We start from the raw sequence: 60,948 nt of genomic DNA on the forward strand, positions 1-60,948 counted from the left end.
ATACACCACACTAGTGAAAAAAACGTATTGAATAAAATTGCTTATCTTTTACAATATTTGTTTATAAATGATTTAGTCTGTGTTTGCCCATTGTGATCTCTTTCTTCACCCTGATTTATGCTCTAAAATGTTTTACTACTGGTGACATCTTTAGTCCTGTCAGGTGCAGCTCTGCGGATTTGTTTACCAAGAGTCCCGAAGCCACTACAAAATATCCCTGGTCATCCAGAATTAGGCCAAGCATGACTGGGAGGGCGGGGCTACATATCAATATACAGCAATATATAAATATAGGAAGGGTTTCTGAACTTAAAACCAGGAAAATTACTATAGCAGTGGTTGCCTGAATAAATTAATGGCATTCTGTTGTATTTCAATACAGGGCCTCTTTAAGAAGTAGGTTCCTTGCTGTGGACACTCTTCCCCTCTCTGTGATATCACACGTGGGACACCAGCCAACTCTACGAGAGTGTGGCACAGCGACAGTATAGTGCCAGATTATTTCCAGAGGAACATGGTGTAATCATTAATGAATTTCAAGGAATAATAAATACGGCTCGTTTGGGATCCTTTTTTTTTTTTTTTTTTTTTTTTTTTTTTTTTTTTTAGCACAGCTCTGAATAAACAACCAGTAGTTACAGGGATTTCTCTAGAAATAAATGGTGACCCCTCTCCCTTGAATACTGGCCATCCCACACAAAAGTTAGTGTGTGGTCATGTGATCCGTAGGATGGTGAGTTCTCACTGTGTGGTCATGTGATCCGTAGGATGGACAGTATCCAGTGTGTGGTCATGTGATCCGTAGCATGGACAGTTCTCAGTGTGTGGGCATGTGATCCGTAGGATGGTCAGTTCTCAGTGTGTGGTCATGCGATCCGTAGCATGGACAGTTCTCAGTGTGTGGTCATGTGATCCGTAGCATGGTCAGTTCTCAGTGTGTGGTCATGTGATCCGTAGGATGGTCAGTAGCCAGTGTGTGGTCATGTGATCCGTAGGGTGGACAGTATCCAGTGTGTGGTCATGTGATCCGTATTATGGTCAGTATCCAGTCTGTGGTCATGTGATCCGTAGGATGGTCAGTAGCCAATGTGTGGTCATGTGATCCTTAGGATGGACAAAATACAGTGTGTGGTCATGTGATCCGTAGGATGGACAGTATCCGGTGTGTGGTCATGTGATCCGTAGGATGGTCAGTAGCCTGTGTGTTGTCATGTGATCAGGGTCGGATTTCTGGAAAGGCCACGGCCTAGGGCATAAAATCAGATAATATCAGAAGGGCGGCACGACTTAGAGAGAGAAGAGGTCATATGTCAAAGTAAATCATCTCTTCTGGTCCCACAGCACAGCCAGCCAGCGCCCTGCTCTGCACTAATAGCTGAATTCCAGAGTTTCCCAATCCCTGCATCTCTCTCTCTCACATTTTCTGATGTGTTATGACAATCATCATCTGCTGTCACCTGATGATCCTTTCTCTGTATGATGGACATACACGTTGATGTGAGAAATACCAGGGATGTGCAATACAGAGCAGAAAGAACTAAGTTCCGCTGAGTTCTAATGCAAGCATTTACAAACATCAGTGAGCTCTGCTAATTTTTTCAGCTGTCAGACTGACCCCAGCAGTTAATTACTAATTACTACTAATATTATTAATTACACTTTCTTATATAAGCCTAATTTATTGCTTTTTTTTCCCTCCCTAGCAGTGATCTCTTCTCTGCTTCAGTTAAAGGGAAGGTTCAGGGAGGGTGGGTAAAAAATAAAAATCAATTTCCACTTACCTGGGGCTTCCTCCAGCCCGTGGCAGGCAGGAGGTGCCCTCGCCGCCGCTCCGCAGGCTCCCGGTGGCCGACCCGACCTGGCCAGGCCGGCTGCCAGGTCGGGCTCTTCTGCGCTTCAAGGCCCGGAACTTCTGCGTCCCACGCCGGCGCTCTGACGTCATCGGACGTCCTCCGGGCTCTATTGCGCATGCGCAGTAGTTCTGCGCCTGCGCAGTAGAGCCAGGAGGACGTCCGATGACGTCAGAGCGCCGGCATGGGACGCAGAAGTTCCGGGCCTTGGAGCGCAGAAGAGCCCGACCTGGCAGCCGGCCTGGCCAGGTCGGGTCGGCCACCGGAGACCACCGGGAGCCTGCGGAGCGGCAGCGAGGGCACCTCCTGCCTGCCACGGGCTGGAGGAAGCCCCAGGTAAGTGGAAATTGATTTTTATTTTTTACCCACCCTCCCTGAACCTTCCCTTTAACTCTTTCCTGACTCATTTTCTGTCCTTAAGCTCCGACCATCTATGATGCCGGAATAAAATGCGGTTTGCTTCCCTTTAATTGCTAAACTGTCGCTGTCACCTGACCTGTTCCTACCTCTATGCTAGTGTGTATGGTTTGGCATTCTTCTGCTTTCCTGTAGCAGTGGAGCATTGTATCATCTTAGCCATCAGTGAAAGCAGAGTTTTGATGCAGGATGATACCATTAATTGGTTTAAAAGAAAAAGAGTAAGCTTTCTGCTAATAAGCCTTCTTCAGACATTGTCACTGTCAATAAATATGTTAGAGCACACCGCCATATGTATATTCAACATTCAAGAGATGCATAGATTTTTCAGCAAATAAATGTCATTCAGATGCTTTAAAGTGGAGCGGAACTCTTGCACAGGACAGAAGGAAAATATAGAGAAAAGCACCCTGTATGTATTTAGAGAGCCTGTCTAATTCCCCCTCATCTGTGTCTAATCACAAGTTGTAATTTGATATCTCCCCTGTGTCACCTGACTGCCACAGCATCCAAGCTCATTTGAAAGCACAGGATGTTAGCAATATGTCTGCTTCCATGAAAGCAGGAATTAGACACACTCAGAGCCGGGACAAGGTCCTCCGGCACCCAAGGCTGAGACACCAAAGTGCGCCCCTCCATCCCTCCCACCCCAGCCGTCACACACTGATTGCTATTAGACCAAGAGGTGCCACAGGGCCCACAACCTCCCCAACACCTTAATCTCTAGTTATCTGGCTTGCAGTCACTGCCATGTATCCCCTTTTCTTATTTATTTCAGCTGAATGACAGCTGAATGAATTCTGCGCCCCCTCCTACACTGCGCCCTGAGGCTGGAGCCTCTCCAGCCTATGCCTCGGCCCGGCCCTGGACACACTGACAATTTATTGCAGGATTTGTATCAGCTGTAACAAAGAAATGTTTTTTCTTTAAAGGTTATTATGTTGTTGTGTATCTTTTAGAGCAGAGAGGAAGTTCTGAGTTCAGGTCCGCTCTAATTACAACAGAACATTCAAAGTGGGTCTTGACAGGATGTTTGCTACTTAACCTGTTCTCTGTTTTGGATGGGCTTCTCTCCATTGAGCTGCCCTGCCACCTGTTTGTGGCTCTGACTGCAGCCAGTCGCACAGAGGACAAAGAAGCAGTGCATACTCTGGCCACTCGCGCTCCCTGTAATTTCCTGCTCCTGCCCAGATGTGCACAGCAACCGAGGCCAGTACAGTGTTATGCATTCTTGACGAGTACCGATCATACATCAGCGTCATTTCTCAAGTATGCATGCCCAGAACACTATCGGCTGCTGTGCACATTCGGGCAAGAGTGCAAATTACAGGTATTGTGAGAGGACAGAGCATCCACTGATTCTTTGTTGAACAGGGGCACAGCAGCACAACTGAAATGAGCCCATTCAAACTAGTCATCGCTAGTCAGAGTGTTGGACAGAATGTTTTGTGGTGGTGGTTGGGGGGGGGGGGGAGGAGAGGTGGTTGGTGACAACAGGCCTAGGGCACTGGAAAGTACAAATCCGGCCCTGAATGTGATCCTTAGGATGGTCAGTAGCCAGTGTGTGGTCATGTGATCTGTGGGATGGTCAGTAGCCGGTGTGTGGTGATGTGATCTGTAGGATGATCAGTAGCCAGTGTGTGGTCATGTGATCTGTAGGATGGTCAGTAGCCAGTGTGTGGTCATGTGATCTGTAGTATGGTCAGTAGCCGGTGTGTGGTCATGTGATACGTAGGATGGTCAGTAGCCGGTGTGTGGTCATGTGATCCGTAGGATGGTCAGTAGCCGGTGTGTGGTCATGTGATCCGTAGGATGGTCAGTAGCCGGTGTGTGGTCATGTGATCCGTAGGATGGTCAGTAGCCGGTGTGTGGTCATGTGATCCGTAGGATGGTCAGTATCCAGTCTGTGGTCATGTGATCCGTAGGATGGTCAGTAGCCAGTGTGTGGTCATGTGATCCGTAGGATGGTCAGTATCCAGTCTGTGGTCATGTGATCCGTAGGATGGTCAGTAGCCAGTGTGTGGTCATGTGATCCGTAGGATGGTCAGTATTCAGTGTTTTCATGTGATCCGTAGGATGGGCAGTAGCCAGTGTGTGGTCATGTGATCCGTAGGATAGTCAGTATCCAATCTGTGGTCATGTGATCCGTAGGATGGTCAGTAGCCAGTCTGTGGTCATGTGATCCGTAGGATGGTCAGTAGCCAGTGTGTGGTCATGTGATCCGTAGGATGGGCAGTAGCCAGTGTGTGGTCATGTGATCCGTAGGATGGGCAGTAGCCAGTGTGTGGTCATGTGATCCGTAGGATGGGCAGTAGCCATTGTGTGGTCATGTGATCCGTAGGATGGGCAGTAGCCAGTGTGTGGTCATGTGATCCGTAGGATGGGCAGTAGCCAGTGTGGTCATGTGATCCGTAGGATGGGCAGTAGCCAGTGTGTGATCATGTGATTTGCAAGATGGTCGGTATCTAGTGTGTGGTCATGTGATACAAAGTCTTGGCCTGGGTGTGGTCAGTCATGTTGAGAGCTTTTGAACCATCTTGCCTGGTCCATTTCTGACCCATTTCTCCTCTTTTTACCTCCAGCAGTCGGAAGGCTCCTCCCGAGTGAGCAGCCTCAGCAGAGAGCGGCTGATGGCCGAATCTCAGATGCCTCCTGAGAAGACTGGCACCCCTTCTGTACCTGCACACCTGCTGGGGAACACCTACGCCTTTGCCATCCCACCAGGCTCCGTCGTTCAAGACTCCCGCTTCCAGCCCCTGAAGTGAGTTGAGTTCTCAGGCCGGGATAATTGGGCAGCACAGAAAATGTATAATGTTAAGCATAAACTGCCACTGCATTACAAGGGGAACAAATCCAAACCTCTAGAAGAGACAGATAAAACCTGACAGGTTGCACGCTTTCCCTGCTCTGTACAGGAAATGTTTGTGGGTCCTGCTGTTACTGCGACAGGGAGTCAGGAGACTGACATATTTATTTATTTTTAAACCATACCAGTTGCTTGGCAGTCCTGCTGATCTCTTTGGCTGCAGTAGTGTCTAAAACACACACCTGAAACAAGCATGCCGCTAATCTTGTCAGACTTTTTGCATGCAACGTCTGAAAATTAGTAACATGGTTATCAGGTTTGTTTTTTTTGATGCGATATCTACACCTAGTGGAAACTGGCCCTTAGAGGCAGAGGATCAGCAGGAAAACAAGGTTCACAGACAGGAAACTGTCAGGGTAATGACATCATACTGTGGGAGGGGTTTCACAATATGGCCACACAGGCCCCTTTTGATGCGCTATTAGAGGAAAGGGAATGGATTCTCGTGGGAACAGGGGTATTGGCTACTGATTGGGATGACGTTCAGTGCTGGGTTAGAGTTCCTCTGTAAGTATCGCACCTGTACCAATGATGACCGGATGTCTCTTGTTATCCTGCAGCCTGCAGCGGCCGATGCCGCATGTCGTCCCTACCAGCACAGTCACTGAAGAATACCTGCGCAGCTTCCGTCCATACCACACGGCCGAGGACCTCCGCATGCCATCTCTCCCGCATCTCGGCCTGGACCCCACAGCAGCAGCCGCCTATTACCACAATAGTTACTTAGCGGCCCACCACCCCTTTCCACACCCCGCCTTCAGGTAAGACCGCTTGCTTCTGTTCTGCAACAACATTGCTATTCTGGAACGTGGAATTATGTTTACCGATTTTTGTGTGTCTTTGCAGAATGGATGATTCCTACTGTTTGTCTGCACTGAGATCACCCTTCTACCCCATCCACAGCCCCGGGTCTCTGCCACCCCTGCACCCATCCGCCATGCATCTGCACTTATCTGGAGTCCGCTACCCTGCAGAACTCGCCCATTCATCGCTGTCTGCCCTGCAGTCCGAACGCATCTCCAGTCTCACAGCTGAGAGGTAGGAACACTTCTGCAGATCGCACAGCTCGTCGTCCTCAGGCTGTGATCCATCCGGTGTACGATGCAATTGAGGTGCATTTCGTGGTGGTGGGGGGGGGGGGTGAGTGGGAAACTGCAGAATTGTGAGGAAAATTGCATCGTGGTGTGCCACTAATAGAAACGGCTGCCATGGTTTGCATACGTTTTTCTGCACCCGGCATTTTGAGATCAGGATGTGATTGCAAAACGTTGGCAGTACAAAAAAAAAAAAAAAAAGACTGTTCAGTAGTGTACACATTTATTAAAACTTGTATGCGTTTTGCAGAAGTTGCAAAATGTATTTGCCGCACATCTAATGAGTCAATGAAGAATTGCATTCCTAAAATTTGCGTTCACGTTTTTACATGCAAAAAAAACAAAACAAAACAAAATACTTACGTTCCCATATCACCTGCAAATGTCTCATTGACTTTCATTAGCCTGCTCTGAAAGTTCCCACATTGCCTGCAAATTCCCATTGACTTTCATTAGCCTGTTTTCAAAGTTCCCACTTTGCCTGCAAATCCCCATTGACTTTCATTAGCCTGTTCTGGGAAAAAAAAAAAACTCATGCAAAAATTTGCACAGAAACACATTTTTATGTAAAAAGGGTTCAGTTTTTCGTTTATGTACCATATTTTTCAGAATATAAGACACATTTTCTTCCCCAAAACTGGAAGAGGAAGGGGGAGCGGGTCCGTCTTATATACAGAATATATGATAAACTGTTGTGTGGAGCTCAGGGAAGCACTTACTGCATCCAGCGCCGCCCTCCACTCCCACCTCACTCCAGGCCTGCTTATCCTCATGTTCCTCTTTGACATCTTCCGATGTAGCTGTACACTGCGGCCCCTATACAGCTCCAGGTCCTCCGCCCCACGTGGCATCACACTTACGTACTGAACTCCCAGTTATTATTTTGAGATGTAAAATGTCTGTAAAATGAAATCCTTTTGTGTTTGTCTTCCTGTAGGCTGCAAATGGACGAAGAGCTGAGGCAGCGAGAGAGGGAGAGAGAGCGGGAGCGAGAGAAAGAGCGAGAAGCGGAGCGTGAGAAAGAGAGGGAGCGCGAGAGAGAGCGGGAGAGGGAAAAAAAGGAGCTGGAGAGAGAGAAGGAGCGAGAAAGGGAGAGGGAGCGGGAGCTGGAGAGGCAGCGAGAACGCACCAGGGAGAAGGAGGCTGCACTGATGAAGAGCTTAGAGAAACAGTTCTTGGTAGAATCTGAGGTGCACCCACTCCGAAGCCACCAGGAGGAACGTGCAAAACCTGCAGAACAATCGGCTCCAGGCAGACCTGGTACGTTTCATCTACACTGAGGGGGCTGACATGCAAATGGCATAAATCACTACTTCTTATCGCTGTACCTGCTGCATCTATTCATAGATTCTCATATCCTCCTTAAACCTTCAGCTATCTGCTCACTCTCCTCCTTACAGTCAGCATGAAGCCACGCCTGCAAGAGACTGATAGGCTGCCATTCAGGGGGCGTGGCTTCAGCAGCTCTCTGAGTAGATTCCCCCTCCTTTTCCTCAAATCCCATGTGACTAAAGGGGGCGTGGTTCAGCCTGACTATGAGTGAGCAGGCAAGTGTACTTTACTGTGGATGAGCAGCAGTAAGTCATTTAAAGGGAACCTGAAGTGAGAGGGATGTGGAGGATGCCATATTTATTTCCTGCTGATCTCTTTGGCTGCAATAGTGTCTGAATCACACACCTCAAACAAGCATGCAGCTAATTTTGGCAGATTTGTCTGACATCTGATCTGCATGCTTGTTCAGAGTGTATAGCTAAATGTATTGGAGGAAGAGGATCAACCGGACAGCCAGGCAATGTGCATTGTTTAAAAGGAAGTAAATATGGCAGCATCCTCATCCCTCTCAAATCAGGTTAAATCAAACTAAAAACAATGTGCGTGACCGAGGGTTTTAACATTCAGCGCTCCTAGGGCAGCGCCCCCTGTTAACCCACTTTCAGCTGTTTCCATTAGTCACTGCATGCAGACTAGAATTACCAAGAGTACCCAGAATGCTCATGGTGAACCAGAACTCCTAGGAAGAGATCAAACAGCCCTCTTACTAAAATACTATGCAAAACAGAAGGTATTTGCGATTATTCAGGTTTATGAGGTCTTCCACAATGCATCACTGCTGAATATGCAAATCATCCCTTGTTGTCCCTGTAAGCTAGCCACACCTCCAGAACCGCTGGAAAGCAATGATGTGTCAGCTTGTTAATTTGTACAGAGTCACAATAATCCAACATGCATACAGACTGTTTCAGACTGGTTGGTCATCATCAGTGCATGGCGTGGATTAATGTGGCTCTATGGAGTAGGACTTGAAAGACCCAGAGTTACAAGGGCTACAAAGGCCCAAAACACCTCCTTGTGTCCCATAGTGCACAATAGTGATACTGACCAGAAAGTCCAATTATGTAGTGTGTATTGGAACTATTTTGAAGGACTATTATCCGAAACTCTGTGCTTTAATGGTGACCCGGCACACTCTGAGATTATTCCTAGGTCAATTTTTAAAGAGCTTTAAATAAATACAGATTTTAAGACTGTGCGGATCCTTCCAACTGATCACTTGTGATAATGAACAAGGGGCAGGATGTGGAGGGTCCTGAGCGCTGCCGAGACGGATGCTGCAGTGTCACATGACTCATTACAATCCATCATTAAAGGGGTTCTTTCGCGAAAAAAGTAGGCAGTTAAAAAATGTGACAGATGACAGGTTTTGGGCCAGTCCATCTTTTTAAGGGGGATTCTCAGGGCTTTCTTTGTTTTCAACAGCATTTCCTGAACAGCAGTTGCAAAGTCTAACTGACAAAATAGTGTGCAAGTGAGTAGGGAGGCTGGCTGGTATCTTACTATGTTGGCAGTTAAACTGTTGTTCAGGAAATGCTGTTGAAAACAAAGAAAGCCCCTAGAATCCCCCTTAAAAAGATGGACTGGCCCAAAACCTGTCATCTGTCACATTTTTTAACTGCCTACTTTTTTCGCGAAAGAACCCCTTTAACCAGGAGAGTCTCTGCAGTAGCTAATTCTTGGATCTTACGCAGGGTTCACATTTATTAAAATTCACATTTTGGAATGCGTGGGGGGGAAAAAAAAAAAGGACTTCTTTCAGCATGAATTCACACAATGCTTGCGTTTTCCCATTGACTTTCATTCTGAAAATACGCATGCGAAAGTTTGCACACAAACGCACATTTTAATGTGAAAAAGCGTTCAGTTTTCAGCAATAAGTGTGATCCGGCCTTACAGGAATGATTGTGAGTAGAGATGGCCCGAACTGTTCGCAGCGAACAGGCCATTGGGAATGACCTCGGGGTCATTTCCACATTCATCATACTACGCATTACTGTGCAGACGCTTTCCCGGTGGCCGTGTGTCGTTGATCATACACCTGCAGCCGGGAGTGCTCTGCGTGACAATGTGCTCATGCACAGAGCGCTGCAGGCACGCAATCAAGGACGCGTGGCTGCCGGGAAAGCGTTTGCGTAGTAATGCGTAATGACGATTGCGTAAATGACCCCGAGGTCATTCCCCATGGCCTGTTCGCTGTGAACAGTTTGCAACATCACTAATTGTGAGCTCTGGGAGATTCTTATGCCAAAAATGTTTAGTTTGCCTTTAAAGCAAACCTGACGCGAGCTTTAAAAAAATTAGTTCTATACTCACCTATGTAGAGGGAAGTCTGGATCCCGTAGAGCCTTCCCGGTTCTCTCTCCATCCCCTCATTCCACCGATGTGTCCTGTTCAAAATGTGCGCCTTTGAGACCCCATGAAAGGCTTAGAAGTACCATATTTTTGGGACTATAAGACGCTCCTGACCATAAGACGCACCTAGGTTTAGAGGACAAAAAACGGGGAAAAAATATATACTAAACCTGGTGCATCCATGGTGAAGGGGCATCTTATGTATTATGCCCCCCTGGTGCTGCATCCTCCTTGTGCCTCTTGTGTTGCCCTGTGTCCTCCTCTATGCCCTTTTGTGTCCTCCCCGGTGCCCCTTTGTTTCCCCCTTGTGTCGTCCTCTATGCCCCTTTGTTTCCCCCTTGTGTCGTCCTCTATGCCCCTTTGTTTCCCCCATTGTGTCCTCCTCTATGCCCCTTTGTGCCCCCCTTGTGTCCTCTATGCCCCTTTGTGCCCCCCTTGTGTCCTCTATGCCCCTTTGTGTCCAATCTGCATTGTTTAAAAGGGAATAATTATGTCAGCCTCTATATTCCTCTTACCTTGGGTTCCCTTTAACTGTTGGAGGTATGTGTGTGTTAATATGTATGTATAATACCTATAACAACTGCCTGCATTGGATAGCTCATATCTGCTTCACGTAAATCAGTTAGGAGATAGTCCAGTTGTAGTAGGTTTTTGGTGGTTATTCTAGTACTGTAATCATTATTCGATTCTCATTTGAGGCTGAGCAGAAGTATCTTTTCTCTGCAGAGAAGCTGAAGGAGCCCTCCATGCAGACTCCGAAGCCAGTACAGCATTCGCTACACCAGCCCCCGCCCAGCCACCACTCTGTGCCCAGCCTGATATCTGGTCAAACCCTTTTCCCACCACCCAACTCGGCCATGGCGGCTGCACTTCTAGCTCAGAGGACGCAGGAGGAGGAGAAGTGGCTGGCTCGGCAGAGGCGTCTGAGGCAGGAGAAGGAGGACCGCCAGTATCAGGTGTCAGAATTTCGTCAGCAGGTCTTGGAACAACAGTTGGACATCACCGGTCACCCCATTGGACAGTCGGAGCCTGAGCCTAGACCAGAAAACCTCAGGTGAGCCGGGGGTAGAAGACCTGTGTAGATGTTTGTAGCACAACAGGGGTGTGTTGAAGGAACACTCCAACAAGAAAAGTCGACAGTTAACGTGATAGAACCGACAGGTTTTTGGATTACTCCATCTCCTCGTGGGGGATTCTCAGGGTTTACTTTGTTTTTAACAGCATTTCTTCAACTGCAGTTGCTAAGTCTAACTGCCAAAATAGTGTGCAAGTGAGTAGGAAGCTGGTTGTTATCTTACTATTTTGGCAGTTACTGGAAATGCTTTTGAAAACTCTGATAATCCCCATGAAGATAAGACAAGATACAGAACATTTATATTGCGCTTTTTTCCTGGCGGACCCCAAGCTCCAGAGCTGCAGCCACAAGGACAAGCTCTATAGGCAGTAGCAGTGTTGGGTATTCTTGCCCAAGGTCACTAGGATACTGAATAGGTGCTGGCTTACTGGACAGGAAGAGCCGAGAATTGAACCCTGGTCTCCTGTCAGAGGCCTTAACCAGTATACTATCCAGATGGACAAATCCAAAGCATGTTAGTTCTGCCAGATATTAATGGCTTACTTTTTTTTTTAGCTGTAGTGGTCCTTTAATATATACATTAGTGCAGCCAGCAAAAAGCTATAAAAAGCTTAATGGCCGTTTTATGTAAAGCTGAAACGCATACATGTATGAACTATCAACTGATAACTGAACTGTTGCCACTGGTTTTTGTGGATAAATTCAGTCACTGGTCCGGGCCAGTTCTAGTGACAGTGGAGCTTGGGGAGCGCCCTATTAGGGTAGGGCCCCCTTTATTTCTGACAAATTCCCCCCCCCCCCCCCCCCCGCCATGGCCCCTCAGGACCACTGCTGGCCCCACCCAGGTCTCCCCCCAACTAGATAGTGATCCCCAAGTCCTCTGCAGTTTTTCGGCAGAACTACAGCAGGAAAATGGAAACTATAAAACATGCCAGCAATATGGCAGCCTCTGTATTCCTATCGGTGCAGGTTCCATATTAGCACCATTTAGCAATGCAGTAATCTGATTGGCTCACCATGCTTCCTATTTTTCGCCTCCTATACAAGGGATGTATGGTAACCAATGTTACAGAGCCACATGCCCCCCTTTATCAAGGCTTAAACCATCAACAAAGATGGTCTGAGATGGCCAAAGAACCATTTTCACCACACAGAAGAAACAAATACCCCCAGTCTGCAAGCTGAATTCCCCCATGTTGACTGTGAGGTCTTTTAGTTTGATCTCATTTCCTCATATGACACCATTGAGGAATCCCAGATTTACAAATATTGATCCTCACCTTTCTTTCTGCAGGGTTATATCCAGCCGGAATGAGGGTGGCATCCGTGAGCCGCTTCAACATTTTGGAGGCCCGCCACCTTTAATTTCTCCTAAGCCACAACAGCAATCGGCACCCACTTCATTATGGAACCCTGTGTCGATGATGGACGCTTCCACAGAGACACGACGCACCCAAGAACCAACTACCATCCTTAATCACGCCACCCCTATTTATGAACACAACCGACCCATCATAACCCAAGTCAAACAGGAGCGGATATATCCAATGGACAGACAGCAGCAAGAGGAGGAGGAGGCGGCTGCTCAGAGGAGGCGGGAACTGGCTGAGAAGTACCAGCCCATACGGGAATCTTCTGCAATGGAGCATGCTGCTTACTCACATGCCCCTTTCCTGGCGGAACTTGAAAAGTCAACACAGACTTTCCTGAACCAGCAGCGGAGCTCTCTGCAGCAGGCTGGACAGGTGGCCGAGATAACGCTGCTCCATAAGCCAATCACGTCGCACAGGCCGCCACTGACCAGGACTCGCAATCCTATGTTCATCTATGATGAGTTTCTGCAACAGCACCGCAGGCTGGTCAGCAAACTGGACCTTGAGGAACGGAAACGGAAAGAGGCCCGGGAGAAAGGTAAGGCTCTTTATGACTGTTGAACTCAGCAATGGCAACTTGTCGTGGGTTTACTTGTAAGATTTTCAGGTTTTTGCATTGGTTTCTATGAAAATAATTGGCATATGTAAATTTGCCTCCAGGAAATACTTTATTATTCAACAGCGACCTGTACTATACAAGACTAGTGCCTACATGAATGTCTTCATTTGGAATAGCTAGTGTCCCGTTTTTGTTTGATTGGTCCTTGTAGGAGATAATTGACCTCTCTCCATGTGCCAGTGATGGGGGGGGGGGGGGGGGGGGGAACCAGTACAGGAAACTGAGGTCAAAGCCCATGTACACAAGCCCTAATCATGTTCACAAGCCCTAATCATGAGCAGCCAGTGGCAAACTTCTGGCCAGCTGACTCCAGGTTAGAAGTCTTAGCATGGATGTTCGCCATTGCCAAACCTATGTCCTGGCGAATTCCACCCCTAATGATGAGCCTTGCGCTATAGAGTGACAAAGGTTTTTGCAGAAGGGTTGCGGGATGTGTGGTTTAATGGTTTCACACTCTGCTCCCTGGGGTAGGTGTGGTTTAATGGTGTCACAGCCTGCTCGCCGGGGGAGGTGTGGTTTGATGATCTCACACTCTGCTTGACGGGGAGGTGTGGTTTAATGGTTTCCCACTCTGATGACCAGGGAAGGCGTGGCTTGATGATTTCTCACACTGCCCGCCGGGGGAGGCATGGTTTGATGATGTCACATTTTGCTCCACTTTACAAGCTAACAATCAGCATAGTCTCAGACTTCAACCTCTAAATATCCCTGTGGAAAAGTCAGTCTCTAGACTGCGGACAATTGTATCCAGCAATACACTCCACAATCAGTCTACAAATCTGCACTGATCCTGGGGGTAACATTCCTGTCTTATATAGACGATACTGGTAATATGTAATAAATATTTTTTGCCTTTGTTTTCACTTTTAGATATATTTCTTTCAGTTGTTTGTTACTCTTCCGTTTAGCAGTGTGGTCACCTCTTCTGCCTCTTCCTGCCAGGTTACTACTATGATCTGGATGACTCGTACGATGAGAGCGATGAGGAAGAGGTGCGGGCGCACCTGCGGCGAGTAGCTGAACAGCCCCCGCTGAAGCTGGACACCTCCTCTGAGGTAGGACATGGGAAACGACTTGTCACTTTCCAAGGCTAGTAATCTACAGCCGCCAGTGTCCTCCTCATACTACTTCTTAATTTAGTAATGAGAATCTGCCATGAGTGTAATGCATTGGGCATGCAGCACTTACTGTATATTCTGGCGTATGACTACTTTTTGACCCAGTAAAATCTTCTCAAAAGTCAGTGGTTGTCTTATGTGCCTGGGGTCGTCTTATACGCCGATTACCGCATACAGTGGGGGGGAGCTCAAAAATGTCTGCAGCCTCTTTCACCCGTCTGGCCTGCCCTTGTGTACTATTACCTCCTTCTCTGCCTCTCAGATCTCGCACATGCATTTACTGCAGTCCTCAGGAGCGAGATCTGAGAGGCAGAGAAGGCGGGCCAGACGGGTGAAAGAGGCATGTTTGCGCGAACGCTCTGACAGTCTTGGAGACCGGGATAGCTGACCAATCCAAGCAGGCTTTGTATACTACAACCAGCCAATTGCCGGTAAGGTACATCGCTTGCCGTGATTGGCTGGTTGTTCTATACTGGGTACCACACACGGTACAGCATCAGTATCTGTTCCTGTTTATACAGTATAGCACCAGTACATACAGTATACAAATGTCTAAGAGTCAAGAGGGGTAGTCTTATAGGGCGAGTATATCCCAAAATGTATACTTTAACTGGAAAAGTTGGGAGTCGTCTTATATGCCGGAATATACGGTAAATCTGTCTGCCACATTCCTGGCAGAGACAGAGTTTCCTGCCTCTGCTGATTTTTAAGTGGCATGTGTATGGGCCTTAACCACTTGATGACCCAGCCTTTACCCCCCCCCCCCCCTTAAGGACCAGCGCTGATTTCGCTGATCTGTGCTGGGTGGGCTCTACAGCCCCCAGCACAGATCAAACACCAGGCAGAGCGACCAGATCGCCCCCCTTTTTTCCCCCACTAGGGGGATGATGTGCTGGGGGGGGTCTGATCGCTCCTGCCTGCGTGTGGCTGGCGGGGGGGGGCACCTCAAAGCCCCCTCCACCGCAGGATTCTCCCTCTCCTCCCTCCCTTCCCCGGAGATCGGAAACTGCACAGGAACAGATCTGTCCTGTGCAGCCTCTAACAGGCTCCTGCCTGTCATGTGACAGCGATCCCCAGCCGCTGATTGGCCGGGGATCGCTGATCCAGTACAATGCTGCTACTGTTAGCAGCGTTGTACAAATGTAAACAAAGCGGATTATTTCCGCTTGTGTTTACATTTAGCCTGCGAGCCGTGATCGGCGGCCCGCAGGCTATTCACGGAGCCCCCCGCCGTGAATTGACAGGAAGCAGCCGCTCGCGTGAGCGGCTGTTTCCTGATTAATTAGCCTGCAGCCGGCGACGCAGATCTGCGTCGCTGGTCCTGCAGCTGCCGCGCGTTATGAGTGCGCGGTCGGCAAGTGGTTAAATATGGGCTCCGGTCATGTTTGCACGGCTATCGAAAAGGTCAGAAATGGGCTAGGTTTACTTCACTTATTAATTTGATCAGAGAGAGATCTATTGCCTCCCCTTACACTGGACACCACTTTCCTATAGATAGGTCGGATTTTTCTAGACGACCGTTTGGACATCAAATCGGGCGTGTGTACGGTCGGTCGTTCAGCTGATAAGACTGGATTTGAACGATCCGCCAAGAGGATTGATGAAATCCAGTCTTATCAGCTGAACGCTCGACCGTACACATGCCCGATTTGACGTCCAAACAATCTGACGTTCTGACGTGTGTATGTACCCTAAGGGATCTTTCACAGTGGGACGTTAAAGTCGCACGTTACAACAACATGTAACGCACAATAACTTACAGCAATGAAAAATCAGTGGGCTGTTCACAGTGCAGACGTTGCGTTGGTGTCTAACGCTGCACGTTAAATGAAAGTGCTGCATGCTGTGCGTTATACACGTTTTTAGCTACGTTAGACTGTTTGCACAAGCTCGGTAATGTTGTTGTTTTTTTACGCATGCGCCATTTTCGTTCTATCACTGTGCAACGAAAACGGCGCACCAAAAGCAGGGCTAAATAATGTCCACGTTATAGTCTTTCAATGCGTTGCGTTAGGGGCACATTATGCGACCTTAACGCCGCATCAAACGCAACGTCTTACTATGTAAGAGGCCTAAGACAACCTGGATAGTGTAATGGTTAAGGGCTCCGCCTCCGACACAGAAGATCTGGGGTCAAATTTCGACTCTTCCTGTTCAGTAAGTCAGAACCTATTTCAGTTAAGAGAACTTGGGCAAGACTCCCTAACACTGCTACTGCCTATACAGCGTGTCCTTGTGGCTGCAGCTCTGGAGCTTTGAGTCTGCCAGGAAAAAAGCGTGCTATAAATGTTCCGTGTCTTTATTAGAAAAAACATAATTGCTGCAGGTGAAAGGACAGAGATCCAAATTCACTAAGCTCACTATGTTCAAATTTGACCCAGCAGAGGGGGGCACGCTAGTGTCACACAATAGAACATTTTCTATAAATCCCAGTGCGTTTACAGATCGTTTGTTCTCCAACATTAGTAAAGAAGCTCTTGTGCTGCGCGTGGTTCTCTGGCGTCACGTGGGACAGACTTGCGCATGATGCAAGCAGAAGAGCTCAGAGATTCTTGTGTCCTCCCTATTTAGTGTTGATTCTTTTCTTGTCTTTGTAACAGAAGTTGGAGTTCCTGCAGATATTCGGCCTGACCACCCAGCGAGAGAAGGAGCGCCTCCTGCAGCAAAAGCGGAGGAAGAGGCGGCGGATGTTACGGGAAAGGAGCCAGTCTCCGCCTACTATACAAAACAAGCGCCAGACGCCATCGCCGCACTCCCCGCTATCCACCAGATTCAGCCCCGACGAGCTCAACAACAGCCCCAACCTGGAGGAGAAGAAGAAGTTTCTCACTATCTTTGACCTGTCACACGTCAGTGCAGAGAGGAGGCGAGGTGAGAGCTCAGCCATGCACACTCTTATCATCACCTGCTGCCCTCTAGTGTTATTCAGCCATATTACAGGGAGATTCAGGCAAGATGAGAGCTGGGCCATGCACACCCTTATCACCTGCTGCCCTGTACTGTCATACAGCCACATTACAGAGAGCTTCAGGCAAGATGAGAGCTGGGCCACACACACCCTTATCATAGCCTGCAGCCCTCTAGTGTCATACAGCCACATTACAGAGAGCTTCAGGCAAGATGAGAGCTAGGCCACACACACCCTTATCATAGCCTGCAGCCCTAGTGTCATACAGCCACATTATAGTGAGCTTCAGGCGAGAGGTCAGAGCTGGGCCACACACATCCTTATCACCTGCTGCCCTGTAGTGTCATACAGCCACATTACAGTGAGCTTCAGGCAAGGTCAGAGCCAGGCAACACACAGCCTTATTACCTGTTGCCCTCTAGTGTCATACGGCCACATTACAGAGAGCTTCAGGCGAGGTCAGAGCTGGGTCACGCACACCTTTCTTATCGTCTGCTGCCCTCTAGTGTTACTCAGCCACATTACAGAGATCTTTAGGCGAGGTCAGAGCTGGGCCACACACATCCTGCCTGCTGCCCTCTAGTGTCATACAGCCTCATTACAGAGAGCTTCAGACGAGGTCATAGCTGAGCCATGCACGCCCCATCTTCTTTCTATAGTTGATCGATGTAATTTCTGAAAATTGAACTGATATCGCTCAAAATGAAATCTGAAGTGGAAATTGCTCAGTGTGAACCTGTCTTTAATCTTCACTTCAGCCTGCTGGACATGTCTCCGGAGCAGTGGCCGTTCTTTTTTTATTACAACAGCAATCAGTTTCCTGTAAGCTTTCCCTTTTGTGTATTTTGTTCCTGGTCACTTAAAGGCTACCCGAAGTGACATGATGAGTGATGAGATAGACATGTGTATGTACAGTGCCTAGCACACAAATAACTATGCTGTGTTCCTTTTTTTTCTTTCTTTGTCTGAAAGAGTTAAATATCAGGTATGTAAGTGGCTGACTCAGTCCTGACTCAGACAAGAAGTGACTACAGTGTGACCCTCACTGATAAGAAATTCCCCTTTTTATCTCTTTCTTGCTCTCAGAAGCCATTTTCTGCTAGGAAAGTGTTTTATAGTTGGAATTTCTTATCCGTGAGGGTCACACTATAGTCACTTCCTGTCTGAGTCAGAACTGAGTCAGCCACTTACATGCCTGATATTTAACTCTTTCAGACAGAGAGATAAAAAAAAAGGAACACCGCATAGTTATTTGTGTGCTAGGGTCTGTACATACACATCTATCTCATCATGTCGCTTCGGGTATCTTTTAATACCCTGTAGCACTGCAAATGTTGAACAGCGTCTGCACGACTTTTACAAGAAGTCTCCAACATGATTGCAGGGGTCACTGTCTCTCCTTTATCATGGCAGCAGTTGGATTGTCTTGTGTAAAATCAAATCCTTTTCTGTTCTGTGCAAGATTTTGTGTGATTTGTTTGGCGCTCCATTTGTTCATGGTTTATCTGTGTTGTGACAGACAAGGAGAAGTTGGTGGAAATGCTTGAAGCAATTAAGCATAAGAATGCGGTCCCCGAAGCAGCGAAGGTCCAACCACCAACCCCGGCTCCGAGCAGGACCAGCCCCCAACTACCTGCAGGTAAGTCCCGTGACAACCGTCACCAGCCAGTCATGTATCGTATATCGGAGAACGACGCTCCCAATTCTTGTCACACAAACCAGTTATGCATGTTGGTAACGTATTTCCTCATGTCTGGCTTCAGTGTTGGTGGAAGCTCTGAAATCTCCTTTGTACAGTATGGAGTGAGACTTCAGCCAGATTTCACAAAGCTGCTCCCATTGGCTCTCTATCACACCTCTATCAATGGGGAGGATTAGTGGGTGAAGGTCTACATGTAGCTCCAAACATTGCTAAAATCAAAAGATCTGCAGGACAGCCAGGCAACTGGCATATCTTAAAAGGAAATCTGGATGACAACCCTCCATTTACCACTCAGTATAAATGAGAACTGTAGTGAGAGGTATATGGAGGCTGCCATATTTATTTCCATTTAAGCCATACCAGTTGCCTGGCTATCCTGCTAATCCTCTGCCTCTAATACTTTCAGCCATAGGCCCTGAACAAGCATGCAGCAGATCAGGTGTTTCTGACAATTTTGACAGATATGACATGATTAGCTGCATGCTTGTTTCTGGTGTGATTCAGACACTTCTTTAGCCAAATAGACCAGCAGGCCTGCCAGGCAACTGGTATTGTTTAAAAGGAAATAAATATGGCAGCCTCCATGTACCTCTCACTACAGTTCTCCTTTAAGTTTCCTTTTAAGCAAAACACCTTAAAATCCTGGTCATGTGACTACTGAGCCCACTTTCCCTTTCTGGCTTTGGAGGATGGCTTTAGGCAAACCTGAGCTTAAAATAAACAATTGTATCTATCCTCCTACTCCTAAAAAAAAAAAAAAAACCTTTTTTTCTTCTTAACCAGTTCACCCCCAAGGGTTTTTATCCTAACGGACCAGAGCAATTTTCAGTTGTCAGTGCTCCTCCCTTTTATTCCCTAATAACTTTATTACTACTTATCACAAGAAAATGGTCTATACCTTGTTTTTTTCGCCACCAATTAGGCTTTCTGTGGATAGTACATTTTGCTAAGAATTTTTTTTTTATTCTAAATGAGTTGTAATGAGAAAAACAGAAAAAAAATCATTATTTCTCAGTTTTCAGCCATTATAGTTTTAAAATTAAACATTCTCCTGTGGATAAAACACACGTTTTATTTGCATAGTTGTCCCGATTATTAAACCGTTTAAATTATGTCCCTATCACAATGCATGGCGACAGTATATTATTTTGAAATATAAGTGTTCTTTTTCTGTTCTGTTTTTTTTGTTCTGGCCATAATTACAAGCCCCTATGTAATAAATTAAATTTAATTTTATATAATATAGATTAAAAAAGCCCCTAAGGCAACAATTTTTTTTTTTTTTAAGCGGATTTTTTTTTTACAAGTTTTTTTTTTTTGGGGGGGGGGGGGGGGGGTTGGAAGTATAATTTTATTAATGAAGTGTATGTACTTGAAAATGTATTTTGTACATGTAATATACTTTTTGGCCACAAGATGGCGCTAGTGAACACTCGTTGTAGGAAGTTGCCGTTAATAGCGGTAAGCATGACGTTTTAATACGTTAGGATGTCGGTAAATGGTTAAAGAATGCCAGTTTTATTTATTTTATTATTATTAAAAAGCTGAGAAAGTAAGTTTAATGTTTTACTGTCTCAGCTGTATGACAGTCTTACAGTCTATAGCCACAATCTATGAACTATTGACCTTTTTTCTCTTTTCTGGAAGAGAACAGCTTTTGAGTGCAAGGAATATAGTTCTATGGCTGTAATTCCTTATCAGTAAGGGTTTCTGTAACTGAATGGTTAACTCTTTCGGGCAGAAAAAAACCAGAGCCTAGTTATTTGTACGCTTGCTACTTTGTTGTCACGCCTCTTTGGGCACACTTTAATTGGACTCCTGCATTACTGGCTTGTGACTTGTAGTGCGCCAACTCCTGTTGGAGGTAGGGGGATGCCCGCTTTCCCTGAGCTCTGCGTTGAGCTTTAAAGGACAACTGAAGTGTGAGGGATATGGGCGCTGCCATATTTATTTCCGTTTGAACAATACCAGTTGCCTGGCAGTCCTGCTGATCCTCTTCCTTTACTGCTATTGGCCATAAACCCTGAACAAGCATGCAGCAGATCAGGTGTTTCTGACACTTTTGTCAAATCTGGCAAGATTAGCTGCATTGCTGGTTTCTGGTGTGATTCAGACACTACTGCAGCCAAACAGACCAGCAGGACTGCCAGGCAACTAGTTTGGTTTAAAAGGAAACTAATATGGCAGTCTCCATATCCCTTTTGCTTCAAGTTCCCTTTAAGTGAGGCAGGTATCATGAGTTGGTAATATCACAATGTATGCGTGATTATATAATGAGGAAGTTCCACTGTTTCGGTTGTTCTCCAGTGTCGGGCTGCCGAATGGTTTGCAGCAGATGCTGTTCCGGAGAGGTCTGTCTCTGTATGAATTATTCAGTGCTGGCTCTGCAGTATGGAGGGGGGAGGGGGACTTTGCTCACATAACACTCCCATATGACAGCCATGTAGTTCAGGCTGCTTGTGCAACATGCGGAGTGTTTATACAGCACACATCAGACCGTGCGAGGTATGTGGAGTATACAGGCATCTGTATTCTGGGGCAGAGCTCACACTGATCACTGCAAAAAACTGAACCTTTTTCTCGCTTTAACATTCACGTTTGCATGCAACTTTTTACTGCAGCCGATGAGTCAATGGGAATCGGCACGTGATGTGTGACATTATGCTGCAAGATGGAAGGGGGTTTTGCTCATTCAAAAACACAAACGTAAATTTGTGAATTTTAGCAACAGTGGGACTTTCCATCAATTTTCGTTAGATATGTGGCAGATGCATTTCTGCATTTTAGTAAGTGTGAATTCTGCCTCCAATCTGATGGGGATGACCTTTTTTTTTCTCACCCCACTGAGTCTTACATTCTCTCTGCAGACCTTTTTAATTCATGGTTCTAAAAAGAAGAAAACAAGTGTTACATTTTGTTCTTAATCAGGTAGTGAACTTGCAGTTGTCACTGGTGGTAACTACTGATCTGTATTCTACCTTAAAGTGCACCAGAGATGGGGGGGGGATTATACATACCTGAGGCCCCCTCCAGGCTTATTGCTCCCTCGCTGTCCTCCTCCACCTCCTTGGTCTTTTGTAATTGGCCTCAAAAAGTTCTCCAGTCTGCACAGGCCGGCCACGAACGCTCCTGTTGAGTACGATGGGGGCGCTCGCAGCCAGGCAGATCATGCGCAGTTGGCCCTCAGACCAGAGGGCAGTCCCAGGTCCGTTACAAAAGAACCAGGATGCAGAGGAGGGCGGCAAGCGAAAAGCCTGGAGGGGGCTGGAGGAAGCCCCAGGTATGTATAATTTCATCCCCCATCTTTCCTCTCATGGTGCTACACACCATGATATTTTCACATCCTATTTGAGCAGGAGATCAGATTGATATTCAAATCTGACGTCAGTCGGATATAGAAAAAAAAGCTAGCAAACTCACGTATGCGTTTAAAAAAAAAAAATCTGATCAATTGAATCAAAAGGATGTACACACAGAACAATAGCTGGTATTTCGATCAGCATGTCCAATCTGCTCCGTATCGAGAAAGAGATCGATTTTGCACTGGGGATGAGTAGGCTCTTTATTTTATTTTTCCAAATCTGATAATTTTCTCTTTCGGAAGTAGGAAAGTTGTGTCATGTGTACCATGCCTTGTACCCCCCAGGTTTGTGTTAAAATCAGATATTACCTTTACCAGTATGAGAGTCTGCTGTACATAAACTACACTTATAGAGATGCGCCTCGACCTGTGATATCAGCAGCCAGCGCCAGGGGGTTATTAGATGAGTAACATGCCCGTTGTGCCATTTCCAAAACTCATTGCATCTGAAGGTGTCCAGGTAAAGCTACTATAGACCCGACCAGACTCAGCAGCCCCCCGGCAGCTTTTCATGCATTTCTTCCCAGAATTCGGTGCGCAGGAGGCTGATTTCCATATTTCTTAGGTGTTCTAACAATTGGACGGACGCATTGAAATGTGTTTTTACCGTTTCCTTTTATGAAAAGACAATGGCAGCTTTTTATCCATGATTTGAAATGACTCTTGCTTACTTTCAGGCCCACCAGTCCAGGAGGAGCAAGTGTCCCCACCACCGCCAGTCGCTCAGCCTGACCCTCCAGCTCCTGTCGCCTCCACATCATGCACTGCTGCCATACCAGAACCTGTAAACCCTCCGGAACCGCTTCGTTTAGATCAACCCAAGCCTATGGATTCTGCCAGGGTCCCCCCATTGCCACTTCCAATACAGACTCCAGTGACCAACACGCCAAGCACAGAGAAACCGAGGCAGAGTGAGGTCCCACCGCCTAAAAAGAGTATGAGCATCTTGAACTTTGTACGGGGACACCCCCCCAAGGAGCACCCTGTGCAGCCCTCCCAGAGCATGAATGGGAGGAACAAGTCCTGGGAGCCTTTCAGAGCGGAGGAATTCGCCCACCAGTTTCACGAATCTGTCCTGCAGTCCACACAGAAAGCCTTGCAGAAGCACAAAGGTAAGACTGGTCACCACTTATAACGCCGACCATGGAAATAAGACAGTACAGCCTTCCATTTGGCCAGCCTAAAATACAGTTGTCTGATATCTGAAATTTTTTTTTGAAGATTCTTAGATCCAGTTTTTTTAAAGTCTTCCTTTCAAACTTGCCCTGCAGTTCCTGACCTTCTTTTCTTACTTCAACCAAAGATTGAACTTAAATCCAATCAGTAGCTGATACCACCTTTCCCATGATAAATTGTTACCTTTTAGATCATCATGGGGGTCTGTGTGGCTGATATTGTGGTTAAACCCCTCCCACAGTGTAATGTCATGACCAAGGTCCTGACAGTTTGCGGTCTGTGAACCTCAATTGTATTGGGGGAAATAATGGCTGGTTCCTACTGCCAAGCAAGCGGTACCTCCCTCTATGCATAGAACTCTCAGTAACGAATATTCCATACAGACCACCTGAAAGAACTAAAGATGTCACCACCTGTGATATATTTCAGAATGTAAATCGGAGAGAGGAAAGATTTCACAATGGGCAAACACTGACTAAATAATCTATAAGAATAAGTGGTCACTGGGGGATACCACAAGTCACCTGTATGACAAGGAGAGACCAGGAGCTAAATGTAGATTGTACTATAAGCGTATTTATACTCACAAAGGTGGATTGGCAGTCCCTGCAACCACCGTATATCGCCAATGGGAAAATAACCATCCCCGCTCCGTATTCCAGGTCCTACTGACTCTGGATGGTCGCACTCCTGGTTGGTACTTCTTGGTTGTAGATAACAGCACACCCGGAAGGTGAACACCTCCAAAAGAGATGTAATGTATAGTACTGGGGGGGGGGGGGGGGGGTGGAGGCACCCAAAAATAGGTAATGTAATGAAAAAAAATAATAATAAGGTGGAGGGAGGGGTCTACCACTCCAGATGTAAGAACCCAAACCACAGGTTAAATGTAAAGAGATTTCTGACGTGCATGATTGTCACCATGTTTTAAAGGCACTTGTATTGACCTGAAAAAGTGGGCTGAAACCCGAGAAACGCGTTGTCCTTTTAATCGTGTACTTGGCTCTACCTCATGTCTCACATAGTTCACTTTTTTGCACATCCATAGTTAGTGGTCTTTCACCTGTTGATTGCTCTGCACCTTATCTTGTTGTTTGTATCAAAACCATTATTATCCTCAATGAGGTCTTTTCTGTCTATACTTATTCACTGATTGTTTAGCACATATTTTAGATGCTCTGCACAGGAGATTTTATTATCTGAACTGCATAATACTGTGACAGCATATATTCCCTGTGGATTATAGCAATACAGTGTCAATTACACAATTACTTATCCTCAATACCATTATTGTGACACTGATGCTACCCATCAGGTTATATATGCTATATCAAATATAACTTTATTGATATCATCATCATCATTACTTTTAAACATTTAGTCACAGGTTGTGCAGTTAAACTACTTTACAGCAGAGCTTACTCATTTTGTTATCACACAATACAAGGGAATTGTTGGCTGGGCAAGGCGTTGCCTTGTTTTTAATTGTTTTTATATTTTATATCATTGGCTCAATAAAACTAGATTTTGCATTTACTTTGGATTTTTGCACCAGTTATTTGTTCATATAAACATTCCCACTGTTTAGGTGGTGCCCTTCTCTTTTTAATTGTTTAGTCCTTTTAATCGTGCTGAGTAAATAATTTAATCTTTTTACATTTGCCCTGTGGTTTGGGTTCTTACATCTAGAGTGGCAAAGACACCCTCCCTCCACCTTATTATTTTTTGTTTCATTACATTACCTATTTCTGGGCGCCTCCACCCCCAGTACTAAATGATCTATAAATTAATATTGTAAAATATTAGCAATATTATTTGTTACGTTATTTTCACTGCCGGTCCTCTTTAAGTGTCCTCAGTGGAACAAGTCAGAGGAATGCCTCCTAGATTGACTTCTTAGTGTGTTGGTTATATTATATTTACATAATTTGCTCCATAGTTCTGAGTAAAGCCTTGTACACACCAGGGCTGTGGAGTTTGAGTCGAGGAGTCGGAGCTATTTTGGGTACTTGGAGTCGGCAGATCATCTCTGTAAAGCGCTCTTGCAGTCATCTTACACCATATGTCACCCTGATTCTGTCTGCTGTTCTCCTGAACTTTACCACAGATGTTGTCTTACCTGCAAAATACTTTTTCAGCACCTACCAAGAGAAAAAGTGATTGAAAAGAAAAGTAGTTGATGAAGGTTGTATAAAGCTTATGAAGTTTTGAAACAACCTAATAATCCTAACATTTGTATAGTGCTTTTCTCCTATCGGACTCAAATCACTCAAGAGCTGAAGCCACTAAGATGTGCTAAAGAGGCCACCCTGCAGTGTTAGGGAGTCTTGCTTTGAACTCCTTACTGATTAGGTACTGTCCCTAGCCAGAATTCGAACCCTGGTCTCCCATGTCAAAGGCAGAGCCTTTACTAGTACACTATCCAGCGATTCGGAATACTCATCCACTTTCTGGCAGCTAAAATAAAAACTATTGATTTAGTTGAAAAACTCTCCTGAGAAAATTCAGAACAGCTGACTGAATCAGGCCCCCTGTGCCCTTCGCAGGCCTATATCTTGATCACACTCATGTGATTTATATTTTGTTACAGGAGTCTCCATCTTGCACACGGCCGAGCAGAACCACAAGCCGGACGCCTCTGTTCACTATAACATTCCGGAACTGCAGCAGTCCAGCCGGGCCCCGGCACAGCAGCAGAACGGCCAGCAGGGTCCCATGCAGTCAGGGGTGGGACGGGGCCAACCGCGACCACAAGAGACCACCTCAGCGGAATCTACGTCCGAAGAAGAATCTGAGGATGAGGATGAAGAGGAGGACGAGCCACCAAGACCTAAATGGCAAGGGATTGAGGCAATATTTGAAGCTTATCAGGAACATCTAGAAGGTAGGTATAGTGGAACTCCAAACAATGGTTTTTATTGCCGTTTTGCCATCACTTTCTTACTTGTTACTGGCACCAGGCAGATGGTTACCGCTCAATACAGGACGTCATTTAAAAGACTCCACTGGTGGTGCCTAACCCTAAGACCCCCCTGGTGGTGCCTAACCTTAAGACCCCGCCCCCCCCCCCCCCCCCCCCCCCCCCTGGTCGTGTCTAACCATAAACACACACACCCACACCATCATAATTGTCAAAATAAATGTAAAAATATTCTTCAAAACACTAATTCTCAAAATGGAAAAATTTTGTTTGGATGGGCCCGGCGCCCGCTATTTATCTGGCCCCCAAATGTCTTATTTTGGCACCCAGTAGCTGATATTTTGCATTAGTGTCTATGGGGCTCCCAAATTGTCAATTAGCTGCCGAGGCCCAGATTTCCTGATTCCACTTTACAGTCCCACTGCAGAGAAACTGTGATTTGCAGCCCTGGATTATTAACCCTTACAGTGAGGGCAAAAAGGAGCTTAGGCTAGTAGTGGGACTGGGACTCTAGAGACACGTCTAAATCACGTCACTTCATGTACCCATTAATGTAGACGTTATGATACCTCTTAATAGGAATAACATGTTTTGCCTTTCTTCTTTTTTTTTTTTTATGTTAGTCCTTCAGAAGTTAGCAGCTTCAGAAATGTAACCTCTCTGTAGTCAGCTGTCCAAATCGCAGTAATCTGAATGAGTCTGAGAGACGAGTAGCCAGAAAATCCTGAACTAATATTTCTGTGCTTGAAGGACCTACATGTCAAATTCAACTAGCTTTACTTACCTGGGGCTTCTTGCAGCCCCTAGTGGTCACTCCGTCCCTTGCCGCAGCTCCGGTCTTCTCTCCGTTACCGCTGGCAGGCTTTGCAGGATTGCCGACCCCTGTGAGTTGGCGTCTTTTGTGCTCCCGCATCAGCGAGTGCGTTCTGCGCTACACTCGAGATGTTGTGAGCACACGCATGCACAGAAGACGCTGACCATGCAGAGCCTGCCAGCGAACAGAGGAGACTGGAGCTGCGGCGAGGGACAGAGTGACCACCAGGGGAAGGAAGAAGGCCCAGGTAAGTAAAGATAGTTTATTTCATTCGCCTCGTATGCCCTTTTAAAGCGGATCCGAGATGAAAAACTAACTAGAACACGTAACTTGTCTATATATCTTATCTAAAGTTTATATAGTTTACACAGCAAATCTAGCTGCAAACAGCTTCAACAGTTTATGATTATTTATTCCTGTGATACAAGGAGAGCGGCCATGTTCTGTTTGTCACATTACACACAGGCAAGCTGACCTGTATCTCCAGCCCTCAGCCTGTGACTAATTCACTCCTCCCTCCTACCCTCTGCCTCTGAAATCTGTGGCTAGTAACCTCCACCTCCTCCTGCCCAGACTGAGCTCCCATAAGCCCTTGCTACATGGGACTGAGTGCCTTGGCTCTCTGAAAAAGCTGTGGGCGAGGCTTGTTTTGTTTATAGGGAATTGAAGTATTAAAACAAAACAAAAAAAAGTATTTGGCTTGAGGAATGCCCTATAAACTATATGAAAGGAACACAATTATGCAATGAGTAAAAGTTTATCTCAGATCCACTTTAAAGCGGATCCAAGATGAAAAACTAAATATAACAAGTAGCATGTCTATATATCTTATCTAAAGTTTAGATAGTTTACACAGCATATCTAGCTGCAAACCGCTTCAACAGTTTGATTATTTATTCCTGTGATACAATGAGGGCAGCCATGTTCTGTTCTGTCACATTGTCACAGGCTGAGGGCTGGAGATGCTATCAGCTTGCCTGTGTGTAAATTCAGTCCCCTCTCCTCCTCCCTCTTCCCCTCTGCCTCTGAAATCAATGGCTAGTAACCTCCTCCTTCTCCTGCCCAGACTGAGCTCCCATAAGACCTTGCTACAATGCCAAGGCACAAAAGGAGCTGTGGGCGAGACTTGTTTAGTTTATAGGGAATTAGAGTATTAAAACAATACAAAAAAGTATTTGGCTTGAGGAATCCCCTATAAGCTATATGAAAGGAACACAATTATGCAGTGAGTAAAATTTTATCTCAGATCCACTGTAAAGACCATGCCAGGGGTTCCTTGAGATCCAAAAAGTATTTGCAGGGTTCCTCCAGGGTAAAAAGGTGAGAAAGGCTGTACTAAAGTGTAAAGAACTTTAACCTCGGATTAAACTTCATCCCAGTCAGTAGCCGATACTCTTTCCCATGACAAATCTTTTCCTTTATTCTAATAAAGCATCAGGGGATGTGTGTATGGTTGTTATTGAGGTGAAACCCCTCCCACAGTGTGATGTCAGAGCCATGGCCCTGACAGATTCCTGTCTATGAACCTCATTGCATTATGGATAAAAATACCATAAGCTGTTGTATTCATTACGTTATTTTCACTACAGTTCCTCTTTAAAAGGGAACTTCAGCCTAAACAAACATACTGTTATTAAGTTACATTAGTTATGTTAATTAGAGTAGATAGGTAATATAATCTTTTACCAACCCTGTTTTAAAAGAACAGGCAAATGTTTGTGATTCATGGGGGCTGCCATCTTTGTCATGGGGGCAGCCATCTTTTTGGTTGAAAGGAGGTGACAGGGAGCATGAGACACAGTTCCAACTGTCCTGTGTCCTGTTAACCCCTCCCAGCTGCACACACTAGGCTTTAAATGTCAAATTCAAAATGTAAAAAAAAAAAAAAATTGCACCAAAACAGCAGAACGAGAACAACATCATCAGAAATCCCATCATGCTTTGCACAGCATAAGGGGAAAACTGCCCGGGCAGTTTTCGTCTGTGCAGCTAAAAATGAGGCTTGTATAAGAGAAACAAAGTTCTGATGCTGTGAAACTGTTAAAGAAACACTAGGCCTTTTCAGTTCTGCTGAGTCGATTTTTAGTCTGGAGGTTCACTTTAACCTGAGTGTAGGGACTGTACAAAGTCACATTTCCATGAAATCCTGAAAAGTGGGCAAAGGCAGCTGTCATTGGATAAGCTCCTTGTCAAACATGCTTTGCCATTCTTAGTTTATCACCCTTTATTGGTAAAAGGCCATCTATGTTATGAAGCTCACATTAAAGAGGCCCTGTAGTGACGTAGAAGAATGCAGTAAGTTATTTAGGATACCCACGTTTTATCCTGGTTTCAGCATTACAAACACTCTCTATATCTATATATTGCTGTATATTGGTATGTAGCTTTGCCATTCCAGTGAAGTTTAGCCTAGGCTGTTTGACTATGCAGAATTTGTGTCCTAGAGCATTCTGGAAGACCAGGTACATATTGTACTGGCTTCAGAGTTCTCAAAAACAAAACATTTTGCAGAGCTGCACCTGACAGGACTTAAAAGTGGACCCAAATTAGAAATACAGGATTTCAGAAATAAAATCTATTTTCTAAATTATAATAATAAATAGCAGCCTTTTTTCAGCTGCATGATGACAAATATAAAATATTTTACATTTATTGGAGAAACCCCTCCCTTCCTTTCATATTGCCGGGACAGAATCCGACAGACTGGTGGAGTAGGAGGTGTCTGGCAAAGGAGGAATTGCTAATGGCTGCCCTCTGCATAACCCTAGTTATGAAAAGAAAAGGGTGAAAAGCGTGCACTGAAATGCTCGTAGGCTTGAAGGAGTGTTTATTTATCTTTGTATGTGTCAGAGTGGTGCAACTAAATATTTTGAATTAAAAAAAATTTGGGTTTGGGTCCGCTTTAAGATGTCACCACCTGTGGTAAATTTCACAATGTAAATCAGGGAGCGGAAAGAAATTACAATGGGCAAACACTGACTTAATCATTTATAAATGAATAATGTGAAAAAAATAAAAAATCATTGTTATTTTGACTACAGTTTCTCTTTAAAGGAGTTATCAGGCACTTTTTAATAAAATAAATGCTACTTACCGGGGGCTTACTCCAGCCCCAAGCTCCCAGGACCTCCCTCGCCACAGCTCTGCGCACAGCCGTTTGCCGGAGCTCCGACCCGGTCCCCGGCGATGACGTCAGAGCGACCGGCGCAGTCCGCTCTGGCCCACGTGGCGGTGATTGACAGCGCCGGTCGCGCAGGCGCAGTACAGAGCGACCTCCAGGTCGCTGTGACGTCATCGCCGGGGACCGGGTCGGAGCTCCGGCAAACGGCTACGCGCAGAGCTGCGGCGAGGGAGGTCCTGGGAGCTTGGGGCTGGAGGAAGCCCCCGGTAAGTAGCATTTATTTTATTAAAAAGTGCCTGATAACTCCTTTAAATAAGGGTTGTAATGATGCATTGATGAGCCCAAGTCTTCCTTTAATATTGATCTGTTTTTCTTCTTCTGCAGAACAAAACATAGAGCGCCACGTCCTGGAGACGCAGTGCCGGCGCCTGGAAGCTCAGCACTATAACTTGAGTCTGACAGCCGAGCAGCTGTCGCACCGCATGGCGGTAAGGGTCTTGTTGGCACCTTGAATAACGCTGTTGTGCAGAGTTTTGGTGAGAAAGTTAATAGGTGATTTGAGGCAACAGGAAACTGTGTTAGCGATCTTACATGTGCTCCATTGACCTTATTCACGGTAAGAAACTGAGGCATGAAATATAGAAGATGGGAAATTGCCCATACATTTTAAGGCCTGAAGTGAGAGGGATATGGAAGCTGCCATATTTATTTCCTTTTAAACAAAGCAGATTGCCTGGCTGTCCTGCTGATCCTGTCTCTGATAATTTTAGCCACAGCCCCTGAACAAGCATGCAGATCACCTGAAGTGTGACTGGATTAGCCACATGCTTGTTTCATGGGTTTGATTCGGACACTACTGCAGCCAAAGAGATAAGCAAGACAGCCAGGCAACTGGTATTGTTTAAAAGGAAATATATATGGCAGCCTTCATATCCCTCTCAGGTCACTTGTCCTTTAAGGCAGAACTGTTAAAGTACTACTATTGTAAAAAATATGTTTGTCACTTATAATGGGTAGTAAAAGTCTGACAGGTTTTGTACTAGTCCATTTACTCAAGGGCGATTTTAAGAGGGTTATTTATTGACAAAAGGAAGTCTACTGAAAATCAGTTAAGCTGCAACGTTGCACTGCTCCATGTAGTCCACCACTATGAGCAGTTCATCTACTGCTGCTTCCGTCCCGCCCCCAATCAATGGAAAATTTCCATCCTGTCCCAGCAAGAGTGTCTATTCATTTTTACCTCAAAATTGATTGAAATTACTGTTCATTATACGCCGTGCAATAGATTCCTGGCAAATTTGATCACAGAGATTGAATAGGAAAATTGGTGTGTGTGTGTGAAGTGAGAGGGATTTATTTCCTGTTGCCTGGCTGTCCTGCTGATCTCTATGGCTGCAGTGGTGTCTAAATCACACACCTGAAACAATCATACAGCTAATTCAGTCACACTTCAATCAAAAACATCTGAACTGCATGTTCAGGATCTATGGCTGAAAGGATTAGAGGCAAAGGATCAGCAGGACAGCCAGGCAACTGGTATTGTTTAAAAGGAAATAAATATGGCAGCCTCCATATCCCTATCACTTCAGGTATGCTTTAACCATAAATTATTATCCTTTTCATTGGAGTTGTCCTTTAAGATTCCCTTCAAAGTGAACTTTAACTGACCTACAAAAAAAATAAAGTTTCACTTACCTGGGGCTTCCACCAGCCCACTGCAGCTGACCTGTGCCCGCGGCATGACAAACCAATCCTCCGGTCCGCAGACAGCCAGTTTAGTTTTCGGCAGTGTGTCTGAGTGTCCCTCTATTGCACTCCCACAGTGACGGGAGCACAATCGAGGGGCGCATGCGGCCAGGGCCACACAGACGCACTGGCCTGTTGACTGAAACTGGCTGCCAGCAGGGGACTGGAGCATTGGTTTGTCATGCCGCGGGCACAGGTCGGCTGCAGGGGCATGGTGGATGGCCCAGGTAAGCAAAACTTTATTTTTGTAGGTCAGTTAAAGTTCACTTTAAAAACCATCTATTTGGTAACTGTTGTTCCACTTGATAGTTGTCCTTACACTAAAATCTAAATTGTGACCTGGCATGCAACAGAGCCAATATTATATTAGGTGGTCACCCAAAACACGGTTAAGTTTTGTGTTTGTAGTACAAGTGCCCCCCCACCTTAAAAACCGGTTACGTATTAGGAGATTGTGTGAAAGTTGAGTCCTGTGTTAAAAAAAAAAAAAAAAGTTCACTTACCTGTGGCCTCTACCAGCCCCCTGCAGCTGCCCTGTGCCACGCTGTTTCAAAATGATCCTCCGTTCCCCCGCCGCGAATCACTTTCACTTCTATCAGTGTCCACTGCACCTGCATCCTTGTTCATGCTCCCATCGCTGGAAGTGTATTGCACAGGCGCAGTAGAGATTTTCTCATACTGCGCCTGCTCAGGACACACCGGGCCACAGAAACACGTATGAGAATGCATGCGGCCAGGGCACAGTGGATGTCTGCTTCCACTACGTGAAGAAATGTGATCTGCGGCGGGGGAACGGAGTATCGCTTTTTTTTACAGAGACTTCAGTTCCGCTTTAAACATGGTGAAACGGGGATAAATTATTTACAACGGATGTTTTTTTTTGGTAGTTTTGAATGGGCTTTTTGAAGTGTTTTTAACTACTTACAACAGTTTTTTACAATACTGTCATATTTAACTACTTAAGGACCGCCAATTGGCGTCAAGTCCTGGGGCTGCAGTTTCCCAGGGAACGGCCGCGCGCATGTGCGATCGTTCCCTGCCGCTTCACAGAACTCCGATCGCGGCTAGCAGGCTGTTTGTAAACATAAGGAGAAAGAGATTCCATTTGTTTACAAGCGTACAGCGCTGCCGGGGGCCGCAGCGCTGTACGAGATCGGCGATCCCCGACCTATGAGAGGCGGAACAGGACGGATTCCCGTCCTGATCCAATTAGATGACGGAGGGGAGGGAGGAAGGAGGGGGACAGGGAGAGAGAGAGAGCCTCATAGAGGCTGTGAAAAAAAATAAATAACCAAAGCCTGCAGCAATTGGACCCCTCCGTCGGCATGTCCTCTTAGGGACAAAAAAAGGAAGGGAGTCCGATCGCTGGGCACCTAAGCTGGGCTGTGCAGGAGGCTGAAAAGCCTGCACAGCCCAGCACTGCAAAAATGAGCCTGGTCTTTAGGGGGGTTACTACTGCGGTCGTCAAGTGGTTAAAGGATACCTTAGCCCATGTAACAAATTTAAAGGAAATCTGAGATAAAAGGATAGTAAAATTTTATACATACCTGGGGCTTCCTCCAGCCTCCTCTGCACTGATCGCTTTCACGCCATCTTCTTCCATCTCGTGTGGCCGGTAGAAGCACCGTTAGCTTAGCCAGTTCAGGCGTATGCACAGTCCAGCCGCATGCGCACTACCATGGCCGGGAGCGCTCTGCATCTGTGCAGTATGCTCCCAGTGGCGGGAGCAAGGCTAACTGAGCCTGCCCTGACTTGCCAGGCTAACTGTGCTTCTACCGGCCACACAAGGGGGCGGAGGAAGATGGCGTGGGAGTGATTGGTGTGGAGGGGGCTGGAGGAACCCCGATGTATGTATAAAACTTTAATATCCTTTTATCTCAGGTTTCCTTTAAATTTTTACATGGGCTAAGGTATCCTTTGAAGAGACTCTGAAGCCAAATAAAATCAATGCTTTTAACTTTTATTAATGTTAAGCACTATAGCTAGTGCTAAAATGCTGCGTCCCTGCAGCAAAACCCACCAAATCCCCTGTGCTAACTGCGGGGAGCGCTTCCTGATTGAGGCAGAGCTTAGGGCTGCAGCTCTGCCTCTTCGAGCATCAATCACCGACTCTCCCCAGCCCTCTCAATCTTCCTTCACTGAGAGGGGCGGGAGAGACGCTGCAGGCAGATTGATACAAATGGAGGCAGAGCTGCAGCTCAAAGCTCTGCCTCCATAGGTAGCAAAATCTACAACCAAAAAAGTCGTGGATTTTGCACAGGGGATTTGGGGGGTATAAACCCCCTCCTTTTGCCGCGGGGATGCTTCGTTTTAGCACTAGCTCTAGTGCTTAACATTAATAAAAGTTAAACGTATTGATTTTATTTGGCTTCAGTGTTTCTTTAACAACAAAACCATGTAGTAAAAAAACAGCTTTGTATAGTTTGTACATGAAAACAACTTTGTGTGTATCTTGGTTTGAGTTTCGATTATAATGTATTTTCTTCTTGTCCTCCATGCAGGATCTGATGAGCCAGAAGCAACGTATGACCTCTGAGAGGGAGCGGCTACAAGCTGAACTTGAACACTTTAGGAAGTGCCTTGTTTTGCCCTCCTCGTCTTGGTCTAGGGGGTACTTCAAAGGCCACCCCAGGTGACCCCCCCTCTCTTGCACTAAGCCTGGACGTACAGTATAGAAATGATCTATTTTATTATCTGGATATTTAATATTTTTCACTGGGAGAACTGAATGGAAAACAAAATCACCACATTTTTTCTGTAACTTCCTCCATCACCTTCGAGAAGGAAAACAAAAATTTTCAAAAAAAAGTTTTTGTTTTTTTTAACTAAAAAATAAATAAATTATATAAATCTATATGAATGTGCCATGCATGACTCGAAGGATTCTGGGAGTCCTGCAGGGACAAAGAAACTTAATTTAAGATCAAGCTGTGGGGAACCTCATCACTATGGCATCTGCTCACCGCATATCATGATTTACTATCGACAGACTGGCTGCATCCGACACTACGGGACAACCCATCATGCTCTCTGCTCCCCCGGACTGTACCATTCGTGGGCACCCCTCTCCCCTTTATCCCAAGTATCATTACCATTTGTGCTATTGTATCTTGCTGCCCCAGGCAGAATTTATTTATCATATTGTTGCTGACCTTACGGGCCACCAAAAATGTTTTATATTTTTTTTCTTCTTCTTGCCAGGAAAATGGACTTATTTGTTTTGCTCTAAAGAAAAAAAAAAGGAAAAAAAAAGTTAAGTTTAAGAAAATTTTTGAAGTTATGGACTTGCCCTTCACAAGAGAAAAAAAAATGTCAAAAGACAAAAAAACAAAACACAATCCTTGCAAGGCTTCTCAGCTTGCGAAAGGAATGCACTTACACCTGGATGTCTGATTGGTTGTAGAGGTACCTTTGAAATAAAACTCGTAATGAGAGGAACATGGAGGCTGCCATATTTATTCCATTAAAAAAAAAAAAAAAAAAAAAGTGGCGATGTAGTTGGTGGGAGTGGTGCACAATTAGTAACTGCATTGATCTTCAAGAAGATATCTACTGATATATGATTGATATTGAGTGTTGCAAGGCAGTAAAATAATCTAATTCACCATCGATTGTCAATCGGGGAAGGATGGATTGTAGACTAGGCTGGCTTTAATGTTTGGGAATCACTGATGCAGAACATGCAGGAAAATTGGGCGTGCTTCTGTCACCTCTTATGCTGGGAATACACGGCTGGATTCTGAGCTGATAAGATGGCTCGATAGATAATTTCCGACATGTCCGATCACCGTTCGATCGTTTTTGCTGCTCGATTTCTCATTGAAGTGAATTGAAAAAAAGATCAGAAAAATGAGCGGAAGATCAGAGAATGGAGCAGGCAAAACGATCGGGTGCAGAATTGAGCGCCAGAATCGACCCGTGTATTCCCAGCATTAGACCTCTTCCACATGGAAGGCTGAGCTGTGCGCTTGTAGGGCACAAAATGCAGTGGAATGGCGGTGTGTCATCACTTGACACATGGTTGGGTTACCTGATAGCAGAAATCCTCAACATGTCGTGTCTGAGCACAGGTGCACCTCCATATGGGGTGGTCCTTCACTGCCTGTGCCGAGTGCTAGCAAACGCCCGGCCAGTGCAGCTGACAGGTGGTGAAATCACTGCCTCCTGTATGAAAGAGGCCTTACTCAGAAAATGGTTGAGACTAGGAAATCGGCAGTAATTGCTTTCTTCTTTTTTTTTTTTGTTTAAAGGGGATTAATGATTTCAGCCTAAATTCCTCTCGCTTCAAGTTTTCTTTCAAAGACATCCCATCACGGTTTGCCAAGTGACAGTTACACTCTCTCGTTGTCCTCTACAAACTACTAACAGCACATCGGCCACCAATAACTATGCTGCAACTGGTTTGTAGACAACAGGAACAGGTAGGTGGGGCTTCAAGTCTTGGAAGTGCAAGACGTCCCTGTACACCTGGAATTAAAATGCACGGTGCATTACATCGCTATGGAGGTCGCCATTTCAACCACCTCCAAGGAAGGGAGGGACTATTTTATGTGTGTTGGTAGCCTCCGTGGCTCTGTAATGGAAGTGGTACTTTTAAGCAAACTTTGCCTGAGAAGAGTAAAACATCTGGATGATCTAGACTCTTCCCTAATCCTTCACCCCACCGTTTTTCTTCGGGGTCTCCTCCTGTCTCTGTACAATCCTAGTCTCACTTCGCAAGTGCACACACAGCCCATTTCATTTTCAGGAAAAGGCCGTGTACAAGCGGGTTTGTGCTACTGCATGGGCAGTACTTGTGCAGGCGCTAGTATGGCCGCGCTTGTACACAGACAGGAGCATGGCCACAAGAACATATTCCACAAGCCCTTTGATTGGTCAAATCAAGGAGGATGGGGGAGTCTTTGAATCATCCAGAGGCTTCCAGCTACTGAGGCAAGTATTTTTTAAGTGTAATGTAAAGGATTTGGCTGCCAATGGTCCTCTAAGCAGCACTAGCAGTGTCTTTGTACAGACCTTTTAAACCCTGACAGGTCAGATTTTAGGGCCTGAGTGCACAAACCGAGTCACAGGCACATGGCGATAAACAGCTGCATTGCGTGTGTACCATGTTTGTAATGCATTTGCAGTTTACCGCTAGCCGGCTGTGTACACATGCCCTAATCCTTTTCCACCAGCTGGTTTGAGGACTACTGCAACGCTGCTACAGACATACCCTTATACAGGCGAAAGGAAAACCATCAGACAACAAAAGTGAATCAATCAGGTGCTTCAACCTCCCCTCTATTTACTGTACATATTAAATGGGTTTTTGTATGTTTTTATTACGTTAATTATTGTTATAAAGAAAAGGCCTGCCATTCAAACTTTTCCCTGTTTTACTTTTTTTTTTCTTGTTAAGCCGAGGAGATGAAGATATTAAGTCCCTCTAAATCAGGGGTGTCAAACTCAAGTACAAAAGTGGGCTGAAATTGAACACTGGGACCAAGTCACAGACTAACCTTAATGTCTGCTGGCCCCCTTCCTCCCTTATAAAGTTCCCTTGTGTCTAATGGCCCCCTCCAACCCCTATACAGTTCCCTGGTGTCTAGGGGCTTCCACCCTTCCCAATACAATTCCCTAGCGTTTAGTGCTTTCCCCGATATGGCTTCTCTAAAGTTCTAGCGCTTTACCTGCACCTGGTGGTCTAGAGTGGGCCAAACATAATGCAAAGTGGGGAAACCACTTGGAGGCCAAATTTAATAGGTCTGAGGGCCAGATTCGGCCCGCGGGCCGGAGTTTGACATGTATGCTCTAAACTGAAGCTAAGGGTATGGAAATGTGTATGTTGCCAGTACTTCTGTAAAAGTACATTTACTCCCCTCTTGGAAGGTGTATTTAACTGATTTCAGACGATGCCAATTGAAATCTACACAGTTTGGGAGCGGTTATTACTGCCGGGGCGTAGATTTCACTCACCACTGCCATGCACTCTCTCCCTCACCACAACCCACTTGCTATGCCATCAGTGTGACAGTAGACCTCTGTGAGCCGGTCAGGACCCAACTTCATTGGCTTCTCACCCTGTGAGCCAATGTTATTGACTCACATTAAACCAATTTCATTGGCTCCCAAAGCTCTGCCATCATAGCGATGGCAGAGCGAGTGAACTGGGGAGAGACGGGAGAACAGTGACAGCAGCGATTCTGTGCGGCGGGCCCCAGTTTTTGGTAACAGCGGTCTTTGGTTCTTTATAGAGAACCTTAACTGTGGGGGGAAACAAAAATTCACTTACCTGGGGCTTTTCAAGCCTCCTGCAGCCCTCCTGTGCCCGCACCGGTCCTTCGGTGCCCTCCGGTCTCCCTCCGCGGCTAAGTTTCGTTTTCGGCCGACTGCCAGTCGTCCTCCGGCAAAGCATCCTCTTCCGCATTCCCTGACGTAAAGCGCGTCCATGGAACGCATACCCAGCCGTAAAGTGCGTCCGGATGACGTGCTTTACGTCAGGGAATGCGGAAGAAGAGGACACTTTGCCGGAGGATGACTGGCAGTCAGCCGAAAACGAACCTTAGCCGTGGAGGGAAACCGGAGGGCACCGAAGGACTGGCGCGGGCACAGGATGGCTGCAGTAGGCTTGGCAAAGCCCCAGGTAAGTTAATTTCTTTTTTACAGTTAAGGTTCCTTTAAAGTGGCCTGAGACTGTTAGTACTGAAGTGGTTAATTTATTTTTAAAAATGTTTTCATAAGGCATCTTTTCCTTTGTTTATGTTTTTAACCCCTCCCCGTGCGACATGCTGCCCTAAGTACCAGGGGCAGTACTAGTCATGCTGGGAGTGGATAAGCCTTCCCTCGCTGCAGAAGCTCCCTGAAAGGAAGTAGAGGGGGGGGGGGGGGGGGAGCCCAGGACAGATTAAGGTAGCGATACACCTAGAGATGATGGGCAGATTTGACCAAGAGACAAAGCTCTATCTGATAAAATCTGATGAGATCTGTCAGCTGCCCATACACCACAGGCCGATTCCCGATCAGTTTCATGCTGAAATCGATCCATAATCGGCCTTGTGCACCGCATCTACCGCTGTCCCCTAATAAAAGATGTGCTCAGTGTAAAGTATATATTACTTGTGTGCGGCCTGCGCTTGTCTCACCGCTGCTTTGGGCGCACTCCTTCCTCCATACATCTCCGCCCCACGTGGTTTCTTAGTAAGGGAGCACATGGCATCACACATGCACCCTTACTAGGAAACCGCATGGGGCGTGTGTATGGAGGAAGGAGTGTGCCCAGAGCAGCGGAAGGAGAAGTGCAAGCTGTGGAAGGTAATGTATGGTTTACACTGGGCACATGCCAGGGGTTTCATCACATTTGTTGATAGTCAAAAATTGCACACCTGCTAGAGCAGGTTGGCCCAACATCTTGCAGCATGCGCGATGGACCAGGTTACCAATTTTTGTCACAAAATTGGTCGCACTGTCGGTTAGGCATGCATTTGGCAGCACAGATTTTCATCTACTTTGATTATAATAATTAAATTGGATGGTCGATCAGCCACCAAGTCGCCTGATGTATGGCCACCTTTACAGTGCTAATCACAGGAGGAGAGAAATCTGCTAATTCAGGAGAGGTGCTGGAGAAATGCACTGGTTGGCAATTGACACATGCCAACCAGTATATGGAGGTACACTCCACCACACAGAATACATTATAAATATTATTTCACTTCTCAGATTTTTTTTTTTTATTCCTTTATTTTCATTATAGTACTAGCATCTCACATTATGTAATCGGTCTTACCATTGTTTTAATTCTGGCTCACTCTGAAGCAGGGCTGTGGAGTCGATACAAAAATCCACCCACTCCGTCGTCTCAGGTTAGGATTCACCGACTGATAATTTGCATATTACAATTTTGTTGATTGTAAGTATGTAACATGAAATGCATCTCTTAAAGAGGAACTCCAGTGAAAATAAATAAAAAAAAGTGCTTCATTTTTACAATAATTATGTATAAATGATTTAGTCGGTGTTTGCCCATTGTAAAATCTTTCCTCTCCCAGATTCACATTCTGACATTTATTACATGGTGACATTGTTACTGTGGGCAAGTTATGTAGCTGTTTCTAGCTGCTCTGGCTGTTACAGACAGCTTTAAACAGCCATTTCCTGTCTGTGAACATTGTTACATTGTGGCAGTTTGCCCAGAGTACCGCGGTATTCAGAGCCTCTTGTGGGAGGGGTTTCAGCACAAAATTAGTCACACAGTGCCCCCTGATGGTCTGTTTGTGAAAATCATTCTATTTCTCATGTAAAAGGGGGTATCAGCTACTGATTGGGATAAAGTTCAATTCTTGGTTGGAGTTTCTCTTTAACTGCCAACACTTAGGCCCGGTTCACACTTGCGGTGGCCCTCCGGAATCGCCGTGCCGGAGCCGCACCGCCTGCAGAACGGACGCACGGCATAGCAAATAAAGCCTATGCGTCCGTTCACATGGGTCCGTTCTGCAGAACCGGATCCGGGCCGGATCCGGACTCCGGCCTCCGTTCCAACATGCGCTATTTTTTCATCCGGCCCCTCCGGCAGCCGTATCCGGGGCGGAGCCGGACTGCACCATCCGGCCAATACAAACAAATGGGAACCGGAGGCCGCACAACACACTGGCTGAGAAATCCGGATGTTCTACCCCACTTCCTATGCGGATTTTTGCGGCGATATTGGCTGGGGACACATGGGCAAGCATTTTGGAGTGGAGCAGCACGAGCTGGAGATGTTGGCAGGATGTTGGCAGCATGTCGGAGGTGGAGGTGAGTGCTAAACAGCAGAGGGCCTGATTCCACAGGTCCCCCTTCTGCTGACCTCCCAGACCCCAACATTTTTTTTTTTTTTTTACGTTAACTTTGCCAAACGGATCCGGATCGCATCCTGATTACCACCTGATGCAACCTGACCGGATCCGGATCAGAACCGTACGGTTCCGATCCGGATCCGGTCCGTTTGGCAAACAACCGCTAATGTGAACCGGGCCTAAGGAATTTTAAAATACAACTGAAGTGAGAGGGATATTGAGGTTGCAATATTTATTCCTTTTTAAACAATACCAGTTACCTGGCTAGTCAACTGATCTTCTCCCTCTAATACTTTTAGTCATAGACTAAAACTAGTCCTTAACCACTTGCCGACCGCACGCTTATACCGTGCGTCGGCAAAGTGGCAGCTGCAGGACCAGCGACGCAGTACTGCGTCGCCAGCTGCAGGCTGATTAATCAGGAAGCAGCCTCTCGCGCGAGCGGCTGCTTCCTGTCAAATCCCGGCGGGGGGCTCCGTGAATAGCCTGCGGGCCGCCGATGGCGGCTCGCAGGCTAAATGTAAACACAAGCGGAAATAATCCGCTTTGTTTATATTGTACGGCGCTGCTGTACGGCAGATCGGCGATCCCCGGCCAATCAGCGGCCGGGGACCGCCGCCATGTGACAGGGGACGTCCTGTGCAGCCCCGATCACCAGGGGGCCAGGTAGGAGAGGGGGGGAAGCGGAATTTCACCGCGGAGGGGGGCTTTGAGGTGCCCCCCCCCCCCCGCCAGCCACACGCAGGCAGGAGAGATCGGACCCCCCCAGCACATCATCCCCCTAGTGGGGAAAAAAGGGGGGTGATCCTGATCTCTCTGCCTGGTGTTTGATCTGTGCTGGGGGCTGTAGAGCCCACCCAGCACAGATCACATAATTCAATGCTGGTCCTTAAGGGGGGGTAAAGGGTGGGTCCTCAAGTGGTTAATAAGAGTACTTGTAGAAGACAGGAACAAAGAACATCAATCAGGCTAGGGCAATGTAACTGTGGGTGCATGTAAGAGTGATGTGCAAGTACTCTGCAGGGGAATGAGGAGATTCTTTCTCTATTACACATTCTTCATGTACAATCTGAACCAGGTTTATGGGTGATAGACAACACCTCTGTGTTCAATGTGCACAACTTTCTCAGTGGATTCTCTGCAGCTCTGTTGGGAGTGCATATGTAGAGTATAGTACTATTGTGTAACTTAAAATAAATCTTAGATAAACGTTTTATACATACCTGGGGCTTCTTCCAGCTCCCTTCATGCTAATCAGTACCTCGCTGTCGTCCTCCACCACCTGGATCTTCTGTTATGGGTCCGGGTACTTGAGCCAGTCGGGCGTAGTGCACATGCACACTCCACCACCGGGAGCATATTACACCTGCGCAGCACTATTGCGCAGGTGTAGAATGTTCCTGGCTATGGGAGCAGCACATGGCCAGACAGCGCTGACTGGCTGAATTACCAGGACTCATAGCAGAAGATCCAGATGGTAGAGGATGACAATGACTGGGTTAGCCTGAAGGATGCTGGAGGAAGTCCCAGGCATGTATAAAACTTTACTTTTCATCCTTCTCAGGTACCATTTAATTCGTAGTCACCAAACCAAATTTTAACATATCAAATTATTTGATTTTATGAGCAAAGGGAGTGCATATATTTGCATAAATCAGAATCAAAACAGAATGATTTCCATCTCTATTAGTGACACGGCTACACATCAGGCTTTATTCTCAATATAGATGTCATTTAGTACATACATATATTGATTCCTGTTTACACATGTATAGTGTACAGTCACTATCAGATATGTATATCTGACTTTAAAAATACGAGGACTGCTTTATTAAAGCAGCACAAGTAACTTTTATTGGTTTATTTCATTTTTGTGGACTAAGCACAGCTATTACTGTATACATACATAATTTATGATGACTTATCTGAGAAATAGAACCTTTTATCATATTTGCTATTTTAATTATTTTAAATTCATTCAGAGTCTGTGCATTTACTTCCGCCTGACTCTAGATACCTAAAAATTGCCCCAACTCCACAGTCCTGCTCTGAAGGTACCTACCATCTTAAGCCTCTTGCACACTGCAAGCGATTCCGATTTTTAATCAGTTTTTACATCCGTTTCCGATTCGCAGTTTGCTCCCTGCACACTGCAAATCGGAACCTGATGTAAAAACAGATTAAAAAGCGGAATCGGAATCGCTTGCAGTGTGCAAGAGGCCTTAATAGTACAAGCTTACCAAATCTATTTAGTGGAAGGGTAAACCGAGTAAATGGCTACTTAATGTCATTTCTCAAATTACTAAAAGGTGGACATTAATATTACAATCCATAGCTGATCGATCGTTTTCATAGTAATCCATGAACAATTGGACATGGCTAAACTGCTGCTAACCAATTGAATCAGATGAATATAATCAGTTTGATTGGATTGGTTAGTGGCAATTAAAGTTTTAAATGATATCAGTTGCTTGGCAGACCTGCTGATCTCTTTGGCTGCAGTAGTGTCTGAATTGAGAATGCAGCTAATCCAGTCAGAGCACCTGATCTGCAGGCTTGTTGAGGGGCTTTGGCTAAAAGTATTAGACACAGGATCAGCAGGAGAGTCAGGCAACTGGTATAAAATTTTATAAGGGAAAAAAAAAATCCATACCCTCAGTAAATCTGCTCAAAAATCTCAGTGTATTCCCAGCATTAAAAGGGAACCTAAACTGTCAGATCATTTTTCCGATAGTTTTCCTGATCGATTTTCATTCACTTCTATGAGAAATCGATCAGAAAAACGATCAAAAATCAGATTGGACATGTAGGACATTATCTACCGAACCATCTATCTGCCAAAAAAAAAAAATCTCATGGTGTATTCCCAGCATAAGGAGCATGACCAATCGCTTATCACAACCACAAAATTATATCATTAATGGCCCCTATAGAGGTGGTGAGATTGTACGGTTGAGTTATTATTAGTGAGCACCAGTTGCATTCTTATGGCTGCAGACATAGGACAGTATTGCTTGTCCTGTGACCAGACTACATTCCAATAGATAATATTGGAAACAGTATGTTCACCAATGCAGAAACATGGAGATCAAAATGTAGTTTGTCCTGATTGGCCAACAGAGAGTGCAAATGTGTCACACCTAAGCCTGGTGCATATAGTATTATTCAATGGCAGTTGACCCTCATACTCCATAGAGGTGGTTAAAGAGAACCCGAGGTGTCTTTAACCACTTGCCGACCGCCCCCAGCCGATGGGCGGCGGCAAAGACTGGGCCCAAACGACCGCAATACGCCCATCGGCAGAGGCAGGCGTGGTTATGCGGCGATCGCGTCATTAGTGACGCGATCAGCCGCCGGCGACTGGCTCCACCCCCCTCACGCTGTAACCCGCCGGCCGTTCGGAAGCGCTGGCGGGTTACTAGCACCCGGATCGCTGCATGTAAATAGTATAATAGGCTTTGTAATGTATACAAAGCCTATTATACTTGCTGCCTCCTGCCCTGGTGGTCCCAGTGTCCAAGGGACCACCAGGGCAGGCTGCAGCCACCCTAGTCTGCACCAAGCACACTGATTTCTCCCCCCCCCCCCGCCCCCTGATCGCCCATAGCACCCCTTAGACCCCTGTTTGCACCCAATCACCCCCCTAATCACCCATCAATCACTCCCTGTCACTATCTAAAAACGCTATTTTTTTTTTTAACCCTAAACTGCACCCTTCTCCCTCCTGATCACCCCCCCCCCCCCCAGTGTACTGTATGCATCTATCCCCCCTGATCACCTGTCAATCACCCCCTGTCACTGCCACCCATCAATCAGCCCCTAACCTGCCCCTTGCGGGCAATCTGATCACCCACCCACACCAATAGATCGCCCGCAGATCTGACGTCAGATCACCTCCCAAGTGCAGTGTTTACATCTATTCTCTCCTCTAAACACCCATCAATTACCCCCTATCACCACCTGTCACTGTTACCCATCAGATCAGACCCTAATCTGCCCCTTGCGGGCACCCAATCACCCGCCTACACGCTCAGATTGCCCTCAGACCCCCCCTTATCAATTCGCGAGTGCAATATTTACATCTCTTCATCCCTGTAATAACCCACTGATCACCTGTCAATCACCCATCAATCACCCCCTGTCACTGCCACCGATCAATCACCCCCTGTCACTGCCACCCATCAATCACCCCCTGTCACTGCCACCCATCAATCAGCCCCTAACCTGCCCCTTGCGGCAAATCTGATCACCCACCCACACCAATAGATCGCCCGCAGATCCGACGTCAGATCACCTCCCAAGTGCAGTGTTTACATCTGTTCTCTCCTCTAAACACCCACTAATTACCCATCAATCACCCCCTGTCACTGATACCCATCAGATTAGACCCTAATCTGCCCCTGGGGCACCCAATCACCCGCCCACACCCTCACAACGCCCTTAGACCCCAGCCCTGATCACCTCGCCAGTGCATTGCTTGCATCTATTTCCCCCCTCTAATCACACCTTGAGACACCCATCAATCACCACCTGTCACCCCCTAGCACACCTACCCATCAGATCAGGCCCTAATTTGCCCCGTGTGGGCTCTTGATCACTCGGCCAAACCCTCAGACCCCCTTCCGATCACCTCCCCAGTGCATTGATTGTATCTATTTTCCCCTCTAACCACCCCCTGAGACACCCATCAATCACCTCCTGTCACCCCCCTAGCACTCCTATCCATCAGATCAGGCCCAATACAACCTGTCATCTAAGAGGCCACCCTGCTTATGACCGGTTCCACAAAATTTGCCCCCTCATAGACCACCTGTCATCAAAATTTGCAGATGTTTATACCCCTGAACAGTCATTTTGAGAAATTTGGTTTCCCGACTACTCGCGGTTTTAGGCCCGTAAAATACCAGGGCAGTATAGGAACCCCACAAGTGACCCCATTTTAGAAAAGACACCCCAAGGTATTCTGTTAAGTGTATGACGAGTTCATAGAAGATTTTATTTTGTTAACAGTTAGCGGAAATCAATTTTTGTTTTTTTCACAAAGTGCCATTTTTCACTAACTTGTGACAAAAAATAAATTCTTCTATGAACTCACCATACACCTAACGGATTACCTTGGGGTGTCTTCTTTCTAAAATGGGGTCACTTGTGGGGTTCCTATACTGCCCTGGCATTTTAGGGGCCCTAAACCGTGAGGAGTAGTCTAGAATCCAAATGCCTCAAAATGACCTGTGAATAGGACGTTGGGCCTAAGGTTGCAAAAAAGTGTCACACATGTGGTATCGCCGTACTCAGAAGAAGTAGTATAATGTGTTTTGGGGTGTATTTTTATACATACCCATGCTGGGTGGGAGAAATCTCTCTGTAAATGGACAATTGTGTGTAAAAAAATCAAACAATTGTCATTTACGGAGATATTTCTCCCACCCAGCATGGGTATGTGTAAAAATACACCCCAAAACATATTACACTACTTCTCCTGAGTACGGCAATACCACATGTGTGGCACTTTTTTGCAGCCTAACTGCGCTAAGGGGCCCAAAGTCCAATGAGCATCTTTAGGCTTTACAGGGGTGCTTACAATTTAGCACCCCCCAAAATGCCAGGACAGTGAACACACCCCACAAATGACCCCATTTTGGAAAGAAGACACTTCAAGGTATTCAGAGAGGAGCATAGTGAGTCCGTGGCAGATTTCATTTTTTTTGTCGCAAGTTAGAAGAAATGGAAACTTTTTTTTTTTTTTGTCTCAAAGTGTCATTTTCCGCTAACTTGTGACAAAAAATAAAATCTTCTATGAACTTACCATGCCTCTCAGTGAATACTTTGGGATGTCTTCTTTCCAAAATGGGGTCATTTGGGGGGTATTTATACTATCCTGGAATTTTAGCACCTCATGAAACATGACAGGGGGTCAGAATAGTCAGAGATGCTTGAAAATAGGAAAATTCACTTTTGGCACCATAGTTTGATAAAAAAAAAAACCATTCAGTGTATATTTATTGGATTGGGTAAAAGTTATAGCGTTTACAAAGACATGTAGCAGAATAACTTTCGCGCTCAAATGTATAGGAAATTTTACTTTATTTGAAAAATGTCAGCACAGAAAGTTAAAAAAGTCATTTTTTTGACATAATTCATGTCTTTTTTGATGAATATAATAAAAAGTAAAACTCGCAGCAGCAATCAAATAGCACCAAAAGAAAGCTGTATTAGTGACAAGAAAAGGAGGTAAAATTCATTTAGGTGGTAGGTTGTATGACCGAGCAATAAACCGTGAAAGCTGCAGTGGTCTGAATGGAGAAAAAGGCTCTGGTCCTTAAGGGGCGAAAAGACTGTGGTCCTCAAGTGGTTAAAGAATGTTATCTGCATACAGAGGCTGGATCTGCCTATACAGCCCAGCCTCTGTTGCTATCCCAAACCCCACTAAGGTCCCCCTGCACTCTGCAATCCCTCATAAATCACAGCCGTGCTGTGAGGCTGTGTTTACATCTGTAGTGTCAGTATCAGCTGCTCCCCCGCCTCCTGCATAGCTCCGGTCCTTGCCCCCATCCCTTCCCTCCAATCAGCAGGGAGGGAAGGGATGCAGGCGGGGACTGGAGTTCTGCAGGAGGCGGGGAGAGAAGCATACTGACACTATAGAGATAAACACAGCCAGCTCTAACAAGCTGTTTGTCAGCAGCGTGGCTGTGATTTATGAGGTATTGCAGAGTGCAGGGGGACCTTAGGGGGGTTTGGGATAGCAACAGAGGCTGGGCTGTATAGGCAGATCCAGCCTCTGTATGCAGATAATATTCTTCAAACCCACCTCGGGTTCTCTTTAAATTGGTCAGTGATTGGCCAATTGAAAGTGTACTAGGCTTGATTTCATGCACATTTCAGACAGATTCTAGGCAGCTTGGAGCTAGATTAATGAAAACACCACCTAATGGTTATGATTGGCTTGCTATAAAGTTACACATTAGCTGAATTGTATGCATCTTACTAAGCATCTCTATTTCCTTAGACCAGCTGCTGAATTTAGGAAGAGGGACACCCTCCTAGCTTTATCTCTGAGCAGGAAGAGGCAAATTATTGACATTATGCCAATTGATTTTGTATGTTCTAATGTTAAACTGATTTGCAGTTTACGGACAGTCAATATTGCAACACACACTTTACATAAATCTAAAATCATCATTTGTGATTGGCCAGAAAAATGGTGCTCGTCCCCTCTAGTGAGCATCAATGTGATGTAAATAATTTTGCATTTATGCAGGATTATGCAAATTCTGTATGTAAATGTATGCAGCTTGAAACTGGAACATTTAAAATGAAACTGGTGGGATTTCATTGGTCCATTTTCATGCTACATATATTTACATAATCAACTTTACATAATAGTGCATTAAATCAGACTTATTTGCATCACATTAACCATACCTGTCACTCATGTTCCTGTTCTGTGGCAACTGCTACAGCATGGTGCCACTTTCAGTGTCCCCCCCCCCCCAGCATGTTTGTACAGCTCGTACAACACACACACACACGAAAATGATCTGTAAGGTAGTGATGGTCAAGTAGATGTAAGTAACTTCGAGTTGATGCAAATGTATGCAGCTTGAAAATGAACCAATCAAATCCTGCTGAAGTAAAATTCAATTGGTTCATTTACAAGCTGCATAAATATTTGCATCAACTCATATTTGCATCTAATTGACCATCACTACTATTTATAAAGCACCAACATATTACGCAGCCCTGGACATTAATTAAGGTTAGACAATATTTAGGGGTAACATACAGCAATATGACAATACAGGAATACAAGAAAAACCAGATCATGCTGCACAGTATGAGTACAAAGTAATGCTTAGTCAGTCACTGGATGGCAGCATGGGGATTAGGCAAGTCCACTTCACACATCTCCATTACCATACATCCATCCTATGGATTTGAGTGAACAGGTAGAGGACATGAGGACCCTGCCAAAGGCTTACAATCTAGAGGGAGAACTACTACTGTAAGGTTTGTTTCAGGCATTTAATGTGCAAAGATCCTAGCACCTGGGAGAGGTGTACTTGAAATACACTCTGCCCATATGTGTCAGGCATCTCCTATTGCTGGCGGGTGCCTACAAGGGCCTCACTACTATCATATATATGGAGTGGTATTATTACTGAACTACAGCTGTGTGTTTGCAACCCCCAAAGTGCATCACAAAAATGAATTACTGGTTAAGCGCTTAGTTATCAACTTTTCCTCTGTATATAATCAACTGTACACGACATCAACCCTCAAAGAAAAGAGCTGGAGACTATCATAACACAGACATGTCATGCATATTTTAAAGAACCGTGTCTCTCACAAACTAAAATCCACCACTACTCACCCTTTTCCACTACTGCCCACTCTCAGACAGCTGTAAGCATTTAATAGTAAATAGCATATTTGCTGGCAATCCACATCAATGCTCCAATATTGTAGAATCTATGGACTAAAAAGCCTCCAATAGTGTAAAATCATCCACATTTATTATAAAAGATGCATACATACTCAAACATTAGTTAAAAAAAAAACCTTCGTATGTAAAAACCAGAGGAAATTTCTCTGATCCTGCTGGTCACTTCCTGCCCAAGATCCGCCCTGCGCGTTTCACCATCAGACTCATCAAGGGCTAGGTTTTGTTTTTTAAAGGGAACCCGAGGTGAGTGATCTGAAGGCTGCCATATTTATTTCCTTTTACACAGTACCAGTTGCCTGCAGTAGTGTCGCAGGCCTGGGACCTACTAAACCGCATTTATGGTAGCGATTTTAGAAGAGATTTCCCTGGTCCTATACATTAGAAACTCTCCCAAAATGCTGCATGTCCTGTGATTGTCTCACTACCGAATAGGTTTGTGCAGGTAAACACTAATTTTCACACGTTGCCAGACATGGCTTGACCCTATCGCACATATAAGGTTCATTAAAACCACTTCCCTATGTAGCAATCCTATTGTTCGGACTGTTATAGGGATATACTATCTAAAAAATTGTGTACTAGACAGTATACAAATGAGTGTGGCTGGAGACTTTGCTTGCCAGGGTCAGATCAGTGAGTGTGTTCTGCAGGGGTCTTTGCTGATCCCCCCCCAAAAGTGCACTGTGTGCTGCTGCATTGGGGTGTAGCTATCCCACAAGACTCTCACTTGATTTGATACTGGACCACCTGGGTGCGTCTCTGTACAACATTCAGTGTCTATCTGTAAAACACTGTATCAGCTTGGTCCATAATGTACATGCAAGCTGATATATCTGTCACAGTACAATCCCCATAGGGGACACAATAGCCTTCATAGAAGGTAGCTGGGTGGAATTTTGATCACCACAGGGTGTATGAGCGGTGCAATATAGATGCCCAGATAGTGTCACTCAACAATTGTTTCACCTCATAAAGAGAGGAGTCGTCAGGAGTTTGTGATACACAACATTCATATATTTACAATATAATACAATATATACAGCCCTCCACCCGACCAACAAAGATTCCCCCAGCACCATGCTCAAGTCAGAGCTGTCCTGTGATTGCAATTTCCCTAATTACTATTGCTGCAGTGGGATCTGCTACACTTGGACTGGCAAAGAGTTATGGGAAATTAATAGCGATCCAAAACACTGCTAAATACGTTCTAGTGGGCAGGCATGAGCTTACAAGTCTGTAAGGACTTGAATTTGAGATTTAAATGAGGGTTAACTGCCTTATGTGTGCTGCTGGGAGAGGGTTACTTACCCATAAGTCCACTGTCTATGCGTTTCAAACATCTTGCAAGCATCCTATTGGACATGTTGCAAGACTCACTACCGCAAACTTCCTCCCGGCTTGAAGGAGGAAGTGCGTGGTAGTGAGTCTTGCAACAAGTCCAATAGGACACATGCAAGACGTTTGAAACGCATAGAAGACAGTAGACTTATGGGTAAGTAAACCACCTCTCTCCCAGCCACACACATGAGGCAGTTATGCCTTATTTAAATCTCAAATTCATGTCTATATAGACTCATGAGCCCACCCCACTGCTAGTGGGTCCCAGTTGAAACTCCCACTAAAATCAAGGTAGGTTCACAGTGAGCCATTGCAGTAAATCATAACTGCCACATTGTAATACATTCTAAACTGCAATGCAACATTCTCGTTGCAATACCCTCAGAGTGTGGTATGACGCATGTGTTAACAGTACAGTGAAGCATCCCTTTCATTGTATGCTTCACTGTAAGCCACAACACTACATTCATGTTTTGCAATGCTCACTGTGAACCTAGCATCAGTAGCAAAGCATCATCAGCCTCAGTAGCAAAGGATCATCAGCCTGACACTTGCAGCTGTCCTGTCCCGCATCATCCTCCTACGATCTACTATTTCCTGCCACCGGTCTAATTATTTGTCTAACTAGACAAATAGAACTGCAGCCACGCATGCTCGCTCCCGCGTCATCAGGAGCTTACTGCGCAAGCACAGTACAAAGTTTTCTTGTACTGCGCCAGCGCAATAAGCTCCCGATGACGCGTGCGGAAGCGAGCATGCGTGGCCGCAGTTCTATTCATCTAGTTAAACAAATAATTAGACCGGTGGCAGGAAATAAATCGTAGGAGGATGGCACAGGACAGCTGCAGGGGGCCGATAGAAGCCCCAGGTAAGTGTCGGTTGTTTTTTTTTTTTTAAACATGCAAGAAAATCCCTTTAACATTGAGGCTAAATCGCCTCAGAAATCAGCAAAAATGCTGCAAGACCCGAGTTTGCGTTTTAATAGGATGGTGCACACCAGAGCGATTTTCCCAAATATATTAGCAAAGCGCTTTTCGAAGCGCAAGCATTTCAAAAAGTGCTCAGAAGCGCTGTGTGCAACAGCCCTGAGACCTCTGCTAGAAAACTGAGCAAGTGTGCAGAATTATCCTGCAGGACATCAGATTTTTTTTTGCACACAACAGCTGCATTCAGGTGTGACCTAACCCATTGATTAACAGGAGTTCTCAATTGAAATCAGTTTTTCTGTGCAGAAAGCAGATAAGTGTGACCCCCTGCCAAAGAAACGCAAATCGCGATTGCTCAAAAATCACAAAAAAGTACAGTAACAAATACTCAATTAGCGCGCGCACACAAGAAAAAAAAAAATCAAGACGCAAAATACTAGCGTATTGCAAGTTTAAGGGTACGTTTCCATTGGTGCGGTGCAATTCCAGTGCAGAAAACACATGTGCGATTTTGCATGCGGATGAGTTTTTTTTCCATGCGATGTTGCATGTGTTTTGTGGCCAAGCGTTTTTAACCATGTCAATGCTGGTGTGCTTTTTTACATGTTTTTTACACAAAACGCATGCGAAAACGCATTTCATATTACATTGTATGCGATTCTTCTGATGGCTCTGCCGTGCAGATTTTTTCTGCACAGAAAAACGCAAAGAAATCCTGACAAGTGGAAACGGTCCCATGCACTTGTATTGGTTATGCGAATCTGCATGCAGAAAAACGCATGCAGATTCACTCTAGTGGAAATGGGCCTGAAGAGTTAAGAAACTTCACTTGTTATCTATGCAGAAAAGCTTCTCTGAGCTCTTCTACTAACAGAGAGCAGTGATATTTTCTGAAGCAATTATACATCAAAGAAACAGTGAAAGACAACTTCAGCTAAGATTTTAATGCAGGGAAGTTCAAAGGGTCATTAGCTCTGCTCTGTTTCATAGTTAAAAATTCAGAGTCTAGTTTCTAAACTGCAAATATTAGAGAATGATGTAAGGTTATAAAAAAATTAAAAAAAAACACTATATAGCTAAAAATAAGAGACTTTTCTTGGCTACTAATGTTCTATTAATTATCCGTACTACACATACAACTCATCATATCATACTTTTTTTTGCTTCAGTGTCGATGTACAGAAAATTAATTGAACATTAGTAGCAAAGAAAATGGTCTCATTTTCAATATATCATTGCATCATTCTAATAATTGCAGTTTACACACCATACTCTGTCTGCTCTGTAAAATGCTAATGAACTTTTGAACATTCCTCTGCAAAAAAACCCATAAACAAACAAGAATCAATGATAGACTGTTGTGGATAGCACTGTATTTTGAAGCACTTATCTCAACTAACTGGTCACAGAGCTCAGAGAAGCTCTTTTGCATAGATAACCGACGGTTCTTAACTCTTCCTGTACTGGAAACAATATGAGACTCATATCTGTGCTACTAATGTTTTATTTCTTAGCTGTACTACACATACATAAGTTTATTTTCACTTCAGATTCCCTTTAAGCCTGGTACACACAATTTTGGCCAATGACCGGCCAATTTTACTACCTTCATGTAGTATGAGGGCTTCCCTATCTGCTCATAGTATTCAAGATCTGTTGACAGTCATACTACATGGAGGTAAAGCTGGACAATCAAAATTTTATGTGTGTACCATACTTAAAGGGAACCTTAACTGAACGGGGGGTAAAGAGTTTTACTTACCTGGGGATATTACCAGCCCCCTGCAGCAGTCCTGTGCCCTCGGCGCCGCTCTGCAATCCACTGGTCCCCCGCTGTCACTTAGTTTCGTTTTTGACGACTCACCAGTCGCCGGCCGCCATGCGTATTATTGGACGCATTCACCAATGCAATTAGCGCTATTGCGGACCGCAACGCGTACAAAAATACGCGTTGCCACATTCCGCACGCGTAGATATGCGGCAACGCGTATTTTTGTACGCGTTGCGGTCCGCAATAGCGCTAATTGCATTAGTGAATGCGTCCAATAATACGCATGGCGGCCGGCGACTGGTGAGTCGTCAAAAACGAAACTAAGTGACAGCAGGGAACCAGAGGATTGCAGAGCGGCGCCGAGGGCACAGGACTGCTGCAGGGGGCTGGTAATAGCCCCAGGTAAGTAAAACTCTTTACCCCCCGTTCAGTTAAGGTTCCCTTTAAGGGGGCGACTTCAAAAAGTCGGTTTTCTTGCTAGCGTGAGTTAAAATTGCATACCGAACCATTTGTAATGCTGTGTGTGAGGCAACGCAGCTGCAATCATCTTCAGAAGTTAAGCACAAAAGTTTACTGGAAGTGGACCTGCACTCTTGCACAGGACAGAAGGTAAACATACGAAAAATGCATCCTATATGTATTTAAGGAGTTTAGCCTATCTAATTCCCCCTCAGTTGTGTATAATCACAAGTTGTAATTTGATCTCTCCCGTGTCACATGGCAGATAATAATCCAAACATTTGTATAGCGCTTTTCTCCTGTTGGACTCAAAGCGCTCAAGAGCTGCAGCCACTAAGGACGCACTCAGGAGGCCACCCAGCAGTGTTAGGGAGTCTTGCCTTGAACTCCTTACTGAATAGGTGCTGACCTTGGCCAGGATTCGAACCCTGGTCTCCCATGTTAAAGGCAGTTCCTTTAACCAGTACACTATCCAGCCACTAGATAAGCTCATTTGAAAGCACAGGATAGGTCTGCTTCCATGAAAGCATGAAGTAGACACACTGGAGATGTATTGCAGTATTTATATCAGCTGTAACAAAGAAATGTTTTAATTATGCTGCTGCAAGATCAAACTACAACTTGTGATTAGTCACAGATGAGAGGGAATCAGACAAGCTAAACTCTCTGAATGCATACAGGGTGCATTTCTCAGTTTTCCTTCTGTCTTGTGCAAGAGTTCAGGTCCACTTTAATAATGTACTGACTGGCGGTGTGGTAAGATTCCTTTTCTAGAGTCCTTTCCTTTGTCAGATTGCTTGAATTAAAAAAGGGTAAAAGAAAATACACTGCATTACTGATCTGAAGAGATGGTAAATGGAACACAATTCTGGTTCTCCAGCAAATCTCATGCAACTTGTATGGAGCCTGGGCCCAAAGCCAATCAGGAAGGGCATTGGACTGTCCAAAACATCATAGAATTTGCATTATACACCCCATACGCAAGCCAAAATTATTTGCATCTTAAGCAGCTCTATTAATCAGGACTTCAGTTTAACCTATTATAAGCACGCTTCAGTATACGTACACTACAACAAGTTATATGAAGCTGCTTGTATGGTGGCAAGCGGGTGGATTCCGCTACACCTCAGACACCAAGATGGTGCTGAAACCAGGCGACTTGACCCAAATATGCAGCAAAAATGGAAGAAGTTCCGCACAGAATCTTGAGTTCAATCGAGTCCCAACTTTATTGATACAGGTAAAAAGCCATGCAGTCTAGGAGCTGACATGTTTTGGACTCACAGGTCCTTAATCATAGCACGAGATGTAAGTCCGAAACATGTCAGCTCCTTGACTGCATGGCGTTTTACCTGTATCAATAAAGTTGGGACTCGATTGAACTCAAGATTCTGTGCAGAACTTCAGTTTTTGCTGCTTGTATGGTGCATATACATCCAATTTTGGTTGGCCAGTTTTACCCCTTCCATGTAATATGCACATCAACAGATTTTTTTTTTTTATACTATGAACAGACTGAGTAGATGAGCTCTCATATTACATGGAGGGGGTACAATTGGAAGTGTGTATGCACCCTATAATCTCCTTTGTCCCAGAGATTACGGATTCTGCAAGCCATGCAATGGTGCCACCTTGCCCAGAGTCCAGCTGCCACCTTCCAACAAAGCTGGAGCGGATACTGCAAGAGAATGTATAGATGGACCCCACCCCCAAAAAAAAGGAAGCTGTTCTGAAAGTGAATTTTCTTTTTGCGAGAAAAGTGGACACACCCATCACACGACTGGAGAGCGGATCTGGATTTAACGAACAATGCTAATTAACCTCCAGCCTGGTGCATTGATAAAATAGAAGCATGTCATTTTTATGCAGATGAGGCCCAGGCACACCCTCCAGCTGTACGGAGAGGATTGGCTGCGGGGGAAGCAGCGCTCTGCAGCCTCCACAATGAAGGCCGGGCGGCGGAGAGCGGCTGCAATCAGCACGCTGCCACAAACCAGCTATTAAGTGAAATTATAGGCGTGTGTGAACCCTGCGAAGTCTCGCAATTCATGAATAACTCATGAGGCTTCGTTAGCACATGAATAGAGAGGGCGACGCTCACTCCTCGCGCAGCAGTCATCCGGCAAGCCTTTGTTTTCTGCCATCCCCCAATCTTTATATAAAACCATAAATATATTTATTATCAGCTGGAGATTACAGATCGGCACATGCCCTTAAATTAGAGAAAACATAACCGCCGTTACTATTTCTAGAGGCGAGTTCTCCCAATCACTTCCACCTGACGATACGCCTCATCTACAGGGGTGCGCAAATTCCTTGCCGCAAGCAGCACACGGGCAGCCAGCGCTGGAAACACAAACAGGAAAATACATTCCCTGCTTAAAGCAGTCCTGAACTCAAAACGTCCTCTCTGCTCTAAGATAAGCAACAGCATAACCACCTTTAAAACAAAAACATTTGCTTGTTACAGCAGATACAAATCCTGCAATAAATCTGCACTGTTTCTGCTTCCTGATTCATGGAAGCAGACATATTGAAAGCCTGTGCTTTCAAATAAGCTGATCTGCCATGTCTGCTGTGGCAGTCATGTGACATGGGAGAGATCAAATTACAACTTGTGATTAGACACAAATGAGGGGGTATTAAACAGGTACCTATACCAGATGCCGGGAGAGTATAGCCAATAAAAACAGCTTACCCTGCTCCTGCACAAGTCCCGGCAGTGTTAATTACTATTCCCCCTCCAGGCCGCCATGGATAGTGGTGAAAGATATAATTTGGCTTCCAGCTATTGGTGGCGGCCGAAATACAGTGTTCTTGTAGTGATTTGTGTCTTCTGACAGCACCCAAATCAGTCGCTGCTATAGACGTAATTCCTATTATGGTCTATGGTGGCACCGACTGCGCCCAAAACAAAAAGCGCTCAAATCAAACGGCGCGCAAATCAAACGGCGTACAAATTAAACAGGCTAAACTCTCTAAATACATACAGGGTGCAGGAGGCCCCCCCAGTACAGGTAGCCAGAGTGTACCACCCCAGCATAGGCAACTATAGTGTACCCCCACTATTGGTAGCCAGAACATAACCTCCCCCCAGTATAGGTAGCCTGAGGTTGTCCTCCTCCCCCAGTAAAGGTAGAGTGCTCCTATCCCCATGAAATGTGGGTTTCAGAGGGGGGGGGGAGGGAGGGGGAAGCAACAGGTGTGGAGGTTCGCACAATCCTCAAAGTGCAATGGCTTTCATTGATGAACACAAGCGTCATGGATGCTGTAAACAGACAGCTGTTCCAAGAACATACAGGTCCTCTTCGTCAGTGAACAACAAACAAACGTTAAAGGGGTGAACAACTCCAATCTCTAGGATCCTGCAGACAGGTTGTCTTCATCCTTTCCTCCTAGACACTCTCACCCTTTATGGATTTGAGCATCATCGCTCATCATATGACAGACAGCGCTCAAACCAGATAGAGTGCCTAGGAGGAAAGGATGAAGAAGGTCACGTGTCTTCAGATCCTGGAGAGGAGAGTTCACCCCTCCACTACATACCCTGCGCATGGCCCCATCTGCCAGCTTCACCTGGGCATCACCGCTTTCGGTACTTTTAATTCACCTAGAGCCACACTCAGGATACAAACAGAGGTTTAATAAAAAAAAAAAAAATATGACAAGACAGCAAAAACTTAGGGGGGCGGGGGGGCGTTCTTAGGGAGAAGCTCCTCAAAGCTTAGTAAAGCATGCTGCTCCCTCCAAGAGCCCGCACCATTTCTAAACCTCCCTGGGGTTCATTTGATGTGTTTTGGTGCGCCAATCCCTTCAGTAAATCAAGCCTAAATATGACCATGCATTTCCACTGGCCCAGCAGAAGTGTGATCGGGGATATCATCACAGAGGGTGTGGCCAAGTCCAGGACTGACAAATAAGAGACAGGAAAAAGAAATTAACAGATTCTCAAATTCCCTGAAGGTTGATCCAGCATATCCCGGTACTCTATAGTATTATGCAACGCACAGCAAACCTAAAACAATCAGAAAAAAAATACATATATAACTTATGGAGGGATTAGGTGAAGACTCATGCAAACTAAACCCTACTTTCTATATTAAAAGGACTACTGAGAAATTGGTGCTCTGACTACGCCTTACCAAAAGAAAATTGGGTACCATTCCGTTAGCCAGGCGCAACCACCAGGTGGCGCTATTTACTATTCCCTCTCCAGGCCGCCATGGATAGTAGGGAAAGATGCAACTCTGGTGGAGTTTTATCGCCACCTAGTGGATGCGCCCGGCTAACGGAAAAGAACCGAAAATTGTACAGCAAGCATACAGATGCTGCAGATTTCCTTACAAAAACGTTACTTGCGAGGCCTTCACACTAATCTTACCTCTAATTCTTAGCGGCGGGGAAGAGAGGCGGGCTGATGCGAACCAAACATGGTATTACCACAGTTTGATAAATCACTTTCAGACAGTTGGATACAAAGAAATATACTGTTATATTCAATACTATACACTTATTACATTATATACACAGGCGCACACACAACAGCACAAGTCTGCATCATTGTCTAAGATTCTGGCTGTTAGAACAGTAGTAAAGAGACTTAAAGGGAACCTGAGGTGAGAGGAATATGGAGGCTGCCATATTAATTTCATTTTCAAACAATACCAGTTGCCTGGCTGTCCTGCTGATCTCTGTGGCTGCAGTAGTGTCTGAATCACACCTGAAACAAGCATATGAGCAATCTTGTCAGACTTCAGTCAGAAACATCTGATCTGCATGCTTGTTCAGGGCCTATGGCTAAAAGTACAGCATTACAGGCAGAGGATCAGGGGTACAGCCAGGCAATGGGCATTGTTTAAAAGGAAAAGAATGTCAGCCTCCATATCCCTCTCACCTCGAGTTCCCTTTAGCTATCTCAGTCAATTGCCGTTGGCACTAGAAATCGTTACTTTTCCCCAAACAGATCATCAGAGACGTCTGTGTGGTTAATATTGTGGTGAAGCCCCTCCCAGTGTGAGGTCATTTCCATGGCCATGACAGGTTTCTGGTCTTTAAATCTTGCTGCATTGTGGCAGATTAGGGGGGAGGGGGGACTTTTAGCTTAGCACATGAGTAGTGGCTATGATTATATACAAGGGCAGTTTGTGTTGTCTGTTTTATCTCAGATCTGCCAGTAAAAAAAAAAAAAAAGTAAAAATGCTGACTGACCTGCAGGCTCACAGTGAACCAAACATTACACAGCGAGTTTCAATCATTGCTGGGTCTGTCCATCTTTTAAACTTCTCACTGTGCAGCAGTGTCTTGATTTTTTTTCCACCTACCACCATTTGGCAAACTTCCTATAAGTAATTATGTAATCCTCTCAACCACCCCACCCTTCTCTAGAGTTTAGCCCTAAAAAAAAGGGAACATCTATATTCTCTCCTAGACTTCTTGTTAGCAGGCCAGGGTGAGACAAATCCTTGTAGTGCTGCACTTCCAGTTCCCCTCCATGTGTCCACTGCCCCCCAAAACCGGAGCAGAGAATGGTGTGGTGAACTTCCAGAAGATTTGGCCAGGCCTTGCAGCTCTTCCCCATGCGTACTTGGTGTTACTCAGTGATCATGTACAATGACATCAACATGGGGGCCACACAACGGAGGGAGATGACTAAGGACAGTATCAGACTTTGAAGATGTGGCAGCACACCACTAATGAAAGGATAGGTTTTACAATCGCTCATTTGTGGTCAGAGCTCATTAGGGAGTTGGTGGGAAGTACAGGATTCATTTGTCAAATTGCAGTAACATCCTATTAGTCCTAACAGCTCTTTTCTCTTCCCCTGTAGTAAATGGCTGTATATTTAGCAGGTGTGGGAGGTTTATAATACAGGCAGTTCTCATATACACACACACACACACACACACAACCCAAACAAAAAAAAAACAAAAAAAACAGATACTCACCTAAGGAGCGGGAAGGCTCTGGGTCCTGCAGTGTTCCCCAACCCTGTCCTCAAGGCCCACCAACCGTGCATGTTTTGTGGAAATCCACAGAGGTAGTCAATCAGCTCTGCTGAGACACAAATTATCTCAGCAGTGAAGGTTTGTGGTTTCCTGCAAAACATGTACTGTTGGTGGGCTTTGAGGACAGGGATGTGGAACTCTGAGTAGAGCCTTCACATTCCTCCTATGGTTACTGCGCTGGATCCTCCGTTAGCAGTCTCTGATTGATGGGTCAGAGACTGCTCACTTCCACTGCTGCGCAGGCTTCAGGAGATTCAGTGCTCCCGAAGACAGGCCGCTTCATACTGCACGTGCACAAGAATGCGTACTCACGCATGCGCAGGACAGAACAGCCTATAGCGTTACATTTTACACAGCCACATTAACCCCACACACAAACAGCCTGTTTGACTGTTGGTCCTTCGTGCATTAAAACATTACCTCTCCACCGCCCGAAGACTCCTCTTCTGGGTTCGCGTCCCACGTGTTTTCCGTTGCAAGTACCCGAAAGAGGAGTCCGGCACCAGAGAGGTAATGTACTAATGCAGGGGCAGGGGGGTACATCTACACTAGGGGGACAGCAGCCGGGGGTTTCCATTACATTTGCGATTGACGCACGCCCTTACCGCCGCCTATTAGGATAAGAAGCACAACAAATTCTCAGCTGGTCATGTCTAGTTTCCACAATAACCAAAACAATATTTATTTTCCGCTGAAGCTGCCCTTTAAAGGACTTCCGAGGCGAAAAACACTTAAAAAAAAAAAAAAATTAAATACCTATTGTGTTTTATTATTCTGAGGGGACGCCAGCTTATGTCTAACTTCCAGTCTCCGGTGGGGTCCTGACCCGGATCCCTCGGGTCGTCCTCAGCTTCCTCAATGAAGATGGCCTCCAGGTCCTGCCATGGCTGTGCTGTTCTCACAGCCGCAAGTGCGGATGCGCAGCTCTAAGTCCTCCTCCAGCTCTGACCTCAATTCCAGCAGTCTCGTCTACGTAAAGCACGCGAGACTGCCAGGAATGAGGTCAAAGCATCCGCAGCAGGACGTGGTGGCCATCTTCATCAGGGAAGCTGAGGACGACAGAGGGATGGGATGGGACGGAGCAGTGCTTTTCAGCGCCGCTAGATTTGGGCGCAGCCAGTGCCGCCATAGACTGTAATGGGAATCAGTCTATAGCGGCGCTCAGTGAGTAACGTCAGTGCAGTCAGAAGACGGAGCCGAGGTTGCTTAAAAATCATAATAATTCGGCTTCCAGCAATCGCTGGAAGCCGAATTATTTCATTCCCCCACTATCCATGGCGGCCTGGAGGGGGAATAGTAATTAATTCGGCCCGGACTTGTGCAGAAGCAGGACCAGCCATATAACA

General features: G+C 45.6%; 1 protein-coding gene across 1 annotated transcript; it reads left to right on the top strand.

The window, feature by feature from the left end:
* The first annotated feature begins 4,851 nt into the window (after positions 1-4,851).
* On the top strand, positions 4,852-37,214 carry LOC137539105 (genetic suppressor element 1-like). The gene is made up of 13 exons (XM_068261587.1): positions 4,852-5,028; positions 5,694-5,894; positions 5,980-6,171; positions 7,165-7,487; positions 10,641-10,968; positions 12,284-12,900; positions 13,924-14,036; positions 16,700-16,970; positions 18,527-18,646; positions 22,748-23,182; positions 25,837-26,130; positions 30,486-30,589; positions 34,349-37,214. The coding sequence occupies exons 1-13, from the start codon at positions 4,898-4,900 to the stop codon at positions 34,481-34,483; spliced, it is 3,264 nt and encodes a 1,087-aa protein (XP_068117688.1). The 5' UTR covers positions 4,852-4,897; the 3' UTR covers positions 34,484-37,214.
* Positions 37,215-60,948: the final 23,734 nt, after the last annotated feature.

Source organism: Hyperolius riggenbachi, chromosome 11 (genome assembly GCF_040937935.1).
Source record: "Hyperolius riggenbachi isolate aHypRig1 chromosome 11, aHypRig1.pri, whole genome shotgun sequence".
Lineage (NCBI taxonomy): Eukaryota > Metazoa > Chordata > Amphibia > Anura > Hyperoliidae > Hyperolius > Hyperolius riggenbachi.

What these genes read in the sequence shown, in the direction of transcription:
- LOC137539105 (XM_068261587.1), top strand. Translation starts at nt 4,898, where the DNA reads ATGGCCGAATCTCAGATGCCTCCTGAGAAGACTGGCACCCCTTCTGTA. An exon ending in ATCGGCTCCAGGCAGACCTG is followed by an intron (nt 7,488 to 10,640) that starts GTACGTTTCATC and finishes TTTTCTCTGCAG; the next exon opens with AGAAGCTGAAGGAGCCCTCC. An exon ending in AGCTGGACACCTCCTCTGAG is followed by an intron (nt 14,037 to 16,699) that starts GTAGGACATGGG and finishes TCTTTGTAACAG; the next exon opens with AAGTTGGAGTTCCTGCAGAT.